The sequence below is a fragment of the Corvus moneduloides genome, chromosome 1, assembly GCF_009650955.1.
Source record: "Corvus moneduloides isolate bCorMon1 chromosome 1, bCorMon1.pri, whole genome shotgun sequence".
Classification (NCBI taxonomy): domain Eukaryota; kingdom Metazoa; phylum Chordata; class Aves; order Passeriformes; family Corvidae; genus Corvus; species Corvus moneduloides.
In genome coordinates, this window is record NC_045476.1 from 93014585 (window position 1) to 93086673 (window position 72089).

Consider the following 72089-nt stretch of genomic DNA (forward strand, 5'->3'; position numbering starts at 1 on the left):
AACTGACAGAAACAATTAGGAGATCTCAAAACAGTCATCCATTCTTTGATCTGGTATAGATCTTGAAAGCTGGTTTTTTTTGATAAATCAATATTTGAAAACATACAATTCTGTCTTGGACATGTAGGCATGTTTTCCAAAGCTTTCAAGTCTCGCAAGAGACAGATTGTACAGCTGCCTATTTAGACAATCGGATGGAGAAAATTTCACCTTGATGCTGAGTTCAGCCTCAGGTATGGCTTGGTTCAGGAGCTCTGAATGAAAACATTTAATGGACTAGCAACCACTGATGTAAGCGGGGACTGCTTTCTGGTCATGGTGGAATCAAGGGAATTTGAGGTTTTCATTACTTTGAAGTGCCAAGATACTGATTTGCAGATAATGGCAACAGAAGAAATATAGCAATTTATTTTGCTGTACTTTAATTCTTGGCTTTAAAACAAAATGGCTAAATTATATTAGATCTAAGTAGAAGCTAAATGGCTAATCTATTGTGTGTTTTGTTCTCTTTGTTGCATTCTTGCTGCCCTCTTTTTCTTATATGTGCTTAGAATATGAAATACTTACTATTCTCTAGAACTATTTCACTTTTGACTTCCTGAGTTGCTGGAATTTTCTCTTCGGCTTTTGTTATTTTAATAAGGCAGACATATTTTAAAAGATCTCTCCTAATAATATATATTTAATCTGTGAGGACAATGACCTTGACCAAAAATGACAGCTTGGATATTCACTATCTGAGTTGAGTTCTGATGTAATTTTATTTAAATCTAAGAGGATTTTCTTAGTCTTCTTTTGCTTTATCTCTATACTATCCGCCTTGTATTTGTAACTATGTCTAGTTGATTCAAATTTACTATGAAGTTGATTAATTTTATCCACAGTAGTTATATGGAAGAGCCAAAGATTATTTAAAACTGAGCATGCTATATAAAATGTAGGTAGAAAGCACAGGTATGGTTTAATCACATAAATATGAAAATAGAGTTTGTGTGTGCCATTGATATGGGCACATCAGCTTCCTTCTACCTACCTGGACAATTTAACCATATATATCCTCTTGCCCTGCAAATTTACAGTCAGAAAGACATTGAAAAAATGACACCATTAAGGATTACATGTTTTAATTCATTATCATCTAAATACCAGAAAGCTGCTTCTGTAGCATCAAGATATATTTAGACATTCTTCTAAATCCATTGATTTCTGCTGTTCTCTTTTAAAGTGACCAGTCTGTTAGAGCATGCAGCAAGTATGTTTTCATGGGATTCTCTCAGTGTGAATACTGTGGATAGTTCTGAAGCAGTAAAGGGATTTAGACTTTCTGAAGGATCTTACATAAACATAAGATCTACAGCTTCAGGATGCAAACAATATTCAGCCCAAAGATAGGGTGTTCATACTAAAAAAAATGTTCCTGTGTAATTGATCAACACTTCTCAGTCTCTGAGTTAACCTAATCTCAGTTAAAACTTCCAGCTTTCTGCAATTGTGAATGAAATTAGTATTAGTCTTAAATCTACACAGAAGGAGCTCCCATAGCATTAGCATCTGAAAAGTTAACTTCAAAAGCCAGTGTTTATGGAGTAAGGACAAAACAGGAAACGAAAAAAAAAAGAGGAAAAATCCCCTATTTTTCTGATGCAATAGGAATGGAAAAAATATCAAGGAAAGGACAAGAGTGAAATTAAAATCTCAGCAGAAGGCTAAGGGTCTATAAGTATCTTCAATCTTCTATACAGGCAAGTCCTTTCTAGCTACTCTCTGTGGGTGAAATGAGTCAAAGGAGAAGACTCATTTGACTCATTGTGATACAAGACACTGACCACTACAGCTCAGCTTGATCAAATACAAAGTTAATCTATACATAGGTGAGGGATGGTGCAGATTGTTTCATCAGAGCATGTGAAAAAGTAAGGCTCATCCTTAGAGTATCTTGGAAGCAAAGCATATAGTCTTGCTCTATTGTACAGTGACATGAGATTTCAGTTTCATTTAATGGCTAAATCAGTGAAATGAAGTTTTCTAAAAATGCAGCAAATGATCTAATTTTTGTGTGTGTGTGTGTGTGTTTGGTTTGCTTCTACTGAGATAGAATTGTCAGAATCTTTTTACTAATACCTACAGTGAAATAACATAGAAACCATCAATATACTGGAAAACTTCAGGACAGAATTTGAATGTGTCAGTAATCATATCGTGTGTCACATACCATTAATGTACAAAAAGTGGGCAATTTCCACTTTGAAATTTTCCACTCTGAAAAAGTCCACAGATTTTGAGGTGAACACAATACTGAACATACCAGACTTTCCAAATTGAGTACAAATCTGTTAATCTACAATGGCTGTGAGATGAGCATGTACTCATCACCTCTATCTTATTCATGGAAAAAAACCCCAAACCCCACAGTCAGAAAAAATTTGCAAGAGGATTAAGACTTCCAAAAGACTTGATCACAGAATCACAGGATTAGAGATAAAATTCCCGTGGTTGCCATAGTTTTGAGTTTTGATGTCAGGAATGAAAAACTCCTGCATAAATCTAGGTACTGCAAGCCATTTGTGATGTGATGTGTATTGTACAAACCCTCTATACATAGAAAGATTAAAAATTCCTCACAACTGAAAGATAACTTTTCGTCACTGGTTACATCACATTGACTTGTTTATATACCATGGTGCGCCTCCCTTCCATTAGCTCATTAATTGTAGAGATTTTAAGTTTTTAGCTCTTGTATATGAATGAAATCACATTAGCTTCATAACTTGAATGCAAACATAGTTCCTCACCTGATACTTTGTAATTCCCTTCTCTTTCTCTTCTGTAGATTTTTTTATGATGAAAAAATGGAACAATTTTATTTACTGAATAGGCTCTGGAATTTATACTGGCATTGTATCACAGAAACTTTTCTGAATTTAGTCCTCTGAAAAGTGAAACACCATGTGTTATCAGGGTTAGTTCAAAAGAGAGAACAAAAGAGAAAAAAGCAAATGGTCAGTAAAACAAAGAAGAGTACAGATGCTATGCCATGAAAAATGAAAATGTTTGCATTTATTGCTTAACTAACCTGTGTAAATCACACCTTTGCTTTTGGCTGGTGAGAGAAAAAAAACCCTCTAAGAAAAGTATTGAATACCAGAGAGAAAAGAGAAAAAGTAGCCATTAATGTGTGCTCATATGCTCTCCAGAGTGTAAATTGAACACAGAAATTTAAATACATTCTCTTCTTAAAAACAGATGAGGAAAAGTGGTTGAAAATATTCTAGATATTTTCTGTCAATGATGGCCTATGCCCTTTTTCCTGCCTTGCCCCTGTACTTAATTCCATTCTACCTCAATTTGCAACATATAAACTTGAAGAAAATAAATATACCAAGGTTATGATGTCTGGAGGGCCCTCTCTTGGCTAGTTGATTGTCATGCTTTAGGAATGCTAACACTGTTTCCTCCCTCAACCCCATTTTTCTCTTTCAGTCAATTCTTGTTTTACCTCTTCACCACCCAGTGGTGTTAAAAGTTAATAAAACTGCAGGAGTGACACTGCAAAGATTGGAAACTACGATATAGACAACAGTCTTAAAAGCATATAATAACAGAATTAAATTTGACTTCCTTTTAGTTGACCTCTGGTATTTAGATTTTCAGCATAGACCTGGATTATTTTTAACTACAGAAAATGGCATTTCAGAAAATAGCTTTGTATAGTATTTATCACTTGCATTGTGATGTTAGCTGTTTTTTTGTTTTGTGTGTGTGCAAATCCTTCTGATGTTCTTGTTGTTAGAAGTGCTGAGTTGAACTGTAAACTGAAATATTTATGTGAAAATCCCATTAAAATATGCCAAGTCATCTTCAATGCCAGAGCATCCAGAGCTGTCCTGGTGTCACTGAGCTGCAACATCACATCATCAAAGATAATGAGGGAAGCTCCCAGGCACTCTCACACACATTCACCCACACAGCATTAGGGTGAGTCTGAAGTGGGTGCAGAAAGGCAATTCTCAGTTTCAGCTTACCCATCCTCAGGTGAAACAGCAGAGACCTCCTTCTGTCCTGGTGATTCCCTTGTCCTACCCCACAGGTTGTCTGAGTGCCACTCTTCATACTTCTTACAAGTGACCCATATACTGCACTGGAAAAATCCTGTCTATGACTGTAGATATGATCCAACAGGAAAGATGAAGCTCATTAAATCACAGATGCATGTAAGAGAATTAGAGAAGAAATACTAGACATATATACCTCATATATAGTCATATATTTAACTGTGATTTAATTTTCTGATTTTCCTCTTCACAAAATACACTGCTCTTCTTTTTTACTTTTTTCTTTGTCCTTTTAGACCACACTTGGAAAGCAAAAATGAGATATTCTTCTAGTGATTAACTGGCAACCAAACAAAATTACTGACAAAAGTTCTTGAAAATATCTTCTGATTTCATACATCTCTGTTCTTGAGATCCAATTTAATATTCCTCAGAAGACCATGTTTTCAGAATCTTGGACACTTCTTCTCATAAAGAGGCCTAAATATGCCTCTTAGATCACCTCAAGGTGTTTTTATTTGTGCATGAGAAAATGAAAGCATCCAAAATCAAAGAGAGAGCAAAGACTAAGCTGTGACTCTCAAAGCTTGTAGCTTGATTGCTACTTCTCTCTGCTCAAGAAAAGAAGGAAGCATTGGCAGTAATTTTTCTAATGCATGTTTTTTTCATCCTGTGCATCTCTTTCAGATGTGTTGTTCAGATGCAGATGCAGAATCTGTCTGCCCTTACTATTCACTTAAGGGGAATTCATGGTGTGGTGTGATTAATTTTCACCACTTTGTATCTGCTGCCAATACCCCTCCTAGGGGTTTGCTGTGGAGTAATGTACCTCAGGCCAGATGTAATCTATTGTATACTGAGCTGAAGTCAGACTTGAGTATATATTATTGTACAGCGTGCAGTCATTTAAACTGTGGGTGAGTCATGAAACCAATTTTTCTTGTAAAAACCAGATGTATTTCTTACAATTACTTCATTCAGTAATTTTTTGTTCTGTACCAATAAGCACTTAGATATTCTGAAACAAGAGAAGTAAAATTTGCAATTTATGAACAACCATGCCTTTCAGGACAAAAAGCTAAGAATTAACGGGCCAGATTATGGATCTTTTCTTAATACTGTAAAGTACCTATTTATGGAAGTGAATAGGTCTTCTCAGCTGAGCATGTGCACAAAGGGGTAGAACATTATTTAAATAATGACAGTCTGCCCTTGAAATTTTAAAGATTATTATACAGCTAATGAGGACTAGCAAGTCATGATGTGACAGAAGTCTTTTGCTCTGCAGCTGACACTAACTTGCCAAAAGGTACTTGATTAATTATAACATTGTAAGATAATGCATTATGAGCCCATACCAGGCAAATTACTCTTCACGGAGCACTGACAGTGTGTCTCTCTTCCACCTATGTAATTTATTCTAAGTGTAACAGTCACAGGAAACACACAGCCTCCGAAAATTATAGCTGCAAAATGACAAACACAAAGCAAACTGGATTGCAAGCTTGAAACCATTTCTCGTGGGGTATAATTATAATCACACATCAATCCCCCAGAAGGAATAACATGCTATGGAAAAGCCAATGCAAAACTTCATTATCTGTCACCTACACTAAAACATACTTCACCCACTCTGATTGCCATTGTTTCCTTTCTCCTATATTTGAAAAAAAACCCCACAACAGTGCATACCTTGCAGCAATGTTTCTATGTTGTTACCTATGTTATGCCTGCACTGGTTTCCAACAGCCTTTTACAATGAGGCTTCAATTTTAAAAATAATATGTAATGGCAATTTTCAGAAGTAGAACATAACAAGTTTCTGTAATTCAGCATTTAAACCACCCCCACCCCAAACAAAACCAGACAAGAACCCAGGAAAGATATTGTTATGACATCTTATTGCAATCTAATTTTCTAGCAAGCCAGAATGACCTGCCCAATTCAAAAAGGAAAAGAAAACCCAGTGCATTCAAAGCTGCTAAAATAACATTTAAAGCCTCTAGAAATGAAAAGGATCAGACATCCCTTATTTCACTATTATTAGGGAACATAATTTTTCTTGGATGGCCTAAGAAGGAATAGACCCTTGGGGTGAAGCTGAGTACTAATTTTTTTTAGTAATGAATTACTTCCCTTCATGAGTACATCTGGACACCAAGAATCATATTATTTCTAGTCATAAGTAGTAATTTTCTCAGTGTGAGATGTCTGCAATATGGGAGTTGAGCAGGAGTACATTTTGTCTAAGATCACAAAACAGCTGTATCATCACTAGATATCTAGAGACTTTTCACGACTGAACTCTTTTAAGATGAAAAGGTCCAACACATTCTATAAAAGAAGGAAGAGGAAGAGTAAAACAACAGAAAAAATGCTAGATATGCTTTGCAAATTATTGTTTTTTCAGGTAACAGCACTCAGAAAAAGTATAAAGGACCTTGAAAAAGAAAACATAATAACAAAAAAACACCTATCAGAAATCCAAACAAGCAAAGAAACAGAGACAAATGAGATTCAAGTCTAAGCTTATTCAGTGTATCAGTGAGTTTATTTAAACTGATTTAGTTCAGATCTTAGGTAATGGAAAAAAAATTTAACATGAACAATAAAGAACTACAATGCGATTAAAACTCTTTTTGAGTCTGCCTAAATTCATGAGCCACACAGACTGTTTTGTGCTCCAGTGACAACAGATATTGTTCTAACAATGAGTACCTGCCTTACTAGGAGGTGTAATTGTCCATAGTGCCACTTAGAAGGAGAATCTAATGGAAATATTTAAGTGGAGTAAATGGCTTCTCTTGGTATTAAAACACAGCAAGCAGTCAATGAAGGCAAACATGTGAGAAAGGTTAAATAAAACACAGGCCTAACCAGTGCATAGAAATTAAATTCACAAACCACTCAATTCTTGCAGAGAAAAGTAAACTCCTTTCTAGAGTTTATGACATGGTAGTGGAGTTATACTTCTGTGTTCATTATTTTCAGGTTATAGTCTCCAGTTAATACATCACTGGTGATAAAGTGTCATGTAACATTCTCAGTTGTAGATCACGTTAACAAGACCAGTCTTTTGCTAATGTAGAAGTACTCTCAGAAAGAGAGATAAATTATCCCTAGGAAAACACAGGGCTTATGTGCTAGACGTGTATATTCCATGGGTTTTTCTTAAGTGCCATAGCAGTAGTGACAAAATTTGTCATTAAAACCTTCCTGAGATATTTTTAACCTTGTGGAGGACTTCAAACAATGTGTCTGGAATTTCCTACATTTTTTCTCTGAGAATATCAGCACATATGATTCATTACAGAAATGAATAAGTAAAATAAATAACTCAATATTTAAAGCTATGCATGGTTTCCTGGAACTGCCATGTTCAGGCAGCTGAAACTTGTCACCAACATAGGCCTCACTGAATAATCTACAGCCTTTTTTTTAGGAAGAAAATGTTTTTGTCAAGGTCTGGGGGTCTGAGAACTGTGGTCTATGCATGCATATTATAGTACGGACTGTGCTTTAAAAAGATTGACTCAGAAGCAATGTTATTGTAGGAGTACAATTGGAAAGACAGTTAGTGAGAAGTTTTCACACACCAAAATTGAAAAGGATTTATTTTCAGATGTTAAATGTATATTTGGAGCAAGTGTGGATGTTCTTCTTTGCAGAACTACTTGTAACATGTACTTGGCAGACTAGTTTTATCAAATTGCACACAAAATTGCACATGTGGCTGTGTACCTGTCACCCACAAGAAGACGTTAGTTACTTTTTTTGATCTTTTTTTTAGGCAGGTCTCTGACAATAAGATATTTCTGTGACTATATAACCAGGTCATGCAGGAATGTGATACTTTAATATTAAAAGGTTTTGCCAAATTTCAGCTCATGTGCTCCTTTCTCCATGTTTCTCTCATTTGCATCATCTCAGGGAGTATAGAACCCCATTTTCAAAGTAGAAAGACAACATTAGAAGGAACAGGATACCTGGTGGGAGATTCAGCTACCATCTTCTTAGCCAGAATATCCTGTCTCTAGAAGATGTGGAAATGGACATCCACTTGCATAGCTGTGCATGCTTTCTCAGAAGGGACTTCGATATGCAAGTTCCACAAAAAACCCTTTTGATGGTACCTTTGACTCATATTGTTTTAAAAAGAGAAAGATAGTCAAAACACGACTATGTTTTTTATGTTTTTAACATGACTTCAATAAAACAAGCAAAGCTTGGTAAAGAAGAGAAAAAAAGGGGTCACAGAAATGACAAGTTATTCATTAAGATGCCATGAATCTAAGGGAAAACATTTTCAGCTTACATGCTTTAACTTCAGTCAACATCAAAACTTGATTCCTGCATCTATGAATAGCACATAACTAGCAAGCAGTCAGTGAACAAAACTTTGAAGATCAGTTTCTGCAATTCTACAGATAAACCAGACCAGAAGACTCTTCCAAAATGTTAGTAAATGTGGCAGCGCAAGTGACACCAGCCACTCTGTCTCCTGAGGAGAACCAGCTGTGGCAGTCAGCAACCCACATTTAGCATGTAACTTTGCAGTCATGGTGAGAATCCATGATTCCCTTGTTCTGCCTTTTGCATGTTTTCTCCCAATTAGTTAATGTTTTCTCCTCCCTGTTTTATGTATGAAGTTATGTATATTCATTTCCCTTCCTTAATATGTATCAGTTCTAGAAAGTTTTTTGTTCCTTGATGCCCCATTGGATCCTTCCCTAAGTCCCTCCTATGTGTTGTTCCCATTGGTTCCCTTGCTGTCAACCCTGCCTACTTGCCCCTATCCCATTGGCTGTGATCCCTCTCCCCGCCTGTCTTGTACCCAGTATAAGACCCCTGGACCCTCTGAGCAATTTGGCTCTTCGTCCCTGTCATTTCACTGGAATAAACCTGCGTGGAACACATATGGAGAGTCTCCTCTCTTTACTTCTTTGCCTCTGCTACTGTGTGTTTACTCAGTGAGCTTAGAGGGAGGCTCTCTCAGGTGAGGAGCTCGACTCCGTCAGCCTGCTTTACTTGTGGGTGTGTGACTGCCGTAACGTGGATGGGACCTCCAGGCCCCTTTTAAGCTAGCACACAGCTGCCCCGTCAAGTAAACACACTTTTTAAGTACTCTTGTAGGAGTAATCCCCCCAGGCTCTGATCTGACAGATGCACTCAGAGCTCTGCATTCCATCTGCTCACACACAGCCCCACAGCAGGTATGAGTAACAGGCCCCAATCCCTTCTCCAGAGAGAATGGGTTGCCCTATTTAGCCTGCTTCCCAGGCCTATATGGGCTCTCCAGCCTAGCATATGCCCCTGCACCTTCCCAGAACCCACGGGTGCTGGTGGAAAAGCCCCTGCGCCCCCAAACCCTGTGGGGTGGAGGTCCCATGTGTGGCTGCACACTGCCATCAGCTGATGGTCAGCTTCCTCATTGATAACTTCTTCAGAGAATGATTGAATTTTGTGCTAACACCCCCCATTGATGAGAAATTTGGGTGCTGCAGCCAGGCAGATGGGCTGCCCTCCCACTCCTGCCATGTCAGTTGCTGTTCCCAGTCCCTGCCACACACAGGAGGTGGTATGGGGTATGCCCACTGCCACACAAGGCTCCCGGGCTGCTTGCACAGCCATCAGGGAATTGTCGGCATTTGAGAAAGATGGAGGGAAATGGACAGAGAGCAGATCATTTTGAGGGAGAGGGAAACTACTCACTCTCAAAGCAATCAAAAAACAGTGGGAACAGCTTGAGTTAGGTGTCTCTAATCTTTCATTCACCAAGCAGGCTTCTCAGCGGCCACAGGTTTTCAACATCATCTGCATCCTTGCCAGGAGGCATCACTTTATAATACGGTGACTCCTTTTGCATAAATATGCTGTGCAGCGTGAGTAAAGCTGGTAGGAGCTTAAGTGAAAACTTGCCTTTTTGAACAGGATGTAATCGCTTGCCATGTGCATTTGGTAAGAGATATATGTTTTCAGCATGTCAGTGGCTGACACTGTACGGAGTGGATGGTGGTAAAGTGCTGCATCCTTCCCAAAAGCGTCCCTTGGTGGAGTCGCTCGGGTGGTGCCAAACAAACACACTAGCTAACACCCAGACACACCGGTGCAGATGGACACAAGCAGCCACTCACACATAGCCAGATATCTTCTGCAGCATTGCCAGAGGCAAAGAGGCAGGAGGAGCTCTTTGTATAGAGTTCCAAGGAGTTTATTGAGGTCCACACTCGGAGGGATCCAGGGACAAAGAACCCAGAACACTGAGGGGTCCAGGGTTTTATACTGGGCAGTACAAAGGGCGGGCAGAACATCAGAGACCAATCATCTGAGGGCCAAGGGATGGAGTGAACATGAGGTGACAGGGTAATAACCAATGGGGAAGGGAAGGGGTAGGACAAGGGAACTGGGAACCAATGGGGTGTCGAGGAGGGGAGAGCTTTCCGGAACAGAGACTTAAAAGGGGTAAAGGGGGCGGTAGGCCAATAGGCCAACCAACTGAGCAGAATTAACGTAATGAAGCAAGGTCTCGTGGGATCTCACCACAAGGGGTGTCCTTAAACCTCTGAACCAGCCCACCAGCAAGCTTCTAATGCTTTGGGGCCCTACGGCTCCTCGGCCAACCCCATTGTGGACTTAACCACTGCAACAAGTGGCAAATAAATAAAGGAATAATAATTATAATCCCATTACCAATACTGCGTGACTACCCCAAATTACAGCAACATTAGTTAAAATTACCCTGTAAGTTACGAAATTTTAAAATCCGTCTCTTGCACGCTCCCATGAACTAAACACAGAAGGTTTACAAAGAGAACATACTCTGATTTGGCAGCTTCATTCTAAATACAACAGCCAGGTAGAGGCGGTAGCTACAAAGAATTTTCAGAGCCTCATTTTATAATTATTTTGAAATCTTAGATAACAGTAAAAACAAGAGAGAGACATAGCAGCTGTCCACATTCATTACAAGGCTGAGTTAATTCTGTCCCTATGGTGTACCTTACCACAGTTTTACAAAAATACCTTTCTATACAGAAATGTCATCCCTCAAAAAAAGTCAGCTGACAAGCTCTGTGTTTTTTAATACAGGATCTTTACATTTTTTTTTTAATTCTCTGATTTTATTTAAATAAAGTGATATATATATAATTGTCTGTCCTCTTCTTTTCTTGATACTCTTCTGTCTTTAATTGAATAAAGATCCACACCAATCAATTACCAAAAGAATTTGCATAGTCTGCAAATTTTCAAAGAAACATGGTATTTACTGTTTCTATGTACTGGCTAATATGTTAGAAACGTAGAGGTATATCTGGATAATCTAAAACATGTATAAATTATGCATAACATACATTATGAATCCTGATGGCAATAGCCATACTTACATTGTGCTCTTCCTCATTGTTTTCTCTGGTTCTTCAAAGTGAAAGTTTTATCCTCTGCTTCTCAAATTTTGCAGGTTCTTTGAGGCATAAAAGGTCTGCTTCTCTGTTCCCAAGCCAGATGCCACATTTCCACTCCACATTAAGATAATACACAGCTACACACTATCCTTATGCAAACCTTTTCCTTCAGGAAAGAGATGTTGCTAGAAAGCTCTGAAAGGGACCCAGATCTCAGAGCTGGGGACTGGAGACATGCTGCATCCACATGCAGTGAGGTTTCAGTGTTGTCCAGCAGTTCAAGAATTCAGAAAGAAAAGCACAAAGAATGTCTAAATTCTTTTCAGAAAGTGTGGCTGTACTTTGTTGGTGATCTAGGGCCCAACAGAAAGTCATTTAACCACTGAAAAGGAATAAACAAGGGATATATACCTAGGAACTTCAGCAAAACTACAGAAAATTTAAAAGGCTGCAGGTACATGTCAATATCCATCATTAACCTGATTTAAGGAAAAAACCCCAAAAGTTTTCAGTTATGTATATAGGAAGAGTTTGAGTGGTACTTGTCCACTTATCCAGTTGTAATTTTATCTCCACATTCTTATTTACAGCTTGGATTGCAACTAATATGCTTGAAGTTCTTCTATGCCATGTAAAATTAAAGATAGAAATATATTGAACAAAAGGATTTTTTGCAAGATATTTTCTTGCAAAGTATCAAACTTATATCTTTAGAAAGTCTGAAAATCACCAGAACAAATAATTTACAAGAAATAATTGACTTGCTGATTTTTTAATAGTTCTGGAGATTAACACAAAACTGCAGAATATGCTCAATAATTGTAGCGGGTTGGGTTTGAAACCGGGCAGAAACACCAATTTAGTGTAGTGGTTTGGTCCAAAATACTCATTACTTTTTACCTTCTGTGAGATAAGAATTGGGAGAAACGCAAAGAAGGCACCAATCTTGAAAGAATAGAAAGAAGTTTATTAACAGACCTAAAAGAAGAAAAAAAAAAATCATACCACACCTTCAGAACTCTTCTCCTCCCCCCACCTTTCTCCCTTCTCCCACTGACAGTGTAAAAAGACAACCCTTCAGATGTTCAGTCTGTTTACCACTTCCATAATAACCTTGTTCAGTCCATTTAGGAAGAGGAGTCTCTCTTGCCTATGCTATGAACATATTATCACAACGAGACAGCCATCCACTTCCAAATAACTTTGTTCAGTCCATTTAGGAAGAGGAGTCTCTCTGCTCACATGTGAGTCCCTTCCCCCAACTTGCAGCTTTTCCCACAACTGCTTTTGAGGGTCCACTCTTGAAGGTTTTTGGGGTACCATTTTAAGGTTGAGCCGTTCAGAAACAAAAGTTCTCTTCACCCGTCTCTGGGAACATTTCATCTCTTAAGAACAGAGGCCCTTCTTCTTCCCTGGGACCAAAGGGTTTTCCTCATCTTCATCTTTAGGACTATCTCTGGGAGCATCTCTAGAACTGAGGTTTTCTCCTTTCCCATTTGGAGCAGAAGTCCTCATCGCTTCCATCTCTCCCTGTCCAAACTTCTCATGAAATAACAGCTGCGTCAGCATCTGCCTATCTCAGCGCAGGTGCTTTTGCTTACAAGCACGAATTGAACACTCCACCCCGCATATCTTCATGAAATTACAACGGGTATTCTGATATATCATAGCTTTACAACAGAATTTCAGCTTTAAGCATCTCTTTCTCTTCCCTCAGGTTTTCAGCTCTTCACAGCACTAAAAGGGTTAATCTCACCTAGGCCTTGCAGCTGGAATGTTGCTTATCACTGTCAGTCACATGACCTCTGCCAAACAGCGGTGCAGCTTCAGCTCAATCTTGGCTGCAGTGGAGGGGGGGGGGGAGCCAGGCCGCTCCGGCTGCCCACAGCCCTTCTGTGGGGGGCGTTCCACGGGTGGAACAGGGCCCATCGGCTCCAGGATGGCCGTGGCCCAGCCTGGCCTGGCCCGAGCAGGGCCTGGGCTGGGCCCGCTGGCCCCCACACAGGGCCTGCAGCCACCTGTCCCAGCACCGGAAACAAGACAGAGAGCTCTGCCTTGGAGTTTCCTATTCTTAAGTGTGGATCACAGAGGCAGTCACAATTTTAAGTGGCTTAAAGAATTGTCCATATTCAAACTGGCCATCTGATAGGTTCTGTGAGGTCACAGAGGAGCTGTAAGCACCCCTTTGCAAGAACATCACTTCCAGGACTATGCTTTGCTAACCCATGCCAACCTCCCAGAATGATCTTCTCCGTAAGTTTACCAGGCACTGGAGTGAGACTGACAGGGCTGTAGTTTCTGGGGTCCTCCTTCTTGCACTTCTTGAAAATCAGGACAATGTTTTCCAGCTTCTTGTCAGCTGGGATTTCTCTGGATTCCCAAGACTGCTGTCTTGGAAGTGTCCCTTCATTCCTTAAAGAATAATTTGTCAGCATCAGCGTCCTGGCCAGGAGGTCTATAGTAGACTTCCATGATGACGTCTGCATTTTATTTGTTTGTCCCTTCATTCTTATCCAGGCAGTCTCAACTGTGCCATTGCCAACTCTGAGCTTCATATATTCTACCCCTTCTATTACACACAATGCCACCCTTCTGCCTCTTCTGCCCTGCCTGTCCCTCCTGAAGAGCCTGTAACTGTCCAACAGGGCACTCCAGTCACAGGACTCATCCCAGCAGGTTTCACTTATGCCAATGATGTCATACCTCTGGGACCAGACCAAAACCTCGAGCTCCTCTTGTTTGTTCCCCATGCTGCACAAATTGGTGTGGAAACATTTCAGGTGTGGTACTTAGTAGCCAACACTTTGTGAAACAGATTGAGGAATCCCATCAGTTCTCATTTCCTCAAGTTTTGGCACACCATTCCATCGCTCATCACTGGGAAGACTGGTTTTGTCCCTTCCCCCCTTCCAAGTTAGTTTAAAGCTCTGCCAACAAACCCTGTTAACTCCCGTGCTATAACTCTTTTTCTCCTCTGAGACAGGTGCATCCTGTCAGGTGTTAAATAGATCATCCCATGGTCAACAAACCCAAAATTTTTTCCACTGACATCAACATCAGAGCCATGCATTGACTGGATAGGTCTGCCTATTCCTATAATATTATATCCTTGTGCTTGGAAGAATCAAGGGAATCACTACCTTTGCTTCTGATCCCTCTACCAATCATCCCATGGCCCTGAAATCTCTTTAGATTGCCCTCAGACATGTCTTTGTTATTTTGTCGTTGACAGTTTGAGCAACCAATACTGGATAGTAATCAGAGGTCCTTAGTAGACTGGAGAGTTTTCCAGTAATGTCCCTAATTCATGCCCCTAGGAGACAGCAGACTTCCCTGTGAGTTTGGTCCAGTCTTCATATTGTGCCCTTTGTTCCCCTGGAAGGGAGTCTCCTTTTACAACTACCCTTCTTTTCGTGTCAGCAGAGGAGGTCTTGATGCTGGGTACTTGATAATTTAATTGTACTTGATAATGAATTCATACTAATTAAAAACATTTCCAATTACCATACAAGAATTTTGGGAATGTAACTTGTCATACAGAATATCCAAGATCTCTGTTTTATTATATACAAAACCAGTTGAACATACCAGTGGGACATACAGGTTTGTCCAGAGTTTTCCTGACTTTTTCTTCCTATTTCACATGCTTCTGAGCAATATGCATGTCAGCAGCATTGTTTTTCCTCCTGTGCTTGTTGATGTTGACTGTCTCTTTGAATGCCCTGAAAGGTTTTTGGGCATGGCTGGGGGGGGAGGTTTTTTTAGTTTTGGTTTTGTATTCCAAGTTTTAACTGGAATGCTTTGAGTGTGAAGTTGTTACACTGTCATGGCCCCTCCCACAGTCTGTTATGCTCAGCATGTTTTCTGTAAGGGAAAACTTTCAGATAGATTGATTTGATCCATAACAAAACCAGATATTTTTAAACTATACGTGTTTTGAGTTTGTTCATACATTTTGTATTTTTCCCATGCCAGTGTGGAGCTGTAAAAAAAAAAGGCTCTGGAATTTATAATTTTGAGTTTGACATTAGGTAAAGTTCTTGAAATTTCATTTTTATTCCTTTCCCTGTCCCAGGACTACAATTTGGTAAGTCTATATTTCCCAGTGGATAAATAAATAGATAGCTATCATCCATCATTGTTACAGTGCAGTACCACTGTCAGCCAGAAGTGTAATAAAGTGGCAAATATTTATCTAAACTGCAAGGAAAGCATCAGTCTTACCTAATATTTGCCAGAATTTAGATGATTACTTTCCTAGGTATTTTTCAAACATATCTTCAGACAGGGATCCTTAACAAATTAATTTTACTTCTCTTTTTTTTTTGCTTCTGTGAACAATAGATTAGAAAACCATCAACAAACAGTGTTTGGTTAATCACTATTATTTTACTGAGAAGGATTAAATGATTCATGTTATTTCCTAAAACCAATAAAGTTAAGTTTAATCAGATTAGCCTAATGCTTCTCACCAAACACTATTATCTTTTTACTTGTGGCATGTATCTTTCCGAATTGCAGTCTACTGCTGTGCAACCTTTCATTTAGCTTTTAAAATGAAATTCATATCTGTGATTATATAATTCCATTTTGGCATTGTACAATAAAATAGCATTGGAAGTGATGTAGACTCTGGAATATAAGCCTATGTATAACCTCTTTTTGGAGAGATCCAGAAATAGCCTAACACCTATTTAGGTTGGCTATTTGGAAAAATTTCTTCACCAAAAGGGCTTTGGTTTTTTTCCTTTTGATCCTGAGGAAGTGGATGAGCCACCATGTCTGGATGTATCTGTGTACATGGGGCGCTGAGGGACATTGTTTAGTGGTGAACTTGGCAGTGCTGAGTTAACAGTTGGACTAGGTGAACTCAAAGTTCTTTTCCAACATAAACAGTGCTATGATTCTATGATTCTATATATTTTGTCAGGTTTTTTTTGTTGTGTCTGATACCTGGTGGGGAGGAGGTCACAGCCTCAGTGGCATCCAGGTTTTACTACTGTGTCTCCAGGCTTTAGAGATGTTCAAGAATATTCCCCATACAAATCTGTTTTCTCCAGAATATGCATGGGTGACAAGTATGCAGTTCTGATGCAAGAACCTGAAGACTTTGGATAAGAGCATGGCATTCATTGGCTCATCTGATTCTGTCTTTCCCCCAGAAAGTTTATTACCAGGAGATAGTGGTTTAGTGCTAAATTTGTTTTAAAAACTGCAGTTTAAAAACACATATAGAGATGTGGGTTCAGACCCCAGAGTTACTTCTCAGCCTCCCCTTTGCAAAATCCTTCGAAGCATCAGAGATGCTTCAGTACATCTGGAGAGTGAGGGGTGGCATAAGAACACCCAAATTAATAGTAATGGAATTATTCATCCAGGGATCTTATATGAAGCCTCAGATGGGGAAAGGAGAGCCTTGGAGGAGTCAGAAGTCAGTGCTTCTACTGAATGCTTAATTTTCACTATGTTGATAGTAGCAGAGACCAGAAACCCTCTTCACCTTCAGAGTAGTCCTGCAGTCACAGCTTGCGTTACCACTCTTATATCCATATCTATCCTGTACCATTTTATTGCTATCTATATCTATTCAAGCCTTCAGAAATTTGTGGAAGTAATTACACCTGGCTGCCTCATATCCAGAGTGAGTAAATGTAACTGCTTCTGTCATTGTATGGAAAAACAAAACAAAACAAACCGAGACAGATTGTCTTCAGGTTTTAAATAATAGCTTAAAAAAAAAAAAATTAAAAATCTGCCAGAGCGCTTCTGTGAGGGTTGGAAAAAGGACTCCTCAGGAAGTCTTGCCTGCTGCATTCTCAGTCCGGGTAGGTTCATGTACTCAAGAACAGTAAGACTGAAAGTACTCAGCAGTTCTCAGTGCTGAATACTTGCTTGGTCCCTGTTGGTGGGAAGGAGTTAAAAGCAGAAGAATGGTGAGGAGGATAGTAGATTTGTTCAGGTGACTTTGCAGCTGGGAATGCCAAGGCCTGGAGAACAACATTGTGGAAAAACCCATATAGTATGCCTACTGCTGTTTATCCTCTGTCTCTTTTGAGAAGTAGAATCTTTGTGTATAGATAATAGCTGTTTGGAGAGACTTGGAGGCATGCTCACAGACACGTTTGAGCTCCCTGTCTTGGGAGAGAGAAGATCAAAGCTCAGAGATCATAAAAAGGCTCAAAGGAGATCACAGCATGGTTGTAAACACGTGGATCTTTGATAAATTTGTGCAAACAGCAGGCCCACCAACCTATCAGGATCAACTGACTCTGACTGTGCCTGCATTGCCATTTGTGTGTCTCCACTGGGATCCTCTGGTTACTGGGGTAGTGAAACAAATTTGCTCTTTACATTTCAGCTGTGGTTTTGTGGATATTCTGACTGCCTGCCTGTGTCAATTCACACAGTCCCCTGCCCAACACTCTGGCTCTTTTGGAGGTGACTAATTTTGTTGGCCACAGTGTACATTGGACATATGACACAAATCTCTTGGCTTCCAGGACAGGGGTCAGTAAAGCCGCAGTTGAGGATCGTGGAACTTTATGGTTAAGGCTTCCAGCACAGAAAAATAATTTGTATCTCTAGCAGTCCTACTAGATTGAATCCCAAGCTATAGGATTTTGGCCTTGATGGGTTTGCAGTGGGTTAAAAATTACCTGCTGACACTATAGACTGCTTTCAGATTCTTTTTGAGCTTATTGATCAAGGGTACATAGTGAGGCTCAACCGTTGCTTTCCATTGCTTTGTTACAAGTCAGCCAATGGCAACAAGAAAACAACAAGCTTGTTCTTCAAGTATAAGTAGGGGTGAGGCTTTTTTCAGGCACATTTTTCTCATAGGCTATTTCATTAAAAACCTCATTAGGGAGACAGATGATCAAAGCTGCTTCTGCCTTGGCCTTGAGAATTCGTCTTCTTTCTTCTCCCAGGCAGTTCAGAAAATACCATGGAATCTTGCTACCCTGGACCTCACCTACAGGAGTCTCAGGTAGCTGAAAAGTACTGCTACTGTCTCTACTGCTCCTGCTACTGTTTACTGATTCCAGCAATTGTCCTGTTTAGTATATGCACTATATATGTTCTGTTAAAGTGCTAATTTTTGAGTAAAAAAAAAAGGAAAGCAGTTACATGATTTATTTGTGGAATATACACCTGTATGAAGAGTTACTTATTGGGGCTATGTAAACTGTGACAGGCTACCACAGAAATGCAAGAAGGGATGAACATTGTTAGTAGTTGTCATGTTCCAGTCTTGCATGAATAGCCTCAGTGTCGGCAGATGGTAGGACAGGAACAAGATCAAAACCTTTGCATGTAACTGGAGACCAAAATTGCCTATATATGGTGGTGTATGCCTCAAAGTTGACAATGCTGAAGAGGAAGGAAGCCATCAGCAGGATCAAACAGTTCCAAGGGAATTACCAAGGTGGAGGAGCCTGGACCCACAGTTGCTAAGGGTGTGTTTATGTGTGAGTGTGCAGAGCTCTGAGTGTGCCTATGGGATTAGAGCTTTTGCCTTTAATTATATGCTGCTAATAAATCAAGAAACTACTTTCACAGCACCACAGGATCACATAATGATGAAACTTGGAAGGAAACTCTGGAGGTCACTGGGCTGAACTCCTTGCTCAAGCAGAGCCATCTAGAACAGTTTGCCCAGGACCACACACATTTAAATAACTTTTGAATATCTCTGAAGATGGAGATTCCACCTCTCTGGGCACCCTGTGCTCATGTTCTGCCACTGTCAAAGTGCAAAAGTGTTTCCTATGTTCAGAAGGAAACTTTTGTGTTTCAGTTTGTGCCTGTTGCCTCTGGGCACCACTGAAAAGAGTCTAGGTCTGTCTTCCATGCACCGTTCCTTAAGGTATTTACCAAAGGTATTTATATACATTGATGAGATTCACTCTCCTAAGCCTTCTCTTCTCCGCGTTGAACAGTCCCAGCTCTCTCTTCTTGTCCTCATATGTGAGATGCTTCAGGTCCCCTAATCTTCCTGGTAATCCTTTGTTGGACTCTTTCCAGTATGTCCATCTCTCTTTAATACTGAGGTGTACTGAGAAGCGGCCTCCAACCAGACTTTGTGCCACTGATCACCACCCTCAGGGCCTAGCCAATCAGATAATTTTCAATTAACCTCACTGCTCATCCTGCCCATAATTCATCTTCTCTAAGTGGATCTTATCAGACAGGGTCACAGGCCTTACTGAAGTCCAAGTAAACAGTATCCACTTCTTTCCCCCCATCTACCAGGCAAGTAACTTTTCATAGAAGATTATCAAGGATCCTGTACTTGGGTCACAACAACCCAAAGCAATACTACAGGTTTGGGGAAGAGTGGCTGAAAAACTGCTGAGAGGAAAATGGTGCTGATTGACAGCTTGCTGAACACGAGCCAGCGTGTGCCCAGGTGGCCAAGAAGGACAATGACATCCTGGCTTGTATCAAAATTAGTGCAGCCATCAGGCCTAGGACAGTTATCGTCCCTCGGTACTCAGCACTGGTAAGGTTGCACCTTTAATCCTGTGTTCAGTTTTGGGCCCTTCACTTCAAGAAGATTAAGGTGTTGAAGCATGTCCAGAGAAGGGCAACAGAGCTGGTGAAGGGTCTGGAGCACAGATTTTATGAAGAACGTCTGTGGGACCTGAGGTTGCTTAGCCTGCAGAAAAGGAGACTCAGGGGATATCTTATCAATCTCTACAACTACTTGAAAGTAGGCTGCAGTGAGGTGAAGGGTTGGTCTCTTTTCACAAATAACAAAGTACAGGTAAAGAGGAAACAGACTCAAGTTGTGCTACAGGAGGTCTGCACTGAAGATCAGGAAACATTTCTTCACTGAAAGGCTTATCAAGCACTGGAACAGGCTGCCCAGGGAAGTGGTGGAGTCAGTGTCCTTGGGGATACTTAAAAGACGTGTAGACATGACAACATGGTTTAGTGGTGGGCTTGGTAATGTTAGGTTAACAGTTGGACTCAATGACTCTTTCCCAATCTAAATTATTCTATAATTCTATGATTAAGTTAGTCAAGCATAACTTCCCCCTGGTAAAACCAGGCTGACTACTCCTCATCACCTGCTTGTCCTTCATGTATCTAGAAATGAATTCCAGGATTACCTGCTCCATCACCTACCCAGGAATCAAGATGAATCTGACTGGCTTGTAGTTCCCTGGTCCTCCTTTTTGCCTGTTTTGAAGATAAGAGTGACATTTTATTTCTTCCAGTCCTCAGGCACCTCTCCATGAGCCTGAAAAATAGTTAAGAGTTACCTCAGAACCTGAGGTTGCACCTCATCAGGGCCCGTGAACTACTACCCTTGAGTCAAATTTGCCTGCTTGGTTTAGACTGTGTGAACTTAGCAGTTTTTCTCTTCAGCACACAGTTCTTTGTGCAGTTATAACTTGGAAATACAACTGAGTCAGCCTTCAAGAAAGAATGGAAGATACCTCTGCTTTTTCCCAGAAAATAGTGAATGATCTGTTTATTTGTTAGAGAGATTGACATTTAAAAGAAAAGTACATATAGATGTCTTTTAAAAATGTAATTTAATATTAAATTATAGGCTCTCCTAGGCTTCTATCTTAGTTATTACATTAAGGTATTTCAATGTAAACACTTTTATTCCAGGAACTGCATATTGTAATGTTAATTAAATAAAAAAAGCCCACCAATTTTTTGATTTCTGGACTAAAAAGGAAAAAAACAAAACCAACAACCCCCACAAAAAAGTTATTTTACATTACAGCTTTCCAACACAGTTTTGGAAATGCACATAATTTTCAACATAAATTCACAACATAAATATAAGTTCATTAAATTGAATCAGAAAGTACTTAGCTGCATGCCTGTTCTCTAAATAATTTGAATTCTGCTGCCATTCACTTAAAGAAATATTGATTTGTTTTTCATTTTGTCTATGGCTTTTGACAAGATACATCTAGTTAATATCCTGTAAATCGGGTGAGACTGATTGATAGTGAGCAGTGTTCATCTATATGAACATAGTCACCGTGAGTCATGGTTAAGAATTAGAGAAATGTTAAATATTAATTTTCTGTTCTTTAGTTTAGTTTTTGGTTTGTCTTTATTGTGTGTGTGCACGTTCCATCTTTCCACCTTTGCTGTTCAGATGGTTTGCATGCTAAGTAGACAACCATGACATTTAGCTCTTTTCCTACTAGTCATGCTTTTCTATATACAGAAACACTAGGTGAAATCTAAACCATGGAAACAACTAGAAATAGAGGCTGCAACATTGGTAATTAGTAAGAATAAATCATCCAGAAATCCTCAGTAGAGTTGCACCAGTATCGATTTTTCAGTTTAAGAGTGGTGAGCTTTTAGATCCCCCAACAGGTCCTGCCTAAATCACTAATACCATCTGCCAGAATTGCAGCATCACACCATAAATCTTCTAGATAAGCCCTGTTCATGTCAAGAACAAGACAGAAAAAGGCCACACAGCATATTGCAATAAGGTCTTCTGGAAAAACTTTCTTCCAAAATCTAGTACAGTGATCCATTGAAATCTTTGTGATGATCCAGTATGCCTGATTTAAAGAGAAGCTGAAAGACAGACCCAGGAATGAAAGTCTCACCCTTAGAAGATGCCTACATTTATCATGCATCTTATAGGAACAGGAATCAGTCACAGAAATCAATGGGTATTTCCCCACCTCACCCTTAGCCTCTGGTATTGACACAGCTGTGGCTGCTGAGAAAGCTTGGGTCTTACCCATAAATGACATTCATCATTACTCAGAGAAACACAGCAGAAGCACCAGGCAGTGCAAGCTAAACATTTTCTTTTCTGTCTTCATTTCCTCTTTCCAATATATTTTTCCAAGGTCTCCACATTCAGCAAAGTTCATCTTAAGCTGACTAATCATTACTAAGAATTTCTCTTGGACTATTTTCTACCAGTTTCAGACAAAGTTAGTGGTCAATTCTTATTCTTATGATATCTGTGTCTTAAGAATGATGAAAATAATCCTAAAGAGATACTTTTAGGTTTATATTCCTTTCTTAAGGATGTCACTTAAGTACAAAGTATTTCACATTCATTTTGTGATGAACTTTGTGATGAGCTCTTACAAGCACAATAGTAGGGTGATGAGTTCTCTCTCTGATGCCTTAGTGTTCTTTCATTCATTAATTTTCTGATAAATTTCTTGGTTTGATTCCCAACAGAAATAAAAGAAGACCAGATTCCTTCTCTCTATTGATGTTCATTTTGCTTCTGGAAAAATAATCACTTCAGAAAGAGACCAATAAGCTTCTCAAGGTTGCAATAACTACTCACTGGAGATATAATGTAAGTTGTAGAAAAAACTTAAGTTAGAAAGGCCCTAAGCTGTGCTGATACTACATTTAATGGTAAACTGCAAAGTGAAAATGCACAATATGTCTCATTACTCTAAAGATGCAGAGTTGTCAAATTTATGAGCTACTAGATATCTGAAAGTTGAAACCTTCTGCAAAATGCAGGAGAATGTACAGAAGAAATATAGTTTGCTCAGGAATGCAATACATAAGCCTTTTCTCTTTCATATCATGATTCTTAGAAAGTTTTCACTTCCAATTAAGTTGTCTGAGAAAGAAAAAAGTATGTGTACATGCCATGCATTTTTAGGTATAGGATAACTTACAACTATGAAGGTTGTTTGTTTGCCTTGATTACCTTCTTGCTTGCTTCCAGCCACCAGGGAAATAAGTTAAATCTGTTCATCTTGTGCTTCTGGCTTATGTTTCTTCTCAAACAAACCCCAATATATTGTGCTTTCTACACATTGATTTTGTTTTCCTATGGATTAGTATGCATCCGTCTTTTGAACAATTATGTAGCTAGAAGAGCAAAGTAAAACAACAGAACAAAACACAAACTATAACCTCCTCATGTAAGTGCATTCCAAAGAGGAACTGTAAGATTGAAATATATATATTTAATTCAGAAAGATTGACACTTTTTCCACAAAGAATAGTTTTATATTTTACCAAATTGGATCTGATGAATAATCAGTACTCACATACAGAAAAAGTGATGCAATAAAGTAGAGCAGAAGTGATATCTAGGGCATCAGCATTTCAGAAAACTGAGTATAAAAAAAGCTGAATCTTAGTACTGCTTTCATCATTTTACTACATGTGGAATTTAAGAAACTCAGAGATGATTCTGTGTGTCTGTTTTTTCTTTTTGAAGCAGAAGTAAACAAAGGTAGAAGCCTGCAGAGGTTACTCTGTGTCATATGATTCAATAATGTTCCATTTAGCTGTGGAATTCCTGGAAATAACTACAAGATAGTTCAGAATATAAGTTTATTATAATAAAATATCTGACATTGTTCAGGGATTCATCAGACTTACGTAAAAAACGAGACTCTATTCCTTCAGAAAACAAGAACGTAAAGAGGTGTATGCCCATGACACAAGGAAAACCCTTTTTCTCCTTAAGTCTTGTTGAGTAGTTTCAAATATATCTGTTTGTCTTTGATGCTGAAATGAATATCCTGATATTTTTTCCTCTGTATTGAAACAGACAAAATATCTTCCCAAAGCTATGGATTGACTTACAGATGATTCAAAAAGCTACAGAGTCCCCATTTCATGTGGTAGTCCTCATATTTTTTCAAAAGACAGAGACATTCTTCTCGTTTTACATTTGTTTTGCAATCAGCTCTGCAATTCCATTTCCCTCTCTTCTCTGGCCTTTAATGTCTAAATCTTCTGGCCCCTGTGTGCTATTCATGCAACTGGCTTTGTTAGCCTCTCTGAGCATCCTTTCACTCATTCCAGGTTGGCAGTTCTCTATTTTACTGCATATCCCAGCTGAGATTTCCCAAAATATGAGTTTTTTATGGCTACCTGAGCAATAAACAGTAATTTGCAATAAAAAATGACAGAAAAATCCTACTTCCTTTTTTATCTTTCAGAGTAACTGCTATTCTCATTCTTGTGCTGGGAAGAAAATCTACAGGGAGGAAAGTAACTTCAGTCCAGTTGGACTAATACAGGGTAGTACCAAAGTGCTGGATCAAGTGTTGCAAGACTCCTTGCTCCACCAGTTCAGGAAAATGAACCTACATTATTCTAGTTTTCTTAATAATTACATTGAGTCCTATCCTTAAATTTCCTAAACTTAAGTTTCTTGAAGGTTGACATTTAATGGGCATAAACGGTAAACTCATGTCAGTGGGAAAATAATACAGTAATTGCATTTAAAACTGTTATTCTGCTTATTTCTTTATGATTGTCAGGGAAATAATGCCTTTCAGTGCCTTGATTACCTACATTGAAGTAAGTATTTTTAATATTAATTAAGCCTTCCTGACTCATTGCATTAAGAAGTTTTGCAGCAATTTCTGCTTTTCATTGATTCATTCTCTCCTAGATAATTTCTTTCTTCCCAAACTTGGTCTGAAATCTTACTATTTTTCTTCCAACTTTCCCTTTACTATTTTCAGTTGTATAGTATACAATCAGGAACGGGATTTAAGGATGCCTCATCCCAGCTTTTTTTTGTCTCTAAGCAAAATGCATAAATCATTGATTGAAATTGCTGTTTGTATTTAAAATTTGGATAATTTGTCTTGTATTCTTAACAGGATTGCTTTCAGTCCAAGCTTGCAGGTGGATTGCACCTTTATAAATAATTAGAATTAGATCAGTAGCACAGGAAATCAATTTTTCTAACCTACTTTTCAAGATAAGGTAAGAAAAAATAGTCTTTTACTTGGGTACTGAAACAGAGAAGCTACAGCATAAAATTCTTTCAAAATGGCTGTAATTTCCAGGGTCAAACAGGCTGAAATTTTTTAAAATGATTTTTTTAAAAATGTATTAAAACTCCTGTGTTATGTGTGTTGATTCATTTGTTTATTATAGGGAACTATAACTTAATTATATTGCTTTTCTTACTTAAGAAATTAGAGAAATATGCAAGCTAATATTACATAATTAGAAATGAAATTACAGAAAATAACTATAAAAGTGGAACAGAACTTAGTACAATGTAGAAATCAAGTGAGACAAGTTAAAAGAATCTAGCATTTTTTGGTATGTTGCATTAATTCTAAATCAAAGTAATCCAATCAACAGAATACTTCTATGAATGTAAACTCACTTTTTCATGCCAAAGCCTTTCTTACACAACCTGTGTCAGGGACATGCAACACTTTATCAAGACAAACACAAAAGTCTACTAAGAGACTTTTGCACAATCACATGAAAGGGACAAGGTATTTAGAGCAGAGTTATTGTTTATGAGGGCTGAGACAGAAGGCTTTCTGACCCCAGCAGTCACAGATGGAGGTACGCCTGTCTCCCTTCTCCATTACCAGATCGCAAAATGGGAGTGATGCCAGGGTAGGCATAATGGAGTCTGCTGCATCCAGTGCTAATGAAAAGGTTTGCCAATGTCCTCAGCTCAGGCTGTGCATCAGGCTCTAATTGAGTGTCATCCAGTATGTCTGTTCAATTCATAACTCTGCAGTCAACCATCAAAATATAGATTTGATTGAGAAACTCCTGGCCTCGAGTAGAGCACTGTAGTTTTCTACATTTATGGATTAAGGAACTAGAGAACCTCTCATGTAAGGACAGGGTAAGAGACCTGAGACTGTTTAGCATAGTGTCAGAGCCCTCTAACCAGGCTCTTTTAGGTATTTCAGACATGGAGGGTATGATGTTTAATATGAGCTTTGCCTAGCTGAAGGTTGTTGATGTCACCCAGGATTTCTGTTTTATCACTTGTGAAAACACAATATAAATTTAAGTTACATGTAGAAAATGAAAGGAATTGCAATACACAGTTCAGTCACAATACCTATGTGATTCTCACTACTGTATCATAGAGTATGCTCACCACCACAATTCTGGGTGTCTACAGTCACCAGGAAGGAATATACAGTGCCTCTCATACTGGTCTTGGTAACTCAGGGAGATATTCACAATCTTTTAATGAACTCAGGGAGAAATATTTGCTCCACCTGTTGATCCACTCAACTGTTATAGCTGCTTTTCTAAAATAAAGGCTGCATTTGGTCTCCCTTGTATTGGGAAAAAAGTTGTCTCCTTTGTATTAGCTGTGGTCAGTCACATACTACATTATTTCCTGGTCTTCATTACCCTTTCCCACCTCCTCTGAGCTTTCTTTCGAGTGGTTTATTTGTCCCACCTAAAGAAAAGGACTCAAGGGTTTTTATGAATGCTCATAAATACCTGAAAGAATGGTGCAAAGAAGACAGATCCAGACTATTTTTAGTGGTGCCCAGTGACAGAACCATTTGTAATGTTTTCGAACCAGAAACAAGAGGATCTCTCTGAGCACAAGTGTCCCATTCCACTATAAAAGGGAGAGCCAGGAAGGATTCTTTTGATAGATTTTTCTGATGAAAAATCAAGCACTAACATGGCTATATTATATCTGAAAACCATTTATTGAAATTAAATAATAATAATTAAAAAAAAAACCCAAACAACAAAAAAACCCCACCAAGTGCTCTTATTGCGGGGGGCGGGGGGACGGACGGAAAGGAAAAAGGAGCAGAGAGAGAGAGAAGAAAGAGAGGGGGAAATAAACAGAAGACGGGGACAGCGTTACCACAGAACCCCGGCTGGTTTTCAGCATCAGTTTGGCAGAAGGGGCGTGCGTGTTGCAAACCGCGGTGCGTTTGCGTGGATTCCGTGGCAGGCTGGGCGCGATTTTTAAAGAGCAGCAGGCTGCGTGTCCCTTCCATCGGCAGAGACAGGCTGCCGTGGTTACGGGTGCGCTCCTGGAGCAGCTGCGGTCTCCCGGCGTCGGGGCGCGGTGGCTGCGGGCGGCGGCGGCTGCAGGGTGGGTGCGGGCGGCGGCTGTGAACACGAGATCCTCATGGCGCCAAGCTAGTTCCCGGAATGGGCACAGCAGGGCGAAGCAGGCACAGGCAGGGAGACAGGAGCACAGGGAAGAGGGCGCGAAGGCGGGAGCAGAAGGGGCCAAGCTGACCCTCCAAGCAACCCAAAGCAGAAGGACAAGACAGACCTCATGGTGTTGCAGTTAGCGGCTTTTATGTGCCCCAAAATCCTCCCCCATCTTGGCTTCACAGGCCCGTTTATGGGGAGCATTTTTGGCGGGCATCTGGGTACTTGCCTTCACCAGCAAGCTGTGTGTGGGGGGGGCGGGGAGCTGCTCGCAGTCTGATCATGGAAGCCTTCTCTGCCCTGACTGGCTGCCAGGTGAAGCCTCTCTGGGGGACAGGGCAACACAGTTTTTTATAGGAATTTTCTTCACCTCATTTGTGACATATGTTGAGGCATATATATATATATTGGTCCCTCTCAAGGAAACGCTTTTTCACTGTGAGGGTGATGGAGCACCAGCACAAGTTGCCCAGAGAGGTTGCAGAGTCTCTAGTTATATACAAAAACCATCCAGGTGTGGTTGTGTTCTACATCACCCTGCTTGAGCAAGAGGTTCCACCAGGTGACCTCCAGAGGCTCCCTCCAAATTCAACCATTAAGTGATTGTAATTCCTCTACAATACCATGTCTGTGTTGAGTGCTGGTAGTGATGCAGTGTGAAGATGTCTCCTGTACTGCAGATGACAGGGTTATAGGAAGAGTCAGAGAAGCATGTGGGCTAGTGGGTTTTTGAACACTAATTCTGGATCAAAACCTCTGTGTTAGTCCCTTTGCTTGTGTGAGTACAGATTCTTCTATATCAGAAGACTTCAGACACAGAGACCATTTCATGGCACATTTAGCCTGTTGGGATAGATATTGACACTCAGTCTGTTCCTTTGTGATCCCAAATAGCTATTCAGACAGCTCCACAGAAAGACTTTTATAATTTCAGTCCCAATTCATAACGTTGTAATTTCAAACACTAGAAAGTTAAGTGTCTACTCTAAAATGCCATCTAAACACGATTGTCTTCAGTCAATGAGCAAGCAAGACCTCCAGAAGCTAAGTTACCTATCCAGTTTCAGAAACTTGTCTAAAGTCTCTCACCTCTGATAACAAAAGGAGCCTCTATGACTGGCTTGGATTAAATATTAAGCTTCAGAGGTTTCTAAGCATTTTAGGCAAGACAAATCTCACCCTTAGGATCAGAGAACCTTCCCTCCACCCGCTAAAACCACAGAGAAATCCTCTCTTCCCCAATGTACTTAAAGATCTTTAGAACAAAAGGCCAAACACATAAAACATCATAAATATGCCACCAGAAAGGAGCAGAGGAGATCAGACACAGACATTTTTATACAACTTAAAGAAGTAGAGATATCTCTGCTAAACATATCCACCTAATCCTAAAGAGTCATGGAAATCGTGTTGTATAATCCAGCTGAAGGTTTGTTTTTTCCCCAGATTATTTAGCTCTTGCTGATCAACAACTGCTTCTCCTGTTAGTGATAGTGCTAGGACTGGTTTCCTAAAAACTTCCTTTCGGTACATTCTTTTAGTAGTCCACTATTACATTTCCAGCTGTCTGTACAGCTTCCTTTTTTATTGTCTTGCTTTGTGATTTCCCTTTTTGTTTGGATGAAGACAGTTTTGCACCAAGTGTTTCCTGAACAAGAATTACCCTCTCAGTGTAGTGAACTCAGATTTGTGAACTGTTTTGACTGTAGGTGATATCTACTATTTTGTGGCCTTTTAGTGCATTCTATGTATTCAGAAATCATCTATCTGAATACGTGATTATTTTGTCTAAAGATTTTTAGAGTACCTAAATTTATGGATTTATTTTCACCTACAGGGGTGTGATTAGAGTAAACAGCATTCAGTCATCTAAGTATTTCCATGTGTGTTGTGACAGATAGTCATTTCACACCTCTTGTAGAAAAGCTTTAATATCTTTACAGGTGAGACAAAATAAGGTATAAATAGAAGATGCTTGAAATTTATTATACTGAAGTTAGTTAAGATACCAAGTGGCAATGAAATAAAATCTGATGAGTCTGAAACTCTAAAGTTATTCTTGATTCTCAGCAGATATGAAGACTGGCAGATATTTCTTTGTAAAAAATACGTAAAGATTGGAAAATGTTTTAGAAAGGTACATTTTGCTTCTGTCTAAGGACCACAGATAAGCTGTCCCACAAGCTATCTTTACAATAAAGTAGTATTAAAACATAATTCTTGATTGTGTTTTAAATAGTCATTAATCAGTAATAATACAACATAATTAATAATTAATCAGTATGCATAATCTGATGGTACTTAACAACTTCGACTGTGCACTGTCATGACACAATTCAGAATAAATATTTTAAAAAGCCCAAAGCAAACTAATCTTTTAACATCCATTTCCTCAGGTGACCTGGGGTCAAAAATGCCCCACTCCTAAATTTATGGTTATTGCATGACATGCCTAGAGAATTTTTTTTCATCTTTATTAAATACACACCATCTCAGCAATCTTCGCTTTATTTTTTTTGAGCAATGCATAAGTTTAGCTCAGAAAGCGGAATGTTTCAGTAAGTTTTGAGCATTAAAAACCCCATCTTTTCATGAAAATGTTTTTGCAACCTTTTTGTGACACGGTAGCATTTTCTAGCTGAACATATTGTACTAAGAGTATGAAGTCACAGTAGTTAAAAGCAAAACATATTATATAACATTGTATCTAATTTTGGATAACTGTCATATTTTCCCTCCATATGTACGTATACAGCATGGGAAATATAATGTACGTGCTTAACTCAAACCTCTGGTTGTTCCCTTGGATGACTTTTGTGCCTAGAACAAAGCACACTTATGGGTATTTGTATTTGCAGAAGCAGAATTCGACTGTATTGATGATATTCCTGTGAACTTAATGTTGAATTGTGTAATAACTCTACAGTCCAATTTATTTCAGTAAGTAATAATGATATAATTATGCAAAAACTATCCTATCCCATCACCCACCCAAAAAACCCCCACAAACAACCAACCAAACAGAAAAAACCCACAGAAAAGCAATCCAAGCAAAACCACAAGACTCAGAACAGGGCTGCTTTTAGATGTAGCTGTACAAGGATCTCAATAATAGAAAGAAATCCATGATGTTTATTTTATGTTTGGGTACTGTATATATTCAAAGTGGAAGATGTAACTAGCATCTCTGATCTCTGACAGAGGCAAAGGTTGTAAACACAACAAAATGTGGAGAGAAAACCTCTCAAGATGACCGATTTTTAAACTTTTACTACATTAAGGATTTATTTCAGCAAACAGAAGCTGTTAATGTGATCAATAATCAAACAATAATTAAAACAATAGCTTTAATACTGTCATAGTACAGGGATGCTTCAGCAGCCTGACATGGTGTATGATGAATTCAAACACCATTCTGTTGTTTTTGATCATGTAACTTTGTCAAAGACAGTTTGTAAATCTGTGATCTGAAGCAACAACATTACTATCAGGAATGTAGGTTTCAAATTCTGCATATAGAAATATATCACAAATTTTAGATTAATAATGCTTTTACACCAATACTGTACTTTTTGATTGGTTCTCACTTGGCTATGTCACTACAATAAGAGGCACTTTAACTAAGAGGATCACACTATTAAGCTCACATAAGATATCTCTTCTTCAGCTAAGGTTTTTGCATTCACACCAATGTACTTTATAGTCTCTTCTAAGGAAGTCAAAGTGTTTTAAAAGGCTAATTCCCTATTAATTATAATTTTTTTCCTTCATTCAAATTTATTCCTTATTTTCAAATGTCACTTGCTTATCTCATCTTCCAGAGGTCTTTGCTGTCTTGTCTCTATAGAAATATAAATTACACTTCTGGAAAGAAAGAAAGTAATAAATACTCCCCCTCTCCAGTCTCCTGAAACATAAAGAAGAGCTATTTTAAAACAAAGTATTTTTAGCATAATCTTATTTTCTCTATTTCTGTTTAGGGGCAGTTTTGAGAACATTAGTTTTCAGCTGTACTTAGAGAAAGCTCTGTCTCACAGCTGCTATCTATCTATTTGTGCTTTTTTTAATCCAAAAGCTAGTGACTGGATACGGAGGAAGGGAAAAAAAATCACCCATTAAAGCACAGTGCAAAGCATTGTATCCCTGTACTCCTAAACTCATATAGCCATATAAATTTACAGAACTCCAGTGTGGGTCTGAGGGGAAGAGAAGACAAAAAGGAGGAAAAGCTAGTAGGAGCAAGCTTTATGCTTAGTTTCTTACAAAAGTTAAATCAAGCCACTTTCAAAGTCATCCTTTGTATTGTAGTATAAAATGCATTTCTCTATATGTGAGAAATGTGAAAATGTGATGAATGTGAAAATGTGAAATATGTGAGAAGTGTGAAATATGTGACGTACTGCCTGAAAAAGCATTATTCTGGTCAAGTCTCCCTTGAAGATTTCAGCTAGGTGCTACAAATCTCACTTTCTAAAAGTAGTTTCAGGCAGTGTTCCTTAATCTAATATGACTGTAATGATTGCTTGATTGGTGGGAATAGTTGCATTTTTTCTACTAACACCACAGCAGAGACCTATTTTGTCATAGAGGGAAGTGGAATGAATGAAGTTTTATAGCTATAATGTTTATGTGTTTCTCCAAAGATCCCAAATTTCTTTCTACTCTTAAATATTTTTGGAAGTTATAGTGACAGTAAACTCTTCTTTACTTTCAGATACTCAGGTCAAAACCCCTAAACTTTTCATCTGCCTTCCTTTCCTCTTCCATTCTCATTTCCCCTCCTAGAAGCATTTCGCACTTGTGAAATGATTGGGTAGAGAACAATAATACAAATGGCTCACAAAGATATCATGATCAAACCCAACATCTTAAACACTGAAATAAGGAAGGCTATTCCCTAATTACTTCAATGTTGCAATTAAAACAACCAAAATCATACCAACCAACCCAAACCCAGACAAAACACCTTTGCAGATAATTGAGAAGGAAGTATATGAAATTATTTGTCAGACTGGTTTCTTCGAGGCCTAGTAAAACGCTTTGAGGTTCTAGCAGAAAGAGAATTTCTATCTTGAAAGGAGATCTATACTTTAGCTGTCAAAGTAGTTTAAAACCTCAGTTCACTTATCTGACCTGTCTCTGTTGCAGACATCTGGATAGTGATATTAACCAAAAATCACCTTTCTGTTTTACATTGAGTCTGGCATGTCTCCATCGTGCCCTCATTGCGCCTCCCAGTCTTGATCTCAGCTATTTACCGCTTTTAAGATTAATTTCTGCAGTATGGCCACGAATAAGACAGACTCCCCAAAAAGCTGAGAAAACTGCCAACATCTGAATTAAGAGTTCAATGACAGTATGACACTCTTCTTTCTCAAATTTTATGCAGGCTCCACAGGTAATTGCAGAAAGCCCTTTCCCTCTGCAAAGGAAGCTCTTGGTACAGAGCAGTTACAGTTAAACCCTTTAAAATCATGAGGGCGTTATCATATTATTACTGTCAAAATATAACTCATTTAAATTTTGAAATTCTGTTTACAGGAAAAAAATAATCACAGAAAGCTAGCACAGTGCTGAAAGGAAGGATTTCATAATAACCCTATATCATTCCCAAGGCTGAATGAGGCTTGATGCTGAGCATGTAGTTAATATATTGCAGGACTCTATTCCAGTTAGAGTGATTCACTGTTTTCAGAGAGCAATGAGCAGGTGAACATTTTCCTAGAGAATAGAATAAAACAGCTTGAAAGAGAGGGCTTTATTACTTTCCTCTTTGCCTTACCCTCTTGCTTCCAAATCCAAGTGTGAATATGCATATGTCAACACATACACACACTCACACACACAAGCTCATACACTAGTATGTCCTACCACTATATGATAAAGAAGAGCTGATGATACATATTAGGTGAAAGCCCTCTTAAATCTCTATCTTGAGTCTGGATGTGATTAATATGATCCATTACTTTGCACATAAAAATACTTAGCAAACAAGTTATCTGTCTTTTATAGATGTGGAAAACCATTTACCATTCCCTTCTCCCCAGCTGCAATAGCATCTGTAAAAAGCAATGCATCTTTGAGATCATGGGATATAAATCTTTTTGTGATAAGAAACTGCAGCTTACAGGACACTGCAAGTGTAATATATCTTTTGTGTCTTCAAACATCTTTTTTTTCTTTTTAAAATATAATGTAAGTTTTTGTGCTTACGAAGATTCAGAATGAGGATATCAGAAAAATCTTTATTACTATAGATCCCTTTATCTGCACTAGATACATAGTGCAAGCAATATAGTTTAAACTTCCTTAAACTGATTCACCAAGGTTGCTTGAGACTCTTCAGTGGGTCAATGTTGGGAAGCTAACAATGCTCATCTAAAGAGATTACCTTAAAAAAAAAAAATCAGTTTGAGGCCTATTTAGCTTAATGTGGGAGTCAGGAGACAAAGACATCAAATGTTCTGCATGGCTTTATTTTTCATAAATAGGACTGCTAGAACAAAGAGAAAACCAGGCGAGACTTTGTAGTGTAGCACTTATTGTACTCAAATATCTTCTGTTCTGATCCATTCAACCCCATGCCTATGTTGATACTGGGGGTCGCCTTGACGCAGGTGTGGCACCTTGCACTTGGTGTTGTTAAACTGCATGAAATTCCTTTTGAGCCCACTTCTTGATTTTGTCCAGATCCCTCCGAATGGCATCCTGTCTCTTAGGTGTGTCAACTGCTCCACTGAACTTTGTGTCATCTGCCAAATTCCTAAGTATGCACTCAGTCCCATTGTCTTTGTCACTGATGAAGACATTAAACAGTACTTGTTCCAGTACTGGTATTTTAAGTTTATGGAGAAAAATTTGAGTTCTTAGGAGAAAAAAAGATTGTAAACAGAACTTGTCTCAAATGAATCACATTATGTAATAGACATAAATTATTCTGACACCTCTTTCAAGTTATTCCCTACATTCAAAGAAGGAAATTACAGCAACTGTCTGGACTGCATGGCCCAATTAGAAAAATATCTGAAGGTTATGTATCTTTTGTTTTTAATAAAAGACAATTTCATTATGTGAAAAGCTAGGGGGACCATCTGTCTCCATAAAAGTTGGAGCCTGTCAGTTAAATTATCTTCTAGGTTTTGTATTCCATACTTTGAGCAAGTCTCTTTCACAGCTCTTTTGAGGAATAGTCTTCAGTAGTGCCATTAATTCAGACATCATCCTTCACCTTCCCTCTTTACTGCTGGTATGCAGAACATTCGAGGCAGAGATTTTGAAAAGACAAAAAAAATAAATGGAAGCCTGGAGAACATGTATAGGGGAGAGAATAGTTCAAGAAGTTTCAATAGTGTTTTTTGGAGGCACAATACAAGGTTTTCAGAATTAATTTGAGACTCCTGTAGTTTACCTGGTATACAAGCTGTTTACAAATGTAGTCAGTTTGCAGTCAGGCTGCCTGCACATTCCAGTTGTTCGGGGTTGGCCATTAATCCTGCTAAGGGAGGAGAAGGCACGTAAAGCTGTGTTAAAACTGTGCAGTGCCCCAGGGCCCACACTGATGAATGATGTGTGTTTATGGTAAAGGACAGAAAAAGCCTACATTGCTGGCTAATCCCACATCCCACACACAGAAAAATAAGGAGCATAATGTTGTGAGTAATAGAATACTATTCCATTCTCTGTGTTCCCTTGAACTTTGGAATGTTTGTGGTACCCATTATCACTGAAAACCAGGGTTAGTAAGCATCAGAGATGTTCCAACTTCAAAGGATGCAAAGCTGTTTCTGTGGTGCGCCCTAGCTAGGCCTTTTTCTCCCATCCTTTTCCTTTCATAAGGATGGATGTTTTAACTTAACTCAGTGATGCCTTACAGCTCTGATTTCTCTAGCAGCAGTCATAAAAATTTCAAAATATAAGTGTAGTGCTCTAGCATGGTTCATTGGCAACACTGAAGTACACCTTCCCTGAAAAAAAGATGCTTTCAGTGATTGCTCATTTATGATCAAGAACACATTGTGTCATAGGACAGGAAGAAATCTTTCTGATTGAATGAGGTTGTGAACGTTAAAGTTAGCAGGGTCTGAACTAAAAAATCCTTATGAGATTCTGTAGAATTATTATTAGGATACAAAAATTCATCTGTCTCTACTGTGAATTGAGTGATTGAAAACTGGGATCATGAGAACAGTTAGTGCTTTAAAAAGAATTTTCTTCCTTGTTTTGTACAGACAGGAACTACCTGGTATATATGTCTCAGACTGAATGAAAGTGTCTTGCAGGAGATGCCTTAGCCCTTTGGTTTCCTGTACTGTGAATAACAGGCCAAACAAATAGAAACTGGTTATTTTTTCTCCAAGACCATGGACTCAGGAAAAGAAAAACCCCAAATCCTTCATGATTGACTGATTTGTGTGCAGTCTTTGGATTTACATGCAACTCCTCTGAATTACGACAAACTAGTCTGGAATCAAGTCCATGCCTTCCCCACTCCCTCTTTCTTGTTTTAAAGTACTATCATAATAAAGTAAAACCAAATTCTTTCTATAGCATAAAACAATTCAGAGTTATTTTGCTCCCAGAAGTGAGAAATCACTCTGACTTTTGAGTGTAAAAAGTTTTACATTATTTATCCATGGTGAGGATTTTTTCCTATATGATGTAGTAAGGAGCATAAGAAATTGCAAACCAATCCTGTGTAATGTACAGTGTGTGTTCATGTTATTTATGGTGCTGTAAGTGAAAATTTATAATGGAGGTGTTATTCAGGAGGTCTATTTTTATAAAAGTAGTTTTGGGTTGCTATTTCTGTGAATTTTCTTGTCTGTGTAAGATTAAATAAAGAGAAAGTGCACAGTGGAATCTTCAGAGAATTCATTAGGGTTTTAAAATCTCTGTATTTTCTCTTAAAACCAATATTCAGAATCTGTAATTCTTCTTTTTACTGCTTCTTCCTCAAACAAATAAGTTCAATGATGCACAGGAGAATACTTTTGTGAACTCAGTAGAGAATAATTGGGTAGAAATGATAGAAATTACTTTTCAGTAATTTCTGAAAAGTACTCAGAAATTGTTTTTTTTCCTTTCAACTTGCTCCTCTCAGAATGCTTAGTTCAATTGCCTCACCTACCTCACCCCATTCTTAGACAGGCTGAGAGTATTGGGGCTGTTTGGCCTGAAGAAGAGAAGGCTCTGGGGACACCTTAGAGCACCTTCCAGTACCTAAAGAAGAGCTATAAAAAAATTGGAGAGGGACTTTTTACAAGGTCATGTAGTAATAGGACACATGATGAAGGCTTTGAACTGAAAGGTGTAGGTTTATGTTAGATATCAGGAGGAAATTCTTTACCATGAGGGTGGTGAGGCACTGGAACAGGTTACCCATAGAAACTGTGAGTGCCCCTTTCTTGGAAGACTTAAGACCAGGTTGGATGGGGCCCCGCACCACCTACCTGATCTAGTGGAAGATATCCCTGCCCGTGGAAGAGGGGTTTGAACTAAATTATTTTTAAGGTCCCTTCCAATACAAGCCATTCTATGATCCTGTGATTCTATGAATTATTCATATCCCATTATTCACATTCCACACACAAAAAATTGTCAAACTAGGACAAGAGAAGTCAAAATGATAATATTTTAAAATGTAGTTGCCTAAAGTTGTGGTGGTCAACTACATTCATTTTTGTGCAAGAACAAATGCAAGTGACTGGTAAGCCAGTTTGCTGTGATATACTGCTGGGTTTTGTGTTTTGTTTTGCTTTTTTTCTGCAAAGAAGAAGCACCAATACCAATATATATGCACATAGAATATTGTAGTGCAGTTTTTCTCTTTTATAAAAATAATATTTGGAATGTCCTCAAGTTTTCTACTATGCTAGTAAATGCCCTTCTTTTGTGGTTCTCTCACTATTAACTGAGGTATAAGGTATTTTCTTGCAATTTCTTACTGTTCCTTAAAGCAGGTGTCCAATACCAACCTGGAAAAAGAGAATACAGGCATAGATCCATCTCCATCACATTGTCAGGAGTACAGATTTTAATCAGTTAGGGTATAATATGTGCTGATATTCAGAAATACCTGCAACAAGTTTCCTAGAGAGATTTTGGAGCCTTCTTTTGAATAATATTCAAAGCCCAACTTAACATGGTCCTGGGAAATCTGCTCTAGCTGACCTTGAGCAGAGGGGTTAGACTAGACACTCCAACCTCGTTTATTTAGTGATTTAAATATTAGTATTGTAAATTATTCCGGTGAACACTGTATGAAAAACATTAACAGAGTAACATACCCAAACACATTATTTTATTGAATAACTATAGGTTCTTACATTTTAAAGAAATAGCAATATATTCATACACTGTCTTTTGACAGAACCTGAAAGATTATTTCTAATACTAAAAAAATTACCACAAAACAATATTTCTTTGTTCCTGTATGGTCCTGACGAGAATTGGATTGGGACTACATGAGATTTCAAGTTTAATATTAACTTTTCCTTCCTCCATCTTTCCATCATGCAGGATGTCATGTCCCATGGGCTTCAATTGCTTGTAAATTCATAGCTCTGCAGCAAATTAAAAAAAAAAGACAAACACAACTCTCAAAATCCCACAAACCCAGCAACCCGCCCCTAAAAATCCCAAACCATTTCTTCACTTTTTTAGCCCCTTAGATAAATGAGATAAAACAAAACTTTGCCATTTCAGCTTTTTTGATAAATTATTTGCACAGCTTTGCTATTTTTAATTACCCAACCTTGATATTCCTCAAATGTGTGATGATTGCAGCAGATAATTCTATAATCAGGCTCCATTGATTTGACAGAAGAAAATGATGAATAAATTCCCAGCAAATTAAAAAAAATAAAACTTAATCTAATTTTACTCATAATATCACCTACAAAATCCTTGTATCATTAGAGATTTCACTGGAAGTCACATACCCTGATCGACTGCAGAATTTCTGTAGAGGAAATGGTCAGTGCCCTCTGACCTTGTCTGTGTCAAATACTGAAACAAATGTACATTAGTAAAAATAACTGTCTATTCGTTTCACCTTGCCAAATGTCACTTGAATTATTGCTCTGGTCCTCAAAGTAAAGAATTTTAACTTTATGTTTCCTAGGGGAAAAAGAATGATCTATTCTTTGTTCGGCCTCCACAAATAGAAGCATGGCATTTGTCTTTTCATTGGTAACATTAAGGCTGTCTGATCTGAGTGATAAAAAGCAGAGATTATCTATTCCTGTCTGTCATTTTTGGCAAACTTGTGAACTTTTCATAAAAACAGAAAGATAAATCACAGCAGCTATTATTGTCTTTGTCTTAATCTTTCTAATGGATCAGTGTAATTTTTGGTTTCCTCTAGTAGGTCAGGGAGGTCATCACTGTAGGAGAACAGCCTTGTCTACTTACTGAATGCTAAATAGTTGTCTCTCACACAAATCCAGATAAAGACTTTGCACAAGGGATTAAGCTACTGGCAAAGCAGAGGAGTCCTGTGGATCTGCTCAGCTGCTGTTAACAGACTTCTCTGACATTTATCAGGCTTTCCAGTGTGGGGGCTGGGGCCGTGTAGCTTAGGGGGAGCATTCCTGATCCTAATTCTAAAAGTATTCAATGTGAATTTACAAATGCATAATTACAAAACTGAAATGCAAATACAAACACTGAAACATCTTACCATCATACTGCCCATAGATTCTGATCAAGAGAGACAGGAGAATTGCAATTATACTTGTGGATAAAGTTAAAAATTTTGCTGTAGACAAAACCAGATATGAAAATATAGGAAATATCCATTATTTAAAAATTTTCTGTGTAATCTGTGTCAATGTTTTTTTATGGAGAGGAGGAGAGAAGAGGAGAGGAGAGGAGAGGAGAGGAGAGGAGAGGAGAGGAGAGGAGAGGAGAGGAGAGGAGAGGAGAGGAGAGGAGAGGAGAGGAGAGGAGAGGAGAGGAGAGGAGAGGAGAGGAGAGGAGAGGAGAGGAGAAGAGAGGAGACGAGATGAGACGAGAGGAGGAAAAATTCTCCAGGAAAAGGTAGAAACTGATGTGGGTATAGCAATGAGACATTACAAAAATGCAGAAAAAACCCCATGGAAAAATACTGATATTTACACTGAACAAAAGGGGGGAAGTGTGGGGTATGCCCAGCCCCTGCCCTGGAGTGATCTCTGCTGAGATAAGAGATTTTGCAATCGCCCAGCAGGACTCCCTGGAAAGGCAACTAATTCTTTAGTCAGGGCGAGAAAAGACAGACGCACAATCCTTTAGGAGACACTATGCAGATCCTTCATAACCCATTGGTCTGTACCCATCCCAGATCCTCTGTAACCCACTGGCCTTTACCGATCCCCTGTACCCCTATAAAAGCAAGCCCTCTGGCCCCTGTGGCTCAGAGAGGGTTCTCGTCCCTGGCTCTCCCCTTCGCCGGAGGGGACCCACAATAAAGCTACCTCCGTGCGGAACCAGCCACATGAGCCTCTCGTCTCTCTCTCTGGTCTGGCTTGGCCTGGAGGCTGCCCTGCAGAGCTGAGCTGGAATCACGAGCTGATAATCCCTAAAGAGCTGACAGTCTCTGCAAGGGCCCTCCTGTCAGCAGCTGAGGGAAGACACCGGGCCTCGGGAAGGCGATTCCTTTTGGGACCATCTCCCCGGACCAGTCACCTCTTCCTGGGACAGAGCCGCTGACCCTCATCACCAGCTGTAATAGGGAAGGAGGGGTCTTTCCTGTCCTTATTGGTCAAACTGCTAATTACCTACTTCCTAGTAGGTAAATTACTAGGTTAATACTCATTGCTAAATCAAAATATGTTTCCAATATTAGTGATCATAGAAAGGTTCAAACCAAGATCCTCAAGAACTTCAATTTCCAGGAGCTTCTTGTATAGGCAGGAAGAATAAAGTACATGACTAGATTCTCTTTCCTCTCAAAATGATAAAGATTTTGAAACAAAGGCATGAAAAATGCAGAAGTAAAATAAAAAAAGAGGGAGAAATGGTGGAATACTTATGAAGAGAGATATAAAGAAAAACAGATTACTTTGAATAAAAGGAAAAGAAAAAAATTACAAAAATAAAATGCTGGCACATTGCAAATAACTGGTCTGACCAGCTGTCTTTAATTCTGTCATTTCTATCCCTCTTTTTTTGTTTTATTATTTTCTTCCCACCCCCTTCCCTGAGTATCCCAGCTTTTTTCCTCCCTTTCATTTGCTCTGCATATCTTGAAGAACAAAATCATACTCCAAGCCCCTTTCTTTGCATTTCCTCATAAGAGTAACTCTACCACCCTCTTCATTCCATATGCATGTCATTCTGTCTAAGCAAAATCTCTCTCAGATGGATTTAACCTAAGAGATTATAAACATCAGATGGAGAAATAGGAAGCTATTTTAGCCTGACCTTTCAGACCAAATTTGATCACACTACAGCCTGATTGAATAGGTTTTAATCAGCTTCGTCAGTGTTGAAATTTAAGTTCTTGTGCAATTGAATACCATTTCAGCCAATTTAACAACAAAAAGGAATATGCTCATGTAGACAAAAAATGCTCTTTTAAAATTTTTTGCAAGTCCAAAAAAACTTAAAAAGAAAAAAGAAAAAAGAAAAAGCCAACATTATAGGCTTTTACACTATTTTAGCAAAAAAGGTTAAAATAATTTTCTGTTCACCTTTATTAGATACATACACACTGTCATCTTAAGGAAAAGTTAAACTTCAGAGTACTTAGATCTAAACTTTCAAACATACAGCTACACCTTTCCACAATTGTCTAAATAGTGCATGTTATTTATATTATTTCTACATCTATATAAAGATGAAGGAATACAAAACAAACTTATGGTTTGTTTGAGCATTGTTGGATGGATCAGTCTGACAGATAAGTTGCTCATCAAAATGAATTCTAAAAATATTTTCATTCAGGCATAATTGCATACAAGCAAACAAAAAACCCAGAACAACTACCACTTATGTCAAGGGTCCAACACAATTAGGATTTTATTTTTCCGGAGATCTTAATGGTGTTTCCAGACTACATTTCCTTCACTGTGTAATGCACATACATTCAAATAGTTTAAGGCAATGGAAACTTTGTTGAAGATTTCTATGCAGGTAGGATTTTATGCCAAGAACAAAAGAAGTCTTCAAGGTCTGAAGCCATGGAAATTATAATACTGGGAATATGTTAAAGGGCTAAAAGAGATTTCCATTCCCCAGAATAGAATAATAATGAAAACCTATTATTTAATACATACACACAGACATCCTCCATGTAAGTCAAATATGTTGATTTATCTATCTTTTCATATTCTAGTACACGCTTTGTACTTCAAGAAATTTCAAATCAGTCCATTCTCTTGGCTTTGATTATAGCAACATCTTATTCTTATTTACTCTCATAAATTAATTTTTGTTTTTTTTTGTTTTTGTTTTTGAGACAATTAGCTTGGAGGGTCATATTACTATGAAAAGTCCTGGGAAAACGAGCCAATTTTTTTCCCATATTTTCCTGTTCTATAGTATACTTTTCAAGGCATCTTCAGCTTTATTCCTAGAAAATGACAAAAAAGAAAACAATCCCATTGCTTGATTTAGAAACTTTGTCCTTTGCCTGAAGTTTTTTAATTAACAAGACTGAAAATCAGAAACTGATTTTCCGTAGAAATTGACTACTGAGGAAAAATATTCTAAGATAATTACTAAATAGCTTGGGAAATGGATGCAATTTTTTTTCTCCAAATAAACCAAGTTCATCCAGAACAACTCTGTTTCTTCTTATATTTTTTACTTCCATGTAAACCCATCCATGTAATATTTAAAATTGCCCTCTGAGATATAATGTTAAATCCTGCCTTTTGAAATACTAAAATCAAAAGTCCACAAGAAGGTAGGCAGTAAAAGAAAGTTTCCCTACCTCACTGTAGGATGACTAATGCTTTACCCTTCTTGTGTCTGACTGCTGCCTACTTGGCAAAGATCTAAAGGAGTTTTTTGCCTGTTCTGAAGAACGAAAAAGGTCTTTGGTGCCATTGACCAAAGCACACTAGACAGGATAAAAGACTGAAATGGACATCATAATTACCAAGTCTCAATTCCTGCAATTGCAGACTAGTCCCTGCTGCCCAGGCATTCTAAGTCAGAAATGATGCAATGTTTCCAGCTATGTAGTGGCAGCAATTTTTATATATTTCTTTCTCCTTGTGGGGTTTTAGGTATTAGAGCCCTTATATCTAGTTTTGTGGCAATGAACTCAGTATATGGGGAAAAAAACCAACATGTATTAATCATGCCAAATTTCATGTTTTAAATTATCCTTAAAATATTAGATAAAAATATGATTGTGAAGTATCAAGCAGAAGATGAAAACTGGAGTTTTTAAAATAAAAAATAAATTCAAAATTTTCAGCAATACTGTTTTGTTACTGGTGGATTTGGATATTGCATCTGGAGGCAGGACTGTGACTCAGCATGGATACAAAAACTGAACAGAACTGGAATATGAAAACTGAAGAGAACTAGAAGAATGTCCTTGCACCTTTGTATCTAAAGTAGTGAGCAAGTGCGTGGAAGCCTTGTACTCTTTAATGCAGTGAACATCACAACCTAGCGACCCTGATGGGCTGACAGGCTGAGGATTGAATAATCCACTGATGTGCCCCTTTGCACTGGTCAGCGGGGTAATGTTTCTCCTCCTTTTTTATTGATATACATGCTGCACCTCTTCACCTATTTTTGCCAGTAGGTCAAAAAGTTTGCTGTTGTCCTTTGTGCTTCATTGAGGATGAATCTCCCATCTAAGAAAATGTAGTATCTACTAAAACAAAGTCTGAAGTTGATATTTGTTTTTTCCTAAGCTCTATTTCCCAGCATAGACACGGGAGTGAGGCTGGTATCATGTTCCAGTTTTCCTTTTTTTGTTAGAAAAGTAGGGGTGTGGGCCAGAGTTGGAAGCAAAAGTGGGGAAAAGCTTTTCTACCATGTTAGCTGATCATTCTTATTGCATAACCATCGGAAAGTTCATATCATCAAATCATCATCACAATGAAACACTACATTTATAATGTGGCCATGGCATGATTGGATTTTTAAACACAAATTAATAATAATTGAAGCCCAGTCAAAGTAGTAGAAATTGTGTTGTTTATGGTTTGCCTTGGTCATCTTACATGCCTGTAATTTTTCATTGGTCAAACACAAGAGGATTGGATATTTTTTAATAATATGAAATAACCAATGTGTGTACTGCTGTAAGAAAAGAAAATCTTTGTTTTCATGAGCACGAGAGCAAAATGAAATCAAACAGTATTAAACTGTTTAGATTCAACTCACCTAATCCTTCCACAAATAAGCAACTTGTAGCCTTTATCTTCCCAGTGGACTTGAGTATATTTGTGTTGAAGAAAACCTTAGTAGATACATAAATTCAAAGGAAGGACATTTTCCTTGTCTTGTTCTCCCTGATTTTTAAAGCTGAAATGCTTGTGTGTTACGACCTGGCCCTGAAGGCGAGGGCAACTGAGCTTGTTAATAGATCCCTTGGGGCAGATTAGAGTGAAATGATGCTGAATGAATGACCAGTGCCTTTATATAAATATGCGTGTGTATATATACATGTTGGGTCTATTTTAGAACAATTTGGTTACAACGAAAATGAGGTATGTAGCCCCTTTTGGTTATTATCTATAGAAATATAGCAATATAAAACCATAAAAATAACACTTAAGAAAATGTATAAGGAAAAGAAAGAAAGAAGGGATAAGAGTGAAAGGATAGAAAAGAGGAAAGATGTCACCACTTGTGGACCCAAAGACAAGACTTGATTAACGCAGTGTTTGGTGCTCGAAGCACAAGCTCTGGCATGCCCCAGGTCAGAGACAGTCCAGCTGCGTTACTTCTGCCTGTTGCAGAAGCGACTTTGGGATCAGGAAAAGAGCTGCTTGCAAAGGAAACATGGCAGGAGCCAATGATGTCGGCTCATGTTAGCTCGGAGACAAAGGAAGAGAGAGGCTGTTCGGGTCTGGCTTCTAACAGGTTTATTGTTAGAAGTTTCGCAACCTAAACAGGCTGGAATCCGATGTGATGGGATGGAATGCGATGGGATTGTGATGGGATGGCTCCTCGGAGCCTTGTCCTCAGTTTTATAGGGAATTTGAAAACCCCGGTGAAAGGGGAAAACAACCAATGAGTTACAAGCCAGGGGGAGGATACAATTCAACAAGAGCCACTGGGGTAAACCGAGAGGAGGGGGTTATAACAAAGAACCCATGAACAATTGAGTAACCGAGAATTTTCTCGAACCGGGGGAGGCGGCTTGTACCCAGCCTGGGGGGGTGCAGTTTAGGCTTCTGAGCCGCCCATCAACCCACCCTCTGAGTCTGCCTCTTTGGGGAACTCGATCCAGGGGAGGGGATGGGATTGATTGGCATCTCACTGCCCCAGCGCTGCGGTGGGCTGGGTCACCCCAACACTTGATTTTTGCAATTTCTATGTCAATTGGTCAAATAGATGGTCAAAGACTTGATACATTAGGGGTGGGAGAAGCCCATAAACACAAAGTTCAATGGGTTAATAAATGCTCATGTTCAGGTGGGAACTCCTGAAGGGGGGAGTTTAACACTGTCTGTTACAACACTGTGGATCATGCACAGTCCTCTGTGGAAGACCCCAGAAATGAATATATGATCAGGGGTCTTTGATGTGATGGTTTATGACCTCTTGTAAGACATGACCACTGCCTCTCATGCCAGCATAGTCGAGCCAGTTATGCCCCATCAGAAGGGATGAACACCTTCAGGCCTATGTATGAATATCCCAGTACCTCCCCTGGGGGTAGGAGGGAGATTTACAGGGAGCCAGTTTTGTAAGGGAGAACATTGGCTTGATAAAAAACACTATCCCATTTTGCAGGATCTGCGTCGTATCTTCCTCTTCCCTTATCTGGCTCAAAACCCAGCTTGTATATTCAGTGGTGGGTGCACACCCACTATGCACCTGGATATTTCCTTGCACATCATCAGCAAAGCACCCTCTTGTTTTGGAAATGGCCAATTGTTTGAGACATTAGCCATTAACATTTCATTCTATCACATTGTTTTTCCACTGTATGAGCAAACATGTAGAGGAAAACCAGACAGTGATTTCAGTTCCAATTTCATAGTTCAACATTTTTGGGAAAACTGCATTCTTGCTCTAGTCACAAACACATAACTAAAATCAGAATTACAATGGATTTCTAAAATAGATTTTCAGCACCTAAATTTAGCAACTCTTTATTTCCTCTTTGAAACTCTCCGAGAACCACTTCACTCTTCATCTTTTGACTATATTCCTAAAAGTAACAGATCATGTTTAAATTGTAAAAATATTCTATGTTAGGTGTTTCTTCAAAAATGTCTTCAGTCTAAAATTCTTTATACTGCAACTCATACTTGAATTCCAACTGCTGTGGCTGTTCAGAACTGCCGCCACATAGTTTCATCTCTCTGTACTTCACTCATCAGCAAAAAATTCAGACAATAATACTTGTCCTCACTCAGACAATTTTCATGAGGTTCCATACATTTATGCTTATGAATTGTTGCACTATATTCACTTGGGTTTATTTTGAAGTGTAAAATAGCTGAGAGAATAGGTTGCAAACGAAAGACAAGGCATTGAGAATTTTAGTTCCTTACATTTTTCTAAAATGAAACTAAAAAATACAGAACAGCTGAGAACTATGTTTATACTTAGGTCAGACTCTACAAAAATGCTATTCCTTTTTTCTGGAAAAGAAAAATTGCCTCTACTATTAATTGCTAACTGCTAATTGCAAAGTAATGAAAACTTGAGCAAAAATGCAGTAACGTGTCAGACAGCTGGTGTAAGTCAGGGACTCTAACTCAGTGTCATGATTAAAGCTTTGTCCCAGTGATTCAACAGGAACTAAATTAAGAACAACTCAATGTCATATAGTGGTGGTGTTACGATCCAGTTTAAACCCAGAAAAGCAAAGAAAGCTAAGTCTCTGTGCATAAACCGGAAGGAACTTAGAAGGTTCCAAATATTCCCAGAAATGAGATTAAAACCAAATGAGGTTAGATGTTGATGCCAAAAAATTGATGTGTTTTATTTAACAGTAAAAGAGGCAAAGAGAAGAGAAGAGAAGAGAAAAGAAAGAGAGAAAGAAATAGAAGAAAAGAAGAGTGTGTGGGGAGTAGGGGAACAGGGAGAGGTGACAGGGGTTAGGTGGAAGCATATCACCCATCTGAGGGTCCCAACGACGTCTCATTGTTCCCCTCCATCTGGTCTGAGGGTGGTGAGGGTCTCCCGTTGCCACTGTGGCCACACTGCCACACCACACACCAAAGAGTACAGAATCCCGTGGATTAATATATGCTGTGGGCCAGGTGGGAACACCCACATGCCTCCTCTTGCAGGGGCTGGCTTGACACTGTCCCCTGCAACACTGAGGGTCTGTTGCATCATCTCTGGGGCTCTGGTGCAGGGTCTGGGGACCCCTTTGAGGGGGCCACTGTGATGGGCCATGTCACCCCCTTCTGCTGTGGATAAGCTTCCCCCCCCCAGTGAGGACCCCTCAGCTGGGCTCCTCGGCACAGTGGAGGATGGGCAGTCACTGTTGCCTCTGACCAGAGGCGTTTCCGACCAGAGGCGTTTCCAACACACCCCCAAAACCTCTCCTCCCCCCACCCTTTGGTGGAGGGTCTGTTCGAGCCTGGCAGCTGATAGCCCTGGGGCTGTGGTCTCCACCTTTGGAGGTGTTAAGCCTGTGCTCTGTGAATGTCCCCAGCCCTGAGTTGTTACTTTATCTTCTCTTCATCAGTGAGCAGCGTAAGGCCTCAGTCAGGGCCCCATTCAGGGTGCAGTAGTCTTCTTTGCAGCTTTTGTAATACAGTTTTAAAAGTTCTTTAAGAAAATGTTCAAGTCATAAACTATAATATTTCAGTCTCTGACAGGTGGTATCCAAAATTTGAATTAAAAATTTCCTGGACTGAAAATGCTACTAAAATAACTTTTTTTTTTTTTTTTTTCAATCTGAGAATGATCTAATTTTGTGGTAACAAAGAAATATCTCTTTACTATAGTTCTGTAGAAAAGTTCATGTAATGCGCAACTTTGTCTTTCCTAAAATCAGCCAGTTAACAGTACTTCTGATGCATCACTTTTCATTCTGTGTTGGCTCAACAGTCTTAGAGGCAATTGTTAGTTGCTAAAATTTGTTATATCTTTATACAAAATGTGTAGAACTGCTTTGTAGAGATCTGTTGTATAGTACTTTATTATATTTACTATATTTCTTTATATTGTGATTTTTGTGTTATTATGTTGTTATTAACTACCTAATAACTTTGGTAGTTCTGTAAGAATTCTCTTAAATCTTTCTGGTGTAAGAATCTGAGTAAAAGAATCTGTTTGGCTTAAAAACTTACTGTACTTGTCCTCTGTTTTTGTTATTTGGATTATAATTGGAATTTTTTCATCAAGAAGTTTTGAATTTTCTGACCACTTGTTTATTCTGAACATTAATTTATATTTCTTCTCTCAGTAAGCTCATACATACTGATAGACATATGATAGAATTTAAAAAATATTTTAAATTTTATTTGTTTAATGGGCATAACTAAAAACTCTATGATCATTCAAAGCCTTCAAGGGTCAAGACTGTTTTGTATTAAAACAGATTTTCTCTGAAGTTTTTAGCAGGGTTTCATTGTAACTCAGAAGGAAGACTTTCTTTTGCTGAAATGAAATTTATTAAGTCTGCTTTAGTATGCTGGAACTGCTTTTTTCAAAGTTCTAATATTCCCATTGATGCTACTCTCTCAGCTCTGAAGGCCAAGTAGGTTTTGAAGCAGACACTGAGAAATATCCATTCAGGGATTTAATAAACCTACAGGTAAACCGCTTACAATTGTCATCAGATATTAGCAGGTCGGTTTTATTCCAGCCCTTCATAACATTCAGGGAGATATCCTTGTTTTGGGACATATTGCTCAACTAACTTGTTGTTGGATATTTGATTCTTAAGACAGAAAGGAAGAACACAAATAGAAGAGTATTTTTGGATCATATCAACACATTAACTTTTTGTGTGCTTCTGAATTCACATCTGCAGGTTTTTAACATCTAGCTATGCTGCCTCTATTTCATTATTTTACTTGAAAATCTCTTTTCAAGTTTGTGTATACACAGCTGATTTAGATTATGCTTAATGCAGAAATACCTCACTTGAGAGAACAAAAAATAAATTAATTGGGAGGAACTGTATGGTTGTATGTACAATATATTAAAGTTTCTATGGACCGTTGGTTTCCAACTGCCCTGTGTGGTTCATTAACCTTTGAGTTGCAGGCTGTGCAATTCACATAGGTAGATAAAATATCAACATACAATTTCAAGCTGGCTTTTGCCCTTAAGTCTGCAAATAACTGGAACACATTTATTTTTTTAACTGTAAAATTATTTTTGCTAACCACAGAGAGTAAGCTATCACAACTACTAAGTTCCTAGGAAGACTTCTAGATATCTTAGCAAGTGTTTAGCAGGTTATAAACAACGGGACCTTGAAAAGGAATATGTTGTAATTTTTATAGTATACAAATGTAATTTCATTTTTCAGGCCAGTTTTGTTTAAAAAATCATGCAAAGATCAGTAATACAGAACAAATGTGCCTTATTTTTTTGTTCATGTTTACTGCATTCTCACAGCAGAATACAGAAAATGTGTGGCATGCCTTGAAGATGCCTGGAGAGAGAATTAAGAGCAGCACTAAAATGGAAAATAGATGCTCAGAATCATCAGTGGACAAATTTACAAATGTCTATTGTTATGAGAAGAATAAAAGAAACAACACAAACAGAATTTGTATTATAAAAAACCCACAAGAAGATTAATATTTCATAGTATGGAGCAGTGAGTAAGAGAATAAGTTCATTTTCTTCCAGTATGCCTGTGGTTTTTCTTCCATATTTTTTTCAATCTATCAAATTTGCAAAATGTCAGATCATGGTCAGAGAATTTGCAAACAATGCAGTCCTAATCCAGGATGGGAGAAATGCAGGTGTGGAAGAATTGCTTAGGTATCAGCCCTTTGGAAATGGTTCAAATAATGTAGTTTCAAATATCTCTCTGTCACCTTAACAAAGTATGTATTTACAAAACATAAAGCAGAGTACAGTAAATCGTGCATGGCTCCATGATTTGACTTCAAATCTAGTTCTTACACCTCAATTTTATAAAAGACACCAGAACACAGCTTCTGTGAGCCAATAGGGCTTTTTCACTTTAGTCTTGAAAGCTTTAATAAATTTGCGTTAGCAATATTAACAGACTGAGGAGAAAATGTAACTCTTCAGCCACTATGGTTCCAGTGTAACATCTGAGTATTCCCTGGAGACCAACAGCTGCCTTTGAACTTGGAGTTTGTGAACAAGACAGAGGCACAGATGATTAGTGTTTCTGACCACTGCTCTAATGAGCAATCCCTTAAGTTCCTTTTCAAGGCCTGCACTGTCTATATACTTGGATTTAATCTGCAGTAAACTTATCTGTGCATATATGTGAAAACTGCCTCAAGAATTAACCTCTGTTAATGTAAAAAAATAATGGCATTAAAAAATTCATTGAGATTTAATCAGGGTTGCTAGAAGACACCAGGCACCTTGAGGTAGAAAACCTCATTGTACTACCAGAAAATAAGTTGAACAGTTATATTTTCATTACAGTGAGTTTGCAGAACTGAAGCTGTTGCCATGTATTTGTTTTACCGCACTAGAAAATGGCTTTTAGCCACTTGTTTCACAAAGATAAACAGAACAGAGAGAGAAAAGAAGCTACAGCAATAACTTGTGTTATTTCTGGAAATCTCATGTTATGATCTCTTCTCCTTACTAACTAGGCTTCCAGGACTGCATCCAAACTACGATGGCTGACTGAAGAAGATGGAGAGTTGCCAGCAAGCAGAGCTCCAACCTTATTGTGTTTGAGGGACCAGAAGGCCAGATGGTCATGGCCCAGCCCTTCATTTTAAATAGTCCTCTGACCTTATGGGGCCGAGATGTGCTTCAGTCAGTTTGGTGTCTGCATAAAAATGGGTTTTTGATAGGGGCTGCTGATGTGCGCGACACCCTGGGTTTAACGTGGACTGTTATAAAACCTGCTTGGGTAGATCAGTGGCCCCTCACCCAGGACAAGCTCGTTGTGCTCAACACGTTAGTGCAAGAACAATTGCAAGAGGGACACATTGTCCCATCCACCAGCCCATGGAACTGTGTTTGTCATCAAAAAGAAACGTGCCAAGTGGCATTTGTTAATGATTTAAGACAAGTCAATGAGGTTATGAAAGATTTGGGCCCTTTACAACCAGGATTACCTTCACCTACGATGATTCCTAGAAAAATGGTCCCTGGTGGTGATCTATTTAAAGGATTGTTTTTTCGCAATTCCCCTTCACCCTGATGACGCACCGAAATTTGCCTTCTCAATTCCAAGTGTAAATATGCAGGAACCCCTGAAGCGATATCATTGGGTGGTGTTGCCACAAGGAATGAAAAACAGTCCAACAATATGACAATGGTTCATTGCTTGTGTTCTTGCTCCAGTGCACCAGGATTTCCCTGTGGTACTTTTATATCACGACATGGATGACATATTGATAGCTGCAGCCACTGCCGAAGAGACACAAGCTGGCTTAACTGCAGTTATGCACACTGTTCAACAGGCTGGACTAAAAATTGCTTCAGAAAAGGTACAACACTTTCCACCCCGGCAGTACCTAGGATGGTGCATCACAGAGCAAACTGTGAAACCTCAAACAATCACTTTGTGAACACAAGTCAACACACTGAATGATCTGCAGAAGTTGTTGGGTGCCATCAACTGGGTACGGCCCATGCTTGGCATCACTAATCAAGACCTACAGCCATTGTTTGAATTGCTGAAAGGTGACACCCATAATGCATCGCCTTGAACTCTTACATCTGAAGGACAAGTGGCTCTACAACGTGTGGCATCAGCAGTTACTACACACCAAGTGGCTCATCGGGATCCAGAGTTACCTATGTTGACCATTATCCTGAATCCCAACCAACAACCACATGGCCTGCTGTTTCAGTGGGACAACAGTTTGACTGATCCCCTACTACTTTTGGAGTGGTTGTTTCTTCCTCATGGTAATGCCCAAGACTATTGCCACACGACATGAAATGTTTGCACAGTTAATAATGAAAGCACGAAGATGCTCCTGCAGCCTTGCAGGACAGGAACCTGCCACAATTTTTGTCCCCTGTACCTCTACATACCTACTGTGGCTTCAGCAAACTTCTGAGACTTTTCAAATTGCTCTAGCTGCCTTTCCTGTGCAGGTTTTAGTGCATCTGCCAGCACACAAATTATTCGGCACAGGATTTGTTTCTATGCTTAAGCCTAAGCGATCTCAAGTGCCACTTTCAGCTCTAACAGTTTTTTCCGATGGATCTGGAAAGACACATAATTCTGTTTTAGTTTGGTGAGACCTGGATATGGGACAATGGAATTCAGATATCTCAACTGTCCCTGGGTCCCTTCAAGTTGTTGAACTCACAGCAGCGGTAAGAGCTTTTTGAAAATGGCCAGGACCTTTTAATTTGGTTACTTTCTCATAGCTCCTGCTGGACCAACTTTAGCAAGTCAGCCATGTTTAACTCATTCTGCTCCACAACAGAGAGTGGAGCAATCATTAAGTGGTCTGAAGCCCTCAGCTGGAGAGATGATACACAAGGAGTTCTGTATCTGAATTATACTCAACAAACAACGCATTCTCTGCTTTTCTCCTGAAGAAAACTGTTATGCTGACAACCATACCTGTCGTTGACTTTTATTTCAGAAAGAAACATAATATTGGTCTCCGTAAGTTTAAAGCCATGAAATCACAGTAAGAAGGCTGAGAAGAATTTGTTATATTATATACAGTGGACTCCCATTTGAACCTTGGAAAACAGCTTGCATTTTATATCACTGTGCATACTGATAAGCACAGCTTAAAAAAATAAATGTGTCACAAGCATCAACAAACCTCTAAAATCACTTATCTGCTCAGAGAGGAGACATTTAGCTACCTAACAGAAATTTTCATGCTTGAATACAAACTCTGAATAAACACCAAAGATGAAATACAAGGAATAATTTTTCTGTTCATGTGACCAGCCTAATTATGATGTGAACCAAGTGGAAGAAATTATCTTTAAGTCACCAGTAGCTTTAAATCAATTTAACACTTTTGTTAATACAAGTGAGAGGATTTCTGAAAAAATACCGGGAAAGAGTTAAGTGTGTGTTGTTTCAACTGTTGTGAACCACATAAAAGCTGATCACTTCTAATCCCCTAGGTTGGCAAGAATGGTTATAGACTTGTGATAGTGGGGTCAAAGAGAGATGGAACAACAATAACTATCCTTTTATCAAGCTCTGATATAAAAGAGAGAATAAGGAGACTGTGGAGAAGCCAACTACTCTAATGTGTAAAATTCTGATGTGATATTAAGAAAAAACTTTCATAAAAAGGTCTTTTAATTTTCCACCTTCATTGACTGACAAGAATGACGAAAACTGTCCACTGGATGCAAGTAAGGAGTTTCAAGAGGCACTTTACTAGCTTTTACAACCTAAATGCACCTTTAGGGTCATATATTCAGCTTAATTGCCTATTACATGCTGGAGCACCTTATCTAGAAGTTTTTGTATGAAGCTCATAATTGTTTAAAGCTGTAGTTCATTGAATAGTCTTTAAAAATCTATACTATGTTCCAGGGCACTTGTTGGAGTAGTTAATTACCCTGTCTGCCAAAAACCTCCACTTTGTATCTATTTATATAGCATCTTCTATTTCCCACCTGTCACTGTTACTGAGCCTTTCCTCTAGAAAAAAGAGTCATCACCACCAGAAATGTTTTCCCAGTATATCTCTGGGGAATGTGATCACATTAGCTATGCTAGCGATATTACTGGGTTCAGAAAAAAGCAGTCGGTCTCTTTGATCTCTAATTTTCATATACATTTCCCTGTGCAGCTTGCACATACATCCCTCCAAGCAGGAATGTTCCTGCCATATATGGCTAGAAAGGGATGCGTGATCCTTTCTGGATCTGTTGAGGGCACATAAGCTATTGCTCAGAAGAGAAACACTTTCCTTCAGGAACTGCTGGAATGAAAGGTATGTTCTTAGGACTGGATTTTGATTGTCTTAAGTGGCAAATATCCGTGACATATTCTCCCAAAAAAACTTCCCAACACTCCCAATATCCTTAGCCTTCAACATCAGCTCCACTCATATGCTTACTCATGAGGTAACATCCCCCTGTTGCCTTGCACCTCCTAGTTTCTTGGCTCTTCATGAACAGATGCAGTTCAGGACTCAAGTGTTCAGCTTCAAGGTTTGTCTGCAGTTCGAATTTGTAGTGACAGACTGGCTTTCATGACAACTTGGTGAACATGCACTCAGTACTGGGCAACAGCTCAGATGGCTGTGCTTCAGCAGAAGCAGCACATGATAGCTCAATAATAATGGCAGAGGACATTGCTACATCTCTGTGTGTCTGGGCAGCAACACTGCATAGCAGAGCATCTTCTAATATGCAGGCAGACAGGACCCACAACCCCTACACAGCAGGCTGCAGAAGATATGGCAAAGGAGTGTCATGACTTTAGGGATTTTCTTACAATATAGTGCACACTGAGCCTCTTCCAGACCCAAAAGCACAGTGCTGACAAGATAAGCCTGTCTTCTGATGTGCACCTGCCATCAGAGAGGCATCAGTCCTTAAAATTTGGGAAAAAGTCACCAAAATATGCCCAGATCATGCCTTCGGGCAGCCTGCCAAGGACATTATCTGCAAAGGAAGACCCTCAGATCCCTACATCCAGTGAGCAGACCAGAAGTAGCATCAAAAGCTGTCTCTGTCATGAACATTACCAGCAAATGTAGAGGTGACAAAAATGAAAGAAGTCACAAAAATGACAGAAGTACTGGCACCAATCTGCTTCACAAAGAGCTAAATGGAGAATAACAAGGCATTATCTTCTTTGTGGGTGCTGACTGTCCTATGCACACTGCATGAAAGCTGTCCATGGTGCAAACTTGTATCCACACAGATTAGAAGCCCATGTGATATCCACTGAGTAGCCATAAATACAGCCAGACAGATTTGGAGGAAATGAAGGTGAAAGAGGTCTTGTGGATGTGAGCTCAATCCACTCACTGGGCCTTGGGAGTCAGGCATTCTTTTTTGAGCCTATTTTATTAAGCAGTATAAGCTTTGATAAACTTCCTTTGCCAAAAACAGTAAACAAAGGCATCCTTCAGTAGAAAGAAACCCTTTTAGCTACTGTAGAAATTACTCTAAGGTCAAGTTGCTTGTATCATCTTTGCATAAAATAATGACAGGTCAATTGGGCAGTAAGAAGAGAGAAAAATTACATAAAATGGTAAACTAATAGTTAGAATGTTTACCAAAAAGGAGGGGGATCCTTAATCCACGCTTCCTTACAGAAGTAATTTGTAGTTTTGACACTAAACTGTCATTATATAAAACATGCACACAGTTTGGGAAGTAGTCATATATTGCCACCTAACTCTTACTATAGTCACTCCTCTAAGCATGATTTAAAAATAAAGCTGCTTTCCAGGGTCTTGAAAAATATGTCAAAAAACCCCCCAAACTCCACCCTGACACTATTTTAATGAAATCTAAGGCACTTTCCAACTATGTTGGGTAGAACCTTGATGTGCCAGAGGATAAACAGTTTCTATTACCTTATTTAAGGCAGTCAATCATTCAAACTTAAAGCTTTCTGATTTCTATTCCCTGGTGATTGACCCGTACTTTTACTCTCAATAGAAAGCTTAGTTGCTTTTTTCAGAGCTGCCGGAGCCAGATGCCTACATACTTAATGAATAGAGACCTATGTCCCATTTTCTTGATATTGCTGGCTATCAGCTCTATCAGCTTTTAGATATTATATCTTTTTTAAAAAACCGATGCATTAGCTTTTCTTTTTCTGTATGTTATTAAACACCAAAGTAGAATATTTATGTAATATTTGTGTGATTTGTGGATTTTTCTTAGTCATTTTAGCACTCTTAGTTAATATCTGCTTTTGATATTGCAGATTTTACATTTCATTTGTTCTCAGTAAATTTATAAAATTCATTCTTAATATTTTTAACTCTAAATAGTCTATATAGACTGTGGCGCTGCTACAACATTCCAGAATTTTTGATCTCTTCTGACTGCTTCTCCTTTTTCTGTATGTTGTAGTTTTGAAAAAAATATTTTTAATGCCATTTTCAAATCTCACTTGAACTGAGGTGGTTATTTTACTAGAGTAGTCTTTCATGAGCATAAAATTGTGGGAGGCTTTGACATTTCATAAAGTATTTTTAAATAATTCCCAATCATAATTCATGCTTTTATGTTTCAGTATTTCCTCCCACTTGATTTTTTCCATAACTGTTTTCAACTGTGTAAAATTACCCTTTTCAAAGAATCAAGTCTATGTTTTAACTGGTCAGGATATTGCTTTGCTACTATTCATTTTCAGGCTGAACTCAATCTATTGTCTCAGAAGACTGCCCTTTAGCAGAGATCGAAGCCATAGAGAGTGTACAAGGACTCTTTAGAATGATGTAATGTGTGATATTTCATATGCTGTGTTCGTAGTGCGAGACAGTTCTTAGGGTCATGTTCTTTCAGTCAGCACAGAATAGTATTTCACGCAATCATCAGTTTACAATTTGTTTGAAATAAATATATTGTCGAAAGGAACAGATTTTGAATTTGTTAACATGAAGTGTACTTTTTGGGAGCACCTTTATTTAAATGATTTCTGAATTATACAAATGATGAATGGACTTTAATTAGGAAATCTTGAACACCTTCCATTGGTCCTATAAAATGCAATAGCATTTGCACTTTTTTTTTTAAATCCACCGTGTCCTGAGGTTTTACATACAGCCTAGGAAGTGAGAAATTTGTGTGCATAAGACAAAAGTGAAATAACTTATTCATTCAAATAATTAAATTTCTTTTGCCTAAGGTGTTTTCTACTTTAAATTTTTATCTTAGGGCTCTGTCTATACAGTCTGAAAAAGAAATATTTTGAATATCTGAACTCTTTATCCCCATTCTCTTTGTGTGATTTTGGTTCCTGAAGAACATTAATACAAGTCTGAAATCCTCTATTCAGGCAAATATGAAATGAAAATCCAGTTCTGATTCAGTTTTTGGGGATGCACAGTAGAAAGCATTTCATCCTGCTGGGCCCTGCATCTCAAGATAAACCATCAGCACGTAGCCGATTAGCAGAAGGCTAAACAATTTTCTGGTCCTTTTCTGGTGTTTTTGGTAGGTGGGCAGACAGGATGGTGGAGAAGAGATGCTTAAAGCTTAGAGCTGAAGGTAGTGATGCTTCTGAAGATCAGGGAAAGTTATGAGATACCAGGATCTGCCTGTCTAATTTGCCACTATATGCAGATGGATTAGTTTATTGGATGTGAGGATTCAGGTAGCCAGCTGGTTTGAATCCCCAAACTTAGCAGGGAAAGAGGTTGCTAAGAGGAAACCACAGTGTAAATTGGCCACCCATTCATCCAGTTTCTTTCTTTATACCTGTTTAGAAACCAGAAAACAAGTCCACCTACCTTAACTAGTAGCTCCATTTTCATGACACTAATCTTAGTCCTTAACCATCTTCTCTCATCCTACTGCAAGCAAGATGCACCAGGAGCACAACCTTTCTCTGCTGACTTCCAGGCCACAAACAGGTTTCCGAGGTCCTATGAACTGTGGTAAGTCTCCTTCTGGTAAATGAAATGTGAAAGAGGAAGACTGCAGAAGAAAAGTATCAGACAGGATCTATTAAGCAGGTGCAAGTTGCAGGATGGTTTCCACCATGCAACTGTACCAGGTTCAACAAGGTGAAGTGCTGGGTCCTGCCTAGGGGTGGGGAGAGGAATGGCTAATGGCAACTCACAGTGCAGGAAAATATCTAGAAACTCTCAAGATTTAAATACTTACTTTCTTTTTTTTAGAGTGATTTTTCTGATAGTGACAAAACCTCCCTTTTTTGTCAGTTCCACTCTCAATCCTTTTCTGCTGTGGCAAGAGAAAGGCAAAGAGGAGTGCCAGGGTACCCATTTCTAGGATACCCTTCCTTGAGGACATGATGCAGCAGATAAAGAAGGTAGTTTATGGAGAAAAAGACAAAAAAATACCTGACAACTCATGACAACTCATGTCCAGAAAAAGCGCTCAAAGTTACTAGGTGTGGAAGAGAGCAATATTTACATCTGGAGGATCATGCAGTATCTATACTGCCACAGTGGCAATGGTGCTACAAGTGACACAAAAGTACAACATAGTTCCATTGGCAGGTCCTTGGGCATCCTCCACTCAGCGTTTGTGATGGCCATTGCTGTGGAGGACCAAGCTCTCCCACTGTCTCTGCATATGGATCACCAAGGACAATTTTGGTGTCAAAGACCTGAGACCCTCAGCTTTTTTCCCTTTTCCCCTCCATTTGAAAGACTGAACACATCTAACGTTCCTTCACCAACCACTGTCAGTAATGGAAAAAAGACTTTGCAGGCTGAGACTTGGCAGCCATTTAGGCAGGAACTGGAAGGAAGTAAAAACCCTATAGATATCTTATAGGGGTGGAATGGGGGAGCGAGCATATGAGAACTGAAAAAAATCAAACATTTCATTATTGTACAGAATATCTTTATTAGTTAGCATTCAACTTTATTGTAACTCCATTTTATCACTGTTTACAGTGCTGGACATATACCTTGATCATAGGCCTCCTTTAAAGGGGAAGGGATGACATCCTGGATGCAGGCAATCTCCCAGGTGAGCTGGAAGAGGATATGTAGAGGTTGGAGGTGTGGGGAGGGAAAAAGGCGCATAATCACGGAGTTTATCCCCAGCATGATTCTTTTGAAACTCATCTATGCCAGCTGTAAACCTGATACAAACTTAGTATATGGGGGGAGGGGAGAAAGTGGGACATTTGCAGTTAAAACCCTTTTTTTCCCTCTCAAAAAAAGCTGTACAGGTGCAAGTAAATATATTTGATTAAACAGGCACAGTGCATATTGCTTCTGCTGAAACAGACTAGTTTATAGAACAGATTTGCTTATATCATTTAATCTCAGCTTTATAGAACTATTTAAATCAGGCCTAAGTGGAAACCATCCTTAAGTGCTATGCATTGTAGGCCATTTTTCTGCCATCTTCTAAATATATTCACTTATACATTACAAATAAAATTATTTCCGGGCTTGCTATCACAATTCATTTCTATGTTGTAAAGAATTTGAACAGAATGTTACAGAATTTGAACATTTCTCATCATTCAGAAGCTGAATATTACAGGATTTATCCTAATTAAATATATGTCAATGGAAATGAACTAGCAAACAACTTGAATTTGTGTGTTGGATTATGAACCATATTTAAAATAAAAGTTTTCAAATTGAGTTATATTTGTGTCTGAACATGCAAAAAATTTGGGAAAGACAATGTCAAAGAGAAACTTTTTATTTTAAATATGTAAGTGGAAATGTTACACTTTATAGTTTCCATGGTATATGAAAAGAAAGAGGCTGGTAAATGTTGTTATTTATTGATATTGTCTGAAAAGACATCTTGATCAAGATAGGATGCTTTTTAAATCTTTGCGGATAACTGGGTTTATAGGGTTGGAAAAAATGTTAATTTTTTTAATGTATTTTTTTATCACTGACTCTTGTATGATTATCACTAAATCTTGAAAGTGTCCTTGTGAGTTTACATGTATACAAGCACAAGAAACTTACTTTTCCAAAACTCCACTACACACATTTAAATAAAAGACTGTTTTGTTCTCTGTATGATTTACCTTGCCTATGAATGAAAGCTCTACATTAAATGAAATCGAATTCTGCCATTTGTTTTGAAAAAGCATCTAACTAAACTATTATATCAGAACTTAACACTGACTTTTTCCCTCTAAAAATTGCAAGTCCTTTCAAAAGATTAACAAAATACATATTTCAGGGATAAATGAGTAGGAAGTTTAATATGAACAATGTCAAAAAAAGAAAAATCTCTATTACACAGAAATCAGAATGACTAAAAATGAGTCTGATTCCACAACAGCAGCTGAAATGAAAATGTGGGAAAGAAGGCAGAGAGAAAATAATTTTGTAAAGCTGATCCTAACTGAAGTTATAGAAGAAGGCTTTTGTACACAGGTATTGTGAGTGAATACTACTGGACTGTGTAAAAAAATGAAACTTTGAAATAGTTGTTTTGCCTTTTAAAATTCCAATTAAAATGTTAATGAAGAGTTACATATCGATTGTGTTTCAGTAATGTCAAATCCTGACATTATGTTTTGTGTACCCATGAAAAATAAATAAAAGCTGGCTCCAAAATCTGAACCTAGAATTCTAATTCAAAGTGCCTTATTGTTGGATAATTCAACATACAAGAATGAAGGAATTAAATCAGCTACTTCTGGTAATGCATGAACTAGTACAAACCATATTTTATTCACCCAGTTTTCTGAAGTACTAAAAGTTATTGAAAGAAGCAAACACATATTTGTATCACTAACAGATTAAGGCAGAATATGCATATATAAGTGGTGCAACTGACTAGAAAAAATTCTATTTTATATATTCACAACCTGAGAGTTTAATTCACGCTTTTTTGAATAACAGTAACTTATTTCCAAGCATACGTTTCATTGGAGCTGGAAACAAGAAACGTGACTTGTGTTCTTTTGAAGATTATTAGTATTTATTGCAAGCCTAAGAATTATTCCCTTGGAAAAATACACAATTCTCTTAATTCCAAAATTCTTTGGATTGTGGCTTTACTGCTACCACCATTACAGTGCAGAGAAATTCAATTTATTTGACACTAAAAAAGAAAAATCATTTAAATTAGAGCCCAAACTCCTGAAACGACCCCAGTCCAGCTTCTCAAAGTAGATATGCACTGTGCTTCAATTTTATCAATTTGCAAGCAAAAAGTAGTCACTGATGTAAGAAAATGGTCACTAATGACCAATAAAAGCTGTAATTATTCTATAATCTTTGTTAAACTAATAAAGAAAGCTTTTAATTTTATGCAAAAATTATAGAAAAAAAGTTAGACTAATCTGAGGCCAATGAAAATGTTGTTTTTCGAAAAATAAGCTGTGATGGGAACAAATCAACCTGTTTCCAGTAGTTCTCACAGTAAATAAAATATGCTTTTTTTTTTTTTTAAGGAGCAAGTGAGTCCTGCATAGAAAGCTGACTGAAAGCCAAAAGAAATAATAAACCCAAAAAGACAGAAGAGTTTCAGAAAATAATAAATTTTTAAATTAATATTTTTAAAAGGAAATTGTAAAAGATATTCCATAGGTCAAAAGTGCTCCAAATGAGATGTGGCAAAGCTCTTCTGAAGATCTCTTCCTCTGATATGCTCTTAACAACACTAATATGGTAAAACATGTAGTTCTTCTCTAATTTGTACCTGTGTGTGTCACATAAAATGCTGGATACAAAGCAAAAATATCAGAAAGATTGAATTCATTCTTGATCCCTCGAGAGTTGCTTCAGATAAAATGCTAGAGACAAGCAATGATGAGGCATGGGGTCTCTTTCCATTACAATGTCTCAGTCTCTCAATTCAATCTCACTACTATTTTTTTGGTTTTGTTCTTTGTGCCATGATATTTATATTGCACAATAGTTTCTCAACACACTTCACGCCCAAATTCCAGTCAATACCTTTTAGAACACAGAAACCATGAGTTTCTGAAAATTTCATGCAAAAGCAGGAAAATAAATTCTCTTTTCCTTACTTTCTCACTTGTAGTCACTCTTTTTTTCCTAATCCTAACATGCCATCATTTACATCCGTGGAGATGTCTGAGAAATTAACAGAAACCTCTGATGAATGAAAAAATTCATGTAGCTTTCTACAAGGACTTGTATGATTCAAAAATTGCTTCTTTGTAGCTGAACCTACTTAATATAAACATGCTTTCTCACTTTTCCAGCCTTCTTTTCCACTGCATCATAACGCCTAGATGACCAGTAAGCATAACCTTTCCTTTTGCATAGTGCTTATTGCAATATTGCTTTTTCCATGGTTTTACCCTAACTGTAACGTAAACACCACATAGCCACTCACATTGCTCACTCCTTCTCACTGGGATGGGGGAAGAGGATTGAAAGGGTAAAAGTGAGAAAACTCATGGGCTGAGATAAGAAATTTAGTATTTTGATAATAATAATAATATTGATAATAGTATTTCAAGGAAAATGAAAACAATGATGGATAAATAAAACCCAAGAAAAACAAGTGACACAAATGCAAACTGTTGCTCACCACCAAACAACAGATGCCTAGTTAGTCCCCAAGCTGCAACAGTGTTACCTCTCCCTACTTAGCAATGCAACAGAACAAGGAATAAATAGTATTGCTGCTAAAAACTAGAAATATATATTGGATAGTTTACTAGCCAAAATACAAAAATTACATTAATTTCATGTATTATTCTTGAGGGGTTTATCTACATCAATGGTAGGAGTGTAAAATTCATATATATGCCAAAACTAATGAAGGGTTCCAATTATATGTCTTTAACCCCATGTTTCAAGAATAGGCATAGATTTTCATTGCTCTGATATCTTCTGTATTCTTGGTGGCTTCCTGGTGAAGAAATAATTCCAACATGCATCTTTAGACACCAGTTTAGGCACCAAACTCAGATGCAGAGTGAAGCTCATGAGGTGCTCTGTGGAGTCAGGGAAGGAGACGGAGTTCTCCAGAAAGCCACTCAGAGCAGACACCTGACTGACTCATTTGCATTGTGAAGGAAAACATCTCCCTCTCTCTTCCCTGCTTATCATAACAGCAGTATGACATACTGATAAAAGTATGGTAAGCCAACCAATACCAATCTCTCATAATATCTTATTTTAAGATTTTTTACCTATAATCTTTTGATTTCACTCCCCACAATTGTGAATAATCTCTTTAACCCTCATTGTGAGGAAAAAAACCTCAAGTGCAATGATATACAATTACTAAATATTTAATGTCTCTTTTTTGTATTGTTACCCAATTATTTCTATGCTCCTTTTACTCAAATCCCTCAAAGTAATTTCTAAACCTCTAATTCCTAATTCCAAGTGTGTTATACAATTTAATTATATAAAATGTGAATGCATTAAGCATTCCTAAGGAAATAGAATGAGAAAGAGATAGAAGGAGAGGGGGACAGAACTGGGGATGGGGAGAGGGAGTCAGAGAAAGAGGGAGCCGGGAGAGAGAGAGGAAAAAGGGAGAGGGTGACAGCTGATGATATGATACAGCTGAACATCAGATGTTGGAGTCTATTAGACACCAAGCAGAACACCAGACATGTATCCTGGAAGCTTTCCAGTTGCCCAGGGGCCACAGAGCCTAATTTTTACATTCCATTATCGGCATGCTCACTTCACTTCTATCATGGTCTGACTACTTAGATGGGAAGCATTATAATGGTAACAAATTTTCTTCACTTGGTACACAGTAAAATTTGTATACTGCACTTGTGGGAGAAAGCTTTCAGAACTGATGGAGTTTGAACTTTCACATATAACCTATTTGTTGGAATAGCCAGATTCTTTGGCACGTAACCTGAAGTTGTGTAAGCAGGCCTTTCTATAGGGAGTAGATTTTCTTTTGTAGCTCCTTTATAATATACATACAAATATATCTCAAGTAAGGCATTTCAAAACTAGGACTCAGAACAATTATTTTAAAAAAATGCAGCCCTGCTGTATAAGGAATACTAATTTGAAAGCAAAATTACTCTAAGGTGTTTTTTTTCCTAGTTATAATAGCTAAAGCATATAAACCCATTAAAAAAAAAAAAAAGGAAAAAAAGGAAAAAAAAAAGGTGTCAAAAACAAGACTATGCATTAGGAACTTTCTGAAGCTAACCAGAAAATCCAAGAGTCCAAAGAATTTTTCTGAACATGATTTAGTCAATGAAATTTGCCATGCAAAATGAAAACACCTGCAAAAGGAAATACTTTTAAGATTCAGAGAAGGCAAATAATTCCTATACTCTAGCTACTCATTTTGATCAAACATGCTACAAGCTCAAAAAATTTTCTGGGGAAGTAGGATATCTCTCTAGATCTCTGCAGACTATATTCACTCAGCTAAACTCCACTATGGGTCAGCTCTCCCCTTTACCTTGAGAGAGTAAAATAACCTAAATATATAAAATGGTATTTAGAAAAAATGATATTTTGCATCTTATATAAGGAGTACACCAATTCTAAGTCAGTGGTGAATGAAAAAAATCCTGAATATACACATATGTACTTTTGTTAGCATTTCTGAAGGAAGATGGAACCTTCTCCTTTCAGACATAATTATCACATTTGAGAAAAAATAGAGTTTTGAATGAGACCTTTATTTACAGCCTACAGAAACTTTTTAGTCATTTACAACCTCCAAGCAATACATAGGGATGAATGGTTTGATGCCAACCTTTCAAATATAAGTAATTAATTCAACAATTAATTTTCTGCATTCTACAGTTCATGCTCAGGAACAGATATCTTTCTCTATTCTTAATGCTAAACTGTCAACTAACCTCATTAATGGCATTTTATGTCATTCTTTTATTTCTCTTATGAAGGTTTTTGATAATAGAAGGGCAAGAGAAGATTTATTCTATCAGTCTGCTCCTAAAATACATTTAAAACAACAATTTAGATTCTCTGAAGACACAAAACATTAATGAATGCAATCCATTTCTTGATGAGAAACTTTAAAGGTCAATGTAAAACATATAATGAATTTCTTCAGGTAAGTGAGAGAAGTCAAACTCAAGTTTCCAGGCAATTACACAAAATCAAATATTCCCACTCTAGATTCTTGAAGAACAGTGAAGATACAGTATTCTGTAAAAAATGCCATCAGAGCTATCATGATAGGAGGATGATCATGAGGCTCTTTTTTTTTAAATCTCAGATATTAGTCAGAGAAATATAACGAAAAACCTTGCCCCAGACTTTGGAATGATACATTGCTCTTACTACACACAAGTGCTCTGACTCAGAGTCAGAGACCACAGGGCTAACAGATACCTATCATAAGAAGCATTATTCTGTTCAACTTCCTAATGATAGTAATAATAATTACAATAATATTCTGCAAAGTTTGTGTTTATATCTTAAAAAAAAAATCACAGTTTGAGAGAACAAATTTATATTCAAGTGTCCAAAATAAAGAGAAAAACAAAACCCCTTCACTACTAAGTTTCATTTAATGAAGTATAGCCATCCACTCTAACAACTTGGAGGAACTATCTACTTGTAGGGACTATTTAATGAGATAACTGCAATCTATTTTGGAAAAGATTTTTATTTGTATTCTCAAAAAAATATATAAATTACAGAAGAAATAGCCAACCTGTTTCTTGCTTCCTATTTGGGATTGTCTTTGTACAATAAAGTCATCACAGGGCAAATTCCCCTCACCTGTTAGAAGCTCCTCTTGTATCTCTCCCTCCTGGCAATGGCTTGTAAAAACTTTTTGGAACCACTCCTGTGATACTGTGTGTTTTTACACAGAGGTGTCAAACATACTGCTTGCTCTCCCTTGGTCTCCCACTCAGAAGCCCTGGCCCACCTGGGAGGTCAACTGCAAGCTGCTGGACAGCTGTGGGACCTTCATTTGATGCGCTTTCCTTAGGCATCCTACAGAGGTTGCACTAAGATGGGCATACCATCCTGAGTTCCCCTGGCCCCCAAGACTCACACCTGCTTCTTCTGCTTCTAAAGACGTATTTCTTCTTAACCTCACAGCTCTAAACCCTTAATTATATTCTTCTCTCCTTTACATCCTTGCACCTTTCAGGCAATAAAACTCACCTGGGATTTTGGTACCTTTTTTTAGGAATCCTACAGATTTCAGGAAGAAAAGGAAAGGGAAGGGAAAGGGAAAGGGAAAGGGAAAGGGAAAAGGAAAGGGAAAGGGAAAGGGAAGGGAGAAAAAAGGAAAACAAAAAGAAATGCCTACCCTCATGATTCACTTCAACGTTATCATGTTATCTCCTCTGCCTCCTACCTCCAAGCAACACAAAGGGAAAGGGAACTACTGATAATAACCATGACAGATGACTTCTGGCATGTCTCCTGATATTTCCCCTTAACTAGAGATGGAAATCTATGAATCTCTGGCCATAGTGTTTAAACACATCATTTGGCCATCATTCTCTTGAGTAAGGTCTTTAAATGTGTTAAAGATCATTTTAACATACTGAAATTGTACCATGGCATTGCCTTTTACTGATACTGGTTAGACAGCTTACTTAACATAAAAATCCTGTTGGAAAGACAGTTATATTCCCCATGCCAAAAAAATGCATGGAAAATATGGATCTAATTTTTCAGGTTTTATGGTTATTATTCATCTGGAAAAAAATTAAAAATAAGGGGGGGAAAGCAGTTAAGAGGAAGAAGATAAAAAACCCAAAAACTTTACAAAAACAACAGAAAGCTGTCATGTTTTGAGAAAACCTTGTCATCCTACTGCTGAGTCAATTAAGAAAATTAGCTAGAAAATCTGCACTCCCAGATATCTTCCCACCTTCCTTTTCAAACTACTATTGATGAAACTCTTAGAGAATGGGAATTCTAAATTCACTCACTTTCCAAAGCTTTGTGAAAAATATGAATCCTTTCTTGATATCAGCATCTCAATTTTCAATTTGTATGAAAAACCTGAGTGATAAGATCTCCTGAAAAACAGCAAACTGCAAATTGTAACTGGATTCAGGCACTTGGAATAAAACTCTTTTATGGTAAATGATTTTAGGAATCATATTGGATGAAGATTTAATAAAATTATTGCAAAAGAGATTTTAATTCTGATAGAAGAAGCTTACTTCATGTAACATTTTTCTAAAGCAAAGGTACAATTGAAATCATCCCCAGGAAGAGCTAATAAAGAGATGTTTTGTTTAATTTTCATAATACGTCCATTTTCCCTGTGACATGACCTTAAACTGAGAAAATGGATAGTGCAGTATAACCTACAAGAAAGGGGAGATCATTACAGAATAGTCCCCTGAAATTTCTGTATCAATATTTGGTTTCTTTCATAGAATATTTTTAAGTTGATGATTCTATAAACTCAGGGGGTTTTATCTAATTTGGGACATATTTCTTAAGACAAACTTTATAACACAATTTTAAGCTGGTTCATAATTCTTTAAAAAGGATCAGAACTCCAAAAGAAGTGGAGACTTACACAAAAAGCAGGGAAATCCTCAGTATAACTCATTAAAAGAACTAAGAGTCACTAGCTAGTGCCCATTTCAAAACCGTAATTCAAACCAATAGGAGTAATATTCCAAGTGCAAATGCAGTCACTTAGACTAAAATATGTTTATTTGTTAAAAAAAAATATCTAATGAAACACTCTTTAATATTTAAATAAGATTCCGTGGTTCTGCTTACCACATCTACTAGTGGGAAATACCTTACATTTGTTCTCGACTTCTAAATCAGTATTCGCGTTAACAATAAATTTAAAGAAAGGAAAAATTTCTAAATGCCATTAACTAGGAGTTATCAACAAAACTGCATAACTTTCAGAAGCTTCATCTTGATTTTACCCTCTTGCCTTATTTTGAGATATTTATGCTATAATTACATTCAGAATCCCAAAGACATCCATTTAAAACAAGGGATGAACTACAGCATATTAGACCAAAAATTGTCAGGTAAAAACAAACAGTATTATATTACATAAGATATTCCTGAGATTTTTTTGGCATAAAGGAGCCCATTTTTAATTTAAAAACCAAATTTTTGACACAGAGATGCTCATATTAAATTTAGAAACCAATAGAGCAAGCCTGTCTGTTTTTCTAGCCTCTGCAGTGTTTTCTTCTTTGTCATGGAGAGTAAAATTGCTTGAGCGTTTCCATGAATCCCATATTTTGCTTCCTCATAACTCAACATCATTGCTCTGCTACTGGTAAGGCTATTCACAGCTTTGTCTTCCCTCCCAAATGCTGAGCCTGAAGGTGTTGCCTTGCAGTCACTTATCCATTCCCTGGCAATCTGCAAGAATTTGCAAGCAAGAAGAGGGCCAGCCTACAGAGAGTGTGCCACAGGCAGACCAGCCTTCTCTGTGTGTCCTCTGGGTGCATTCAGAGCCCTATATAAAGCCTTCTTTTGGTTTTTATTTACTTATATCCAGGGCCCAAATTCTACATTAAGGGCATAAGAAACATTAAAGAGAAATCTTTGATAATAGTTCAAGGGAAAAGGTAGATAAAAGCACGTGCTTTCATAGGGTCTTCTTCCTACCATCTGTGAACTATCATATACACTAGTGGAATCACTTTAATTTGATCATGTGATCATTTCATAGGCACTCATTAAGCGAAATTTTAGCCTTGTGTAAGTTTTTTTTTAAGTTTTGTTGAATACTGAAGACCATTTGAGCTGTTATATTGTGACTCTAAATTATTATGTGTACAGATAGTAGAGAAATAAAACAGTGTAGAGAAGTTCGGTAATTATCTTCATATAGACCTATTCAGATCCATTTACAGAAGCAGGGGCCTGAAATAAAATGAAAATATGTTTTGGTTAATAAAAAGCATCAAGTACTGGATGCCTTTTAGCAATGTATTTAAGTTCAGGCTGTATGAACAAATATGATTTTGGCATAATATATAATTTGCAATTTACTATAGATAGGCTCTTATATCTTACATAATATTTATATGTATACTACAAAAAAAGGGGAAGAGATAAACAAATATTAAAACCCATTGTTATATAATGCTTCAACAGCAATAAAAGAAGTTTGCGGTTTTTTTAGCTCGCCCCCAGTAATTTTAAACTTGACACAGGCAAAGTATACATTTGTATTATTTTACATTCCTACACTTATTGACAATAAACTTACTTAAATCTTTCCACTTCAGCAATTAACATTTTAAATATTATTTATGAATAGCACCACTAAATAATTTTGAGACGTGAGTCTGCTCTAAATCCCTCCAATTGGTTATTTGAGATGAAACATTTACTAAGTTACAGTATAGGTCCTTTCACTTTGGCATGACACTACAAGATGCTGTTAAAAATATCTTTAAAATATAACCACTATTCTTCTGTCCAAGATTATGAACAAAGCTGAGTATATCTAAGACTGAGAAATTAATGGAAGAGAACGAAGTGTCAACTGTTTAAGGCTAAAGATTTCTGGTGCTGGCTAGGTAGTTGGCAATGTGTTGAACTATGCAGCATAACACGTGTGCAGCTGGTGTAGCAAACTACCATTTGACATCTTCTTTATTGTGTCTTGGCAGATCTACATTCCTTAGTAATGTTACAAGGATTGTTAGATACCAGCAGCAAAATGCAACAACAGCAATTTTACAGAAGAAAATATCATAGAGATGCAATTACAGAATTATCCAAAAAATGGCCAATTTATGAGCCAATGTATATTAGCAAGGTTCATCTAAGGTGAAAGGAAGGATAGCCACTATGCTATCTTCCTTTATGTTAAAGGAAGAGGTGACATTACAGCTAATGGAAAATGCTATCAGTACCCTGTCGCCAGGAAAATGAACAATACTGTAAGATTTTCAATTCAGGAATTGTTCCTTTTTCTAGTTGTAGAATATCTATCACATTTCTGGCAAGTACTGAAATATGGATAAGAAAAAGCTCCTGCCTATGTTACAAAGCTGAATTCATACTGAAAACAGCAATTGCTTCCCTAGGTCAGCTAAGACAGCAGATCATGCAATTGAATAGACAGTATCCTAAAGAACAATTTCGTACCTAAGACTCTTGGTTTATTTAAAATAAAACAAATACTCAGACCCCTATAATCCTAGTTTTAGAGAAAATACTGCAAATATAAATCAATTTACTGTAAAGATTGAAAAGCAAGAAGGCAAATATAACCAAGCTGTAAAGAAAACCCTACTCTCATTTTGTTCACTCATTCTGTTCTTTAGGGGATCTGCCTTGCAAATGCTGAATACTTGGAGCTTGATATGTTTTATGTGAACCAAACTTTTCATATAGGTATTGAAAATTGTCTTTCCCAGTCTATGAAAAATTTAATCATTTCCACACCAAGACAGTTCTCTCAAGATTAAAAACTCAAATTCCCTCTTTTAAAATAGATTGGAATGCCATAAAAAATAATACTTAGAAGAAAAAAGTAAATTGAATTACTAGCATTTACTTATCTCTGCTTAAACCTCAGGTTTATGGTGCAGGTCCTGTAACACATTAGAATATTACAGCTATTAATCAGTGTCTATATGTTTTAAAATGAGCACAAAGGACCCTGCATCAGGGAATGATCTGCTTCATTTTTTCTGCACACCCACCTAAACATCCTTTTACTCTGCAAAAAATGGGCCTTTGTCACTCAGCCCTCTGGTCTTGAAGATCCATGTCCTGAAGATCTATGAGCTCTGGTGACGGATTTCTTCTCCTGTTGGCTAGAAGGCATGGAAGCCCCTCACAGAGTGGCTGCAGAAGGACTTCCCACTGCCCTAGCACCTTGAGGCCATTGGGACACCCAAGGGTTCTCTGTCTTCTATGGCTAAAGCTGCTATGCTCCTCTGTCACATCATTTCTGGCTGTGGGCTGATGAAATTTCCTCCCTGAAGAGTTGAGTGGTGGTGTTTGCCCTGTCTCCCTTCCTTCCAGGCATGGCTGCTGACATCCTCAGCTGAAAGTCTTACCCAGGGGTCTTCAATGGCCACTTGCTCTTCACATGAAAAGTACCTGTGCTTAAAACCTGTGCATGAAACCAAAAAGCTATGGAATTCTAGGTCAATTCTCCTTACAGACATTAAAACACAGCATGGCAGCTGTTCAGATATTTTTATGGAGCAGAAAGAAACAACAAAGTTGACTCAAACACAAGCAGACTCTTCAAATTTTTAAGAATAAACTCAAATTTTGTCCATAAGCCTTCAATGGAAGCTATAAATACAGAGCTTCCTAAACCATACCAGAAGATATTGCCAGGGCCCTGTGGGCTCCAGGCCCTACTGTCCCTGCCCTCCTCCCCTAGAGCTCCCTTATCCTGCCCAGGACCCCTTGTCTTTTCCCCAGAAGCAACCACTCCTTGCCCTTGTGTCAATAAAGAGTTAAAAGGCTGACTATGAGATCAAAATTATCACAATGTAAATGTAGAATGAAGCAGTATATTTTAGAAGAAACTGATACTTTGAGAATAGGAAAAAAGAGAAGAGAAGAGAAGAGAAGAGAAGAGAAGAGAAGAGAAGAGAAGAGAAGAGAAGAGAAGAGAAAAAAAAAGAGAAAAGAAAAGAAAAAAGAAAAGAAAAGAAAAAGAAAAGAAAAGAGAAAAGAAAAAAGAAAGAAAAGAAAAGGAAAAGAAAAGAAAAGAAAAGAAAAGAAAAGAAAAGAAAAGAAAAGAAAAGGCACATTTCTCACAATCTATAGCAATCAGGGCGAAATATAGTGAAGAAGCAAAAGATCTGAACATGTCTAGTATCCATGCAGTGTGCCTTCTGCAATGCCCATTCTGACAGGTATATCCTATAGGAATTCCAACAGATGATTTAAACAGTTATGTTATTTGTAAACCAGACCCAAGACGATATTTTTAAAAGTAAAGGAACTCTTTGACAATGGCTTATCATTCAAAACAAATCACTAATACATACAATTGTTTTACTTGTGGAAGTGTAACAGATCAATTTTTATCACATAAACCAAAAATAAATACAGAGCTGTTAGGAACAAACACAGAAACTTATACAATTACAGAATTTTAAAACTGTATCTAATTATGGTATGTTGAATCTGAAAGTACTTGTTGAATAAAAATCTGTCATCTTTCAGATCCTAGAATAGTGCTCATACAGTACAAGACTAGTTTAAATATTTTAGAGAAAAATCTAATAGATACCCTAGTGGATTCAATGCTTCTACTAAAATTACTAATCAGACATGCATGAGTGTGTTTTTCCTACGTAACAGATTATTTTCTCTGCTTTCTAGACTTCTACTGAGACTTCTGAAAAACTTTCAACATTTAAAAACACTCTAGATCACTCTTTTGCACTTAAGTCAAGGCCTTTAGCAATTTGCAGGATGAATTAGGTCAAGAATACTCTGGTGAATCAAAAGGAATCTAATTTGAGTTGTAAGAAGAGATAAAAGACACCACAGGTAGCTGGCCAGATGTGGTGAATGCTGTCATTTCCTCAGCAACTAGTACTACCATGTACACAGTAGGTAAATATTTCCCTGGTAATTCTTCCTGTTTCTGATACCTGAAGAGTCAAGGTGGACACATATACAAAATTCATTGGCTAGCAAGGAAGACCTGCATCTATAGCAAAGCTTCTCAAGTGTCAGAGACACTACCTGGCTTATGCAGTAAACTTCTTGATAACTGATGTCCGAATAACAAAACAAAATTCTATTGTCATTTCTAGGGTCTATGGCACGATCTGGCTGAATCAGAATATTGCACTTTCAGCGTGAAGCACACATATCAACCTTGTCAAAGACTGCAGTATGTCAGCATTTGTCATAGTCTTCTTAGTACTATCAAGACAGGAGAAAGAAAAAAAATAAAGGAAAAAGTGCTTATTTCTTTTCAAACAGAGCTTTTTTAGAGTCACACT